This window comes from Rhamphochromis longiceps, linkage group LG15 (genome assembly GCF_057381845.1).
Source record: "Rhamphochromis longiceps isolate RC_006_pf linkage group LG15, R_longiceps_female_GT1.1, whole genome shotgun sequence".
Taxonomy (NCBI): Eukaryota; Metazoa; Chordata; class Actinopteri; order Cichliformes; family Cichlidae; genus Rhamphochromis; species Rhamphochromis longiceps.
The window spans coordinates 39679768-39751856 of record NC_140571.1 but is presented as its reverse complement, the minus strand read 5'-3'; the positions used below and the strand labels follow the sequence as shown (position 1 = coordinate 39751856).

At 40.1% G+C, this 72089-nt stretch overlaps 2 protein-coding genes and 1 long non-coding RNA gene across 3 annotated transcripts; 2 read left to right on the top strand and 1 right to left on the bottom strand.

Moving 5' to 3' along the window:
- The first annotated feature begins 22737 nt into the window (after nt 1–22737).
- On the top strand, nt 22738–23732 carry LOC146653182 (uncharacterized). The gene is made up of 2 exons (XR_014907567.1): nt 22738–23048; nt 23447–23732. It is a non-coding gene; the product is annotated as an uncharacterized LOC146653182 (long non-coding RNA).
- A 5085-nt stretch (nt 23733–28817) lies between these two features.
- LOC146653181 (uncharacterized) lies at nt 28818–33580 on the top strand. Its single transcript, XM_085382037.1, has 13 exons — nt 28818–29011; nt 29367–29404; nt 29708–29792; nt 29892–29982; nt 30121–30209; nt 30290–30417; nt 30512–30563; nt 31403–31500; nt 31602–31738; nt 31822–31887; nt 32075–32121; nt 32287–32435; nt 33151–33580. Exons 2-13 carry the CDS (start codon nt 29380–29382, stop codon nt 33471–33473), a joined length of 1290 nt encoding a protein of 429 aa, XP_085238163.1. The 5' UTR covers nt 28818–29011; nt 29367–29379; the 3' UTR covers nt 33474–33580.
- LOC146653180 (uncharacterized) lies at nt 33487–36760 on the bottom strand. The gene is made up of 3 exons (XM_085381245.1): nt 36698–36760; nt 34701–34808; nt 33487–34135 (listed from the first exon to the last, which is right to left on the bottom strand). The coding sequence occupies exons 1-3, from the start codon at nt 36758–36760 to the stop codon at nt 33698–33700; spliced, it is 609 nt and encodes a 202-aa protein (XP_085237371.1). The 3' UTR covers nt 33487–33697.
- Between the last annotated feature and the right edge of the window lie 35329 nt (nt 36761–72089).

Genomic DNA, 72089 nt, shown 5'->3' with positions numbered 1-72089 from the left:
TTTTTTTTAACATAGTAACCCACAAAGCCCTTTGTTTTTGTGGTTTTGACATGATGGGATTTTGTGCTGTCAAAACATAGAAGGATGAAATAAAAGCCTTTTTTTAAAATGTGAAAACAAAGCATCATCAAATCTTATGGCAAGTTTTCCTTTTTTTCCCCTGACTTCGTTTCCAGCCAGATCCTCCTGCTTGTCTTCAGTTAGCTTCACAACAAAGAACTCATTGAGTCTCAAAGCAGGAGTGGCTGAGGCGGTAAAAATGTCAAAAATCCTATATAGCTGTCAGTCACCAAAACATTATCAGGTCAATAAGACAGTGCTGACATCGTGCATATTTCTTTGGTCGTTTACCGAGCACCGGACCCTGTGGCACCGACGCAGTCTTGGTGTTGCATTACCAAGCAATGACGGCTTTACCGCTGTTTCGATCACAGGCTATCAGCTAAGTGTCAAATCCATTGAAGGGATATTTTCCCATTCATTATCACGTTTTAGCTCCTGGAATACATCACGGCTTCAGACATTTGCAAGAACTCCTCACAACCGGTCGAACCTGCCAGAACTCATCGTATTTTCTTTAATTCTCATGATTGATTTTGAGTATTTTGCTGGAGAGTGAAAGGGTTTGTGGGAAAGCAAAACAGTGCAAAAAGATGAAAACCTTGAAAGTTTTTATTTGTTTTCAGGCCTGTAATTTCACGTCAAGACAGTACTGTACTAATTCATCATTTTGACAGCAAAAGCACTTTTTGTTTTGCACCGTATTTACCTCCCATCATCCTGTATATTCCTCATATTGTTGGTGTAATGTCAATATACACCACAGAAAACACACAAACTGTTTTTCTTGCACAGTCTCTTTATTTAATTCATCCTGCAGGTCTGATGTGAGTGATACCATCCTATCCTTCTGTTTCTCAACACAACCATCCGAGCATTCAAAGTACGTTTCCTGAGCTGTTTTATCCATTTTCACAATCATTCGTCTTGTGTTTTGTGTAGGTGGAGAGCAGCTCTGTCTGTACCCATCTCCAAGCTGCTGTGCACGTGCCAGCTTATTCTCTGGCAGTAGACGGCACCAGCTCGCAGACGCATTGTCTGAATCCTGCCGCTGGAGTTGGGATGCCAGCTCTAGGCATGTCAGGCTTTTGGGCATTGGGATTGGGTTTCCCCAGACCCCCTTGTCAAAGGATTAGCTCATCCTCTGATCATCGGGAACGCAGAACTATTCCTCCTCTTTTCTCTGATGCCACTGGGGCTGCACACATTCCTTTATACATCTTTCATGGCTGGTGAAATTCTACTAAATATGCGGCAGCAGTCTTACCACATTCCCTCTTTCCACGTCTCCCGCTTTCTCCCTCCCTCTTTACCCATTTCACTTCCTCCACTGCTGCCTACTCTCTCTTTCTCCATCAATTCCTCCTCCTTTCTTCAACTGTGTGATGAACACTGTTTTTTTTTTTTTTACCCTTTTTTTTATGAGGAAGGAAGAGGGATTATGCTAAGCCCTAACTCGGGGAGACCAGCCTTATCTTGCCTGTAGCAGCTCCATGCACCAGAGAAAAACAGGCTGGAAGAGAGCAGAGCGACAGGCCAGGGAAAGGCAGCAGGGGGAAAGACAAAGATGGGCATGGCCAGTAATAGAGAACGCATCCGTGTTTTACAACATTGCTGGCACCATTGCCCATCTTCACTTTCTAACATGCACACAGAGCAGTCGCGTAGAGCAATGTGGAATTTGTGCTCAACTAGAAACACTCTCTGAATCAGATTTTTTTTTCTCAAACCCTGCAGATTACTTTAATCACATACTCCCAAATTATTTATTTCGCCCTGAAATGACTGTTCCCCAGGTGATTGAGAGCCCCTCCCTCCACCCTTCTTCTTCCTAACCAGGACAGTCCATTGTACAAGCTGCATTATATGCAATTATCATGACTCTAATTAAAGTACCATCTCCTGATCCATTTCCTGAATGAAACCTTCCCTCTCTATCCCAGTCCTGAGACAAAGGAGCATACTACAGCAAGGAACAAGGCCTCACTGTAAGCAGGCTGCTGGCCTATTCACCTAGCCTAATTACCCTTACCCAATGGGGGGCCGTGCCCTTGGGAACGGGCCCGGCTCTTTGGGGCCCCACAGTAAACTCAGATTTCCTGGTGGGTGCAAACAAAGGCAGAAAGTGACATCAGTTTTCAACTTCAGAAGGTAAATACAATTTGCTAGAGAGCTAGTATGACCTAACTATGTTCATGCATCCATACAGCTCTGAGGGTCAGTGGCTGCCAGGCTTTGAGCCACTCAAATAAATACGAAATTTATGGAGGCTACGACTTGCTAAAAGTAACAGCTCACTCAGGGGAGACCCACTCAGACATTAGCAATGGATAGCATTACCCCTTTGTTAGTGTTTGTTGTCTGGCTCCATTTACTTCAATGTCATCAGAAAGCTACGCCAAGAAAGCCATAGCAACAGATTAGCTGGGACTTGTGGGGCACCAGAGCTAACAGAAAGTAAGCCTCTATAAACCCAAGGACGACATTAAGATACCAGCCAAGGACTTGGTCTTTCAAATACGCCACAAAAACCAGTGGGCGAGAAAACCACAATTGATGAGACTTTAAGTCGAAGCATTGTGTCCCCCTGATGCACAACCCTATGGACGGCTTAGTTCCTTAACGCAACAATGCAATGGGATCTCAAGACAAATGGGCAACTGGTAAATGTTGCCCTTTCAGTGTTTTGCATTATTGTGCTGCTTTGAAAGGAATTCTGCAACTTTGCAAAACATTTTTTTAAACACGGTCAAGAGTAGAATAGTTTTTTATGTGTAACCAGAGTTTTTTTAATCAGTTTTCAGGTTGCTATTTTTGAGTTAGAATGACATTGCAATCACGTGTTTCACAGCATTGTGCAGCGTCGTTGTGTATAGTGTGTTATGTCTATGCTGCTTTTCAGAAATGAAACTGTATAAGCCACAGTCTTAGACTGACCCAAGTGGCCCTGGGGTTATTAGAAGGCCAGGGTGGGGTATCAGAGGGGGGAGGTATGGGCAACAAAGAGTCTTTCTTCACTCTTCCTCCTGATCCTATCACTCCATTCCTTGGCTGTGGAGATGAAAGACTAGCCTGTAATTGGAGAGGAGGGAACAAGTGGAAGTAATGAGAAAGTAAAAAAAGGGGGAAAAAAGGGAAGGGGATAGAAAGTGCTTGAGGAGAAGGTAGGAGAGAGTGAAAAAGAAAATACCTTTGATTTCCTTAAATTAAATGAACAGAAACGGCCCAGTCTCGCTACTCTATCAGGCCAGAGTTTGAGTGACAATGTAGCAACATGGGGCTCTCGGCTGTAATAACTTGCCTTTGTCAAGAGACTCGATGCTTTGTCTTCCTTTTTCATGCGGCCCAGAGTCCAGGGATCAGCCTTGACTTATTATGACTGGCTTTTGTCCTTCAAGAGCAGCGGGAGACTTGACTTGCCCTTTCGTCCGTCATCAAAACAGGGATCCCATACTGTGGTTGTTCCCCAGGCATGGGAATACTGGAAAAACAGCCAAGGACAAGGCCGAAACATGTACTCTCCCTCCTGGTACTGTAATATCAAACTGTGAGCACAATACTGCATGGAACTCTTCTTTGTGTTTAAAACATCAACGTCCTAAAGATCTGTGGTCCTCCCATTAAAGAAGACAGAATTAAACTGATCCTGTCAGATTTTTATTATTTAATGTGATAAGCGGTGATGAACTGGACGCTAGACTTATTTCATTAAATGCCTTTAAATGACACAGCAATCATGATCAGGAAAGACTGAACGATCTCAGTGCGCAGTTTCTGAGTGCTCGAACATTCACAAAATGCTGTGTAATCTCACAACTTTTGCACACTTTTTTGCACCGTCTACACCACTTTTGTGAGAGAAATATTTTGAAACGAGCCCCCCCTCTCAAAAAAAAAAGATAAAAATCTGTCTGTGAAACATTATCACGTGGCATTAGGGATTTGACTGCTATTAAATGGCCGAAGTGGATTATTATGTCTGGAAGATTTACTCTGTTCTTCTCTTGGACTTTTCAAGCAGCTTCTCCATAAAGGGGAATGTCTTCCATTATCCTGTTGGAATTTTAAAGATTTCGCCTGAGCGCTTATCTATGGCTCAAATCTGCAAAGCCGGGGTCTGCCGTTCCTTCACTCTCCCTTCATAAACTACAGCCATAAAAGAGTTGTTTACTACACTGATCCATACCAAGTGCTACACCTGGCCACAGCTGGGACTGAACCATTAAAACAAAGAGTGCATCAAAGGTAACTGAGGGAATGGAGAGGAAGTTTATGTACCGTGAAGGAGAGATGGAGGGGAATAAGGATAAAAGGGCACAGAGGTAGACGGATAGAAGACAGAGGAAAGGAAGGATTGCTAAGGCATGAGTCTGTGAGGCAACACAGGAAAAGATTTATATATATATATATATCCATTCGCTTCTGCTTAACCTTTTCAGGGTCGCTGGAGCCTATCCCAGCTGTCATAGGGCGAGAGGCGGGGTACACCCCGGACAGGTCGCCAGTCTGTTGCAGGGCTAATACACAGAGACAGACAACCCTTCACACTCACATTCACTCCCGCATTCATAACTATGGGCAATTTAGACTAATCAATTAACCTATCCCCACAAATTGCATGTCTTTGGATGGTGGGAGGAAGCCAGAGTGCCCGGAAGGAACCCACGCAGACACAGGGAGAACATACAAACTCCACACAGAAAGACCCCGGCCTGATGGTGGAATTGAACTCCTTCTTGCTGTGCGGCAACATCTATATATATATATATATATATAAAAAACACCCAGCACGCCCCTGCGGGCGGTTTATCCTTCAAGCTCGGGTCCTCTACCAGAGGCCTGGGAGCTTGAGGGTCCTGCGCAGTATCTTAGCTGTTCCCAGGACTGCGCTCTTCTGGACAGAGATCTCCGATGTTATTCCCGGGATCTGCTGGAGCCACTCGCCTAGCTTGGGAGTCACCGCACCTAGTGCTCCGATTACCACGGGGACCACCGTTACCTTCACCCTCCACATCCTCTCGAGCTCTTCTCTGAGCCCTTGGTATTTCTCCAGCTTCTCGTGTTCCTTCTTCCTGATATTGCTGTCATTCGGAACCGCTACATCGATCACTACGGCCGTCTTCTTCTGTTTGTCTACCACCACTATGTCCGGTTGGTTAGCCACCACCATTTTGTCCGTCTGTATCTGGAAGTCCCACAGGATCTTAGCTCGGTCATTCTCCACCACCCTTGGGGGCATCTCCCATTTTGACCTCGGGACTTCTAGGTTATACTCGGCACAGATGTTCCTGTACGCTATGCCGGCCACTTGGTTATGGCGTTCCATGTATGCCTTGCCTGCTAGCATCTTGCACCCTGCTGTTATGTGCTGGATTGTCTCTGGGGCATCTTTACACAGCCTGCACCTGGGGTCTTGCCTGGTGTGATAGACCCCAGCCTCTATGGATCTTGTACTCAGAGCTTGTTCTTGTGCTGCCATGATTAGTGCCTCTGTGCTGTCTTTCAGTCCAGCTTTGTCCAGCCACTGGTAGGATTTCTGGATATCAGCCACCTCCTCTATCTGCCGGTGGTACATACCGTGCAGGGGCCTGTCCTTCCATGATGGTTCCTCGTCTCCCTCCTCTTTCTTGGGTTTCTGCTGCCTGAGGTATTCACTGAGCACTCAGTCAGTTGGGGCCATCTTCCCAATGTATTCTTGGATGTTCCTTGTCTCATCCTGGACTGTGGTGCTGACACTCACCAGTCCCCAGCCCCCTTCCTTCCGCTTAGCGTACAGCCTCAGGGTGCTGGACTTGGGGTGAAACCCTCCATGCATGGTCAGGAGCTTTCTTGTCTTTATGTCAGTGGCTTCTATCTCCTCCTTTGGCCAGCCTATTACCCCAGCAGGGTACCTGATCACGGGCAGGGCGTATGTGTTGATGGCCCGGATCTTGTTCTTACCATTCAGCTGACTCCTCAGGACTTGCCTGACCCTCTGCAGGTACTTGGTGGTTGCAGCCTTTCTAGCGGCCTCTTCATGGTTCCCATTTGCCTGCGGGATCCCCAGGTACTTGTAACTGTCCTCTATGTCTGCAATGTTGCCTTCTGGTAGTTCAATCCCCTCAGTTCTGACTACCTTCCCTCTCTTTGTTACCATCCGACTACACTTCTCCAGTCCGAACGACATTCCAATGTCATTGCTGTATATCCTGGTAGTGTGGATCAGTGAATCGATGTCTCGTTCACTCTTGGCATACAGCTTGATGTCATCCATGTACAGGAGGTGGCTGACATATATATATATATATATATATATATATATATATATATATATATATATATATATATATATATATATATATATATATATATATATATATATACACAGTATATGTGTGTGTGTGTGAGGGTTTGTGTAAGCAAAGGCTTAGCAGAACAGCCGCCATGACATCAGAGCTAAACACACTGAGACGTTGTGGGTTTTTGCTAATTTGTTGTTTTTTAAAGAAGATTTCTACAAAGTAAGTTGTAATGTTAGTTTACATTTAAAAGATTAGTATTTCATACAAATAACTCATTTGCAAAAACAATTTAAAAAATGTACATTAACATTAGTAACTCATCATTTTTTTAAACTTCCTACATCTCAGTGTTTTTTGTCATTAACAGCCACAGTTAACTGCCCATGGAGCCAGAACAAAGCTCACAAACCCAAATTCCAAAATAGCAAAATTTAAACAGAATGCAGTGGTTTGTAAATCTCATAAACAACTACAGCAACACATCTCAAAAACGTTGGGACAGGACAGTGTTTACCGCTCTGTACCACTGCTTTATTAAACACCACTCCATTAACATCTGCGAACTGTTGAACAGCTGCTGGACCTTCAGATGTTAATCTGATGTAGGATTCGAGCTGTTTCGTGTTTCCCAAAAAAGAATTTCAAATTTAGATTCGTCTGATCACGGAACAGTTTTCCACTTTGTCTCAGTTCATTTTAAATGAGCTTTGGCCCGGAGAAGACTGCAGCGTTTCTGGATCATATTCACATATGGCTACTTTGCATGATAGAGCTTTCACCGGTGTTTGTGGATGGCACAGCGAGTTGTGTGCGCAGACAGTGATTTCTGGAAGCGTTCCTGAGCCCATGCACTGATTTCCATGACTGTTTTTTAATGCAGTGCCAGCTGAGGGAAGATCACGGACACCCGATATTGATTTTCAGCTTTGTCCCTTACAAGCAGCGAGGGTTCACCGGATTGTCTGAATCGTTTGATGATATTATGAGCCATAGATGATGGGATATTCAAAGCCATCACAATTTTACATTGAAGAACATTATTCTGAAATTGGTTCCACAATTTGTAGATGTAGTTTCTTGCAGATTGGTGAACATCTTTAGTTTTTGAGAAACTCTGAAGATCATATTCTGCCAGCTGTTTCTTTTTAGCACCGCTTACTTTTCCAGCTTTTAGTTACACCCCCTCCCACCTATTTTAGATCAAATTCATAATAATTTTCATGAAATACTATGAAATACAACATTTTTTTGGATCTGGGCATGTACATTAGTGAATGCGACATACACGAACACATACACACGCACAAGCTATTTAGTCACGGTGTTGATCGTTTGACTTTCAAGGTGACAAGGCTAAAGAAAAAAATGCTTGCTCCCAGGCTGCTACGAAATTGGCTCTTTTCCACCTGGTCACCCCTTCTCATTTTCATTCAGCCATCTTCACAGCCTATCAAGTTAAACGTTAAGATGTAATTACCAGTGAACTGAATGAACTATCAAGTCAGAGAACTGCAAAGTTATAGGGACCCAGTGAAAAAAAAACAAAAAAACCCCCACAGCTGCTTAAAGCTACGACAGGTGTTTTCTCCTGGGCCAAACTGAAATGAACATGGAAATGAATGTTTGAAATGCATTCAGCAGGGAAAGGGAATAGAGAAAGGCGGTATCGAGAGAAAGCGGAATAGAGGTAATTATTCTGAAACTCCTTCACCTGTGACAAGAGGCTTAGGCGAATAGGGGTAAAGAGGGACCAGAGGTATGGGGTGGGTGTTAGCATGCACAGAGAAACCAATTGGCATGAGATCCCTCGTGCTGTTCCTTCTGAACTCTACAATGACACAATGAGCCCCTTAACTGTCTCCATTTTTCTCTGTCTTTCTCCTTCAAGTTGATGACAGCAGTTTTTTTGTCTCCGTGCCTTTATTTTCATACAGCATACACACATAAAACTTTTTGCATTGTGAATCCTGTTTGAAAAAGACGCTCTCTAAGTAGTTCTCTGTGATTTTGCCAATTTTGGTATTGATCTGATAGCAGGGCCAGTATAGCCGATACCAGTACCGATCGTTTTTACCTTTAACCCTTTCACGTACTGTATAGTGGTCACTGCAGTGGACAGCTATTCAAAGGCTGTTGTCTTGTATTTGTGTCAGTGTTGATGGTATACTTGCACATTAACCACTACATTGGGCACTGATGTGTCACTCCATGCCCACGGTTATAGTTGTTACATATATTGTTACATTGTTATAAAATATATTTAAAATATTTTTGTTATGTTATAGTTTTTACACAGTGTATATTATTTATTCGTTAGTCAAAATGTATGTTGTCCACCTAAGTGGACATGTAAAAAAACTCTTTGAAATGTACATGTTTAAAAAAATGAAGTTCAAAAATCTTTTTTTCATGCCCAAAGATGAATAAAAATATAAAAGAAATCCAGATTGAGGTTCTAATAATTAATGCATGAAAGGGTTAAAGGCAGCTTATGTAGAAGAGAGACAGCAGTGTGTCGTGATTTATCGGCTAAATGATCATTTATTTGCAAATTCTGAATACCAGTGTTGCTATCGATAGTATCGATATTTGGATCGATCTGCCCACCTCTAACCTATAAGTTAAAGAAATGAATTGAGAGCAAATGCAAAGCCATTATAGCGAACTGTGAGCTCTGCAGTCTTGTAGCGAAGGCAGGTGTAGTTTCCCTTCTCATGCAATCACTGACTTGTTTATTTTACCAGCTCAGCAGCCTTGGTTTCTCTTTATGTGCATGGGTGGACATGCGCTTAAAAAGAGAGAAAGCACAATGAGAATGTGGAGTGTTAAGGTGAAAGCAACAAACACAGATCAGACTTTGCCAGCTGAGGCAGAGAGTCAGTAAAGAAGCACCATCTATTTTCTTCAATGGCCACTGATCGATAATATCCAGTTCATTCTTCTTTATGAAACGATATCTCAGAAAGAACCGAAGAGTGACAGAATTAGGTAGGTGGAGAGAGTTATGGCCAGAGAGGTGACTGCGGGTTGAACTTGTGACCTATGACGCACGCTTGGAGCCATCTCATTCAATTACAGGGCATATTCTAGCTACAGTCCGGGAGACAGAGGTAAAGGATCTCCTCGTGCTGCACGAGGAACTGACATTTATGTGTTTTGTGTTACGCGGGGTGATGGCGATTTTCTGTTCCACTCTGACTTCAAAAGAGTGACCAGCTGGGAGGATAAAGTCTTGTGACGATTAAGAATTATATCGCAAGCAAATGCCCTTCCATAAATTTAATCAAGAGATGTTATGGGAAAAATCCTATTACATAGATGCAAAGTGAAAGTCTTAGAGGGGATATTTTTCTTTCACTAATAGAAATGCTGAGGCTTACAATAAGTTGAGTGGATTCATTTTACTGAAATTGTTACCAGTACTGACTTAATTCCATTTACCCCCAGTCCCTGTGCAATAACCCATGCAGCATAAACCTGATTCTCAGTCCTGCCTAGAAGAGAGTTGCAGATGATGTCATGAGGCCATTATCAGCCAATTACATTACCAGCAATTGCCTCTGATATATTGGCTCTTCAGAACAATCACCAACATCCAGTGGGGCCATCAGAAGCAATATGATAAGCCCTGCTCTCTAAATAAATACACACTTTTAAAAACAGGTCTGAGTGCTTCTGCTGCTCCAGATAGACAAGCAAACACTTGCAAACACTCTGCTCTTTCTTTTTTAAAGAAGACAACAAAAAGTTTTACAGTTTACAGTGAGAGGACTATCTGTTGTGAATCCAGAAAGTAGTCTGGGCCGTTAATCAAATGCTGCAGCTTGCCACTTTCCTGGGGTCAGTGTGTGCTATGCACATAAATTACACATCTTGTATCACCACCATATGGAATCTGGTAAAGGAATATAAGGTAAGAACTGAGACAGGCAAAGGAAAGGCAGTAGTAAAGAGTTTCTTTCTTTCTTTCTTTCTTTCTTTCTTTCTTTCTTTCTTTCTTTCTTTCTTTCTTTCCCTTTTGGATCAGTTTCAGATGCAGTACACTTGGTAGTAAAAACAACCCTGACTAGTGAGACGGTCCACCCAGAGAGAGAAACCTGGCCTGTGCACTTATATCAAGAGCGCTAACAAAACTCTGCACTTATGTGAATGATCCCGTGTTTGTATACGCATGTTCATGCTGCATGACCAAATACTAAGGCGTCAGCTTGAGTGTGACAAAGTGCCTGCAGTAAAGTGTGGGAGCCTGTTTAACAGGGCTTCAAAGGGAACAGGCTTGTTTAACATTATGAGAATATTTGTCAGGGCCGCACACATCTGGAGATACTCATTTCATCTGACAAGTGTGTGAATAAAGCAAGTATGTGCAGCGATTGTGTAAATACTTGACATTTGTGTTCGACTCTGTTCCCGGCAGTGTTTGGATCTGGCATGTTTCCATTCTTTTATCTTGTTTGTTTCTTTAAAAAATGCTAGCCCCCATCTTTATATTTAAGACTTATGTTACTGGGTGTGTTTATTCCAGTGTTTGTGGGAGGTAGACTGATATATATTGTATTGGCAATATGTTTTGATTTTAGCCTTTTGGTATGAGATGAAAGGTAATCGGCATCACCTCTTGCTTTCCATAACTGGGAACACTATCTGTTTTCTCGGAGAAAAGTTTGAAATTTAACGGCCAATTGAATTTGTGTACGAGTCGCTGAGCTTGGGCCTGTTCTAACTAGTAAATATTATGCAATTCAGAAAAGTCAGTGTCTCAGAAACTATAAACAGTAAATATTACAGATTCACTGGTTACACTATAGTGCCAAAAGTATTCACTCATCCATCCACATCATTGAATTCAGGTGTTGCAATCACGTTCATGGCCCCAGGTGTATAAAATCAAGGCATGCAGAGTGCTTCTACAAACATTTGTGAAAGAATGGGTCGCTCCCAGGAGCTCGGTGAATTCCAGTGTGGCACCGTGATGCCACCTGTGCAACAAGTCTAGTTGTGAAATTTCGCCACTGCTACATATTACACAGTCAACTGTTAGTGGTATTATAACAAAGTGAAAGCGATTGGGAACAACAGCAACTCAGCCACCAAGTATTAGGTCACATAAAATCAGAGCGCATAGTGCACAGAGCTCGCAAACTGTCTGCAGAGTCAGTTGCTACAGACCTCCAAACTTCATGCGGGCTTCAGATTAGCTCAAGAACAGTGCGTAGTGAGCTTCATAGAATTACGCTTCTCCGTCTGGCAATCTGATGGATGAGTCTGAGTTTGGCGATTGCCAGGTGAATGCTACTTTTCTAAGTACATTGTGCCAAGTTTAAAGACTGGTGGAAGACTATGGACTATGGGGTTGTTTCTCAGGAGTTGAGCTCACTCCCTTAGTTCTAGTGAAAGAAACTCTTAATGCTTCAGCATGCCAAGACATTTTTCACAATTTCATGTTCCCATCTTTGTGAGGACAGTTTCGGGATGGCCTCTTCCTGTTCCAACATGACTGCGCACCAGTGGACAAAGCAAGGTCCATAGTGAGATGAGGGAGTTTGTGTGGAAGAACTTGACTGGCCTGCACAGACTCCTGACTTCAACCCGACACAACACTTTTGGGATGAATTAGAGCAATTAAGCCTTCTCGTCCAACATCAGTATCTGATCTTACAAATGCTCTTCTGGAAGAATGATCAAAAGTTCCCATAAACACTCCTAAACCATGTGGAAAGCCTTCCCAGAAGAGCTGAAACTGTTATAGCTGTAAAGAGTGGGCCGACACGATATTAAACTCCACGGATTAAGAATGGGAGGTCACTCTATTTCATATTCATGTGAAGGCATGCAAGCAAACCCTTTTGACAATTTAGTGTATTTTTTAAGTTTCTAGCTAGAGCAGCACAAGAAAGCTGTAAGATGATGGATAGAGAGTAAATTTGAAAATGAACTCTGGTATGTGTGAAGATAAAATAAATAAAATAAATGCTTATTATGAGTTTTGCTGTTTTGGTGTCCCACAGTGGTCGTAGTGCTGTGTCTGGGAGTTTTTCTTCCTGAAAGGAAGCAGAATAAAATAATGAGGAAACACTAATGTGTGCAGGGGAATAATTATGGTCTTTAAAGTCCTAAAACTCCTTGAACTTTCAAAGTCCATATGACCTGAACATGCAGTCGGTCCAGCTCTCTCAGAGAGACGAGCAGTTTTTTTTTTCATGGAGAAAAAGCTTCCTTAATGAACCTCCCGGAACCCGCTGAAATCTCAGAGCTGCCTTGAACTTCACAAAGGGCCGTCTGCCATTCCCCTGTGCCAGCAACTGTACGCTGTGGTGCGCCGTCCAGGAGAGAAAGAAGAGAGAAATAAGTAGCAGCTACTGTCGGGGGGTAGAGAGCGGGGGACTTAAGACGGGATAGTAAAAAAGAAAAAAACAGGAATGCAGTGGAGAGATGAAGAGAAGAAGAACAAGAAGAAGCAGAGAGAGAGCTGGAGGGTGTAACACTGCGAGACAGAAAAGATGATGGGGGTAGAAGAAGAAGGATGGTTTGTTCTTTTTTTCCCCCTCTTCTCTCTGTGTTGCTGCATCTCCCAAGAGCAACACGGACTGCTGTCTAGCCAGAATGAAGATGCTCTTAATCCTGCTTTGCTCATGTCTGCTGTAGCTAACTCCACTGATTCATGTACATGCAGGGAAACAGACTCAGACAAGCATCTTTACCAGGAGGTATACACACGAGGCAGTGCACACATACTCAGGTACGATGAGCCAATCCAGACTCAGACATGCGGGCTCAAATTCAGATGAAAAGTTCAGACAAAAAGCCAGTGTATGTGTAGAGGGGGTCATCTACTAACCAGAAGGGTGGTAGTTCAATCCCCGGCTTCTCAAGCAAGATACCGAACCCCGCGCTCCTCTTAATGCATCACATCAGAATGTGAGCGAGTTAAACACTGCAAGAAACTAAGGTCACAGTATGTTACTAATAAGACGAAAGCCCAGTGTGATAAAGTCATAAGGTGGTAAAGACACCAGGATCTACATGCAGATTATCACCCAGCCCACATGTGAAGTTCAGTAGAAGGCAGTTAAGACTTATATTTTACTATGTCAGGCCGCGAGTGCAAAAAGCAGAATAAAAATTCAATTCCTTTCACGCAACACACCTGCTGCAGCGGGAAAGTGGGGTATTACACACCGTGCAGCTCGCTAATCCATGATAGGATAAGAGAGACGCCGCTTGGCAAGTGTATAAAAATTCAACATCTGACAATGTGTTATAGGCTGTCTGTAGCATGTCTAACACGGCTAGAACTGAGTGACTCATAGAAGATACAGATACTTTACTCAGACACCAAAGGATGAAGGGGCATGGAGATGCTGCAGCACAGATGTCCAACCCTGCCAGCCTTGTGAGGAGGACCAGGGATGGTGGATAAAACTCGCGTTGAGAGCTTGGCCTCTGCTACACAGTCAGCTTGTGTGAGAGTATCACACATCCAGCAAGGGATAAGATTCAACGTGAATCCAGATGCAAATGTTAAGAGACTGGTGCATCTTCTCCTCAGATGGACTGATTGACTGGCTGCAGCAGAGTGCAGGTGATGGAGGTGATATATACTGGAGCGTGCAAAAGGAAACATTCAGGACAGCACGGACAGTGATGGTTGCAAATTCACATGTGACACAGTGCGGAGTCTCTATGCTTTCATATGCAAACGTACACATTTACACAGCAATTATGCACACATGTATATTCAGAATCACAAGAGACTGCTCTATATATACACAACAGGTGCACAAACATGCCAGCCTACACGCACACTTGCCAAGGAGCAAAACACTCAGAAAAGACAGATCCGCATGCACACAACAGCCAGGTGTGTGAATTAAAACCCATCTGATTCCATTAGGCTGATCGGTTCAATAGTGCTGATTACCTCTGATTGGGTATCACAACATTGGCAGTGGGGGAAGAACAACTGCTTCCCCTGGACACACGACGCTGCCGACCATTCAATCGCAATTATATCCACCATATTAGCAGATTAGCAGACAAGCTGACCCCAACGTGGAACCGAGCCAAGAGAGAGCCCAGGCGAGCTAGAAAGGCAGGTGTTATAACTCCCCCCACACACCCTCTACCCACACATGCTGCCGGCTTACAGCTGCAGCAGTGGCGCACCATGCATTAACTCATTAATGATACATGGCAGAGGGGCCCCAGCTCCCTTTAGCAACTAGCAGTGATGTGTGTCGACAGCCCATGGTCCGTTCTCAAAAACTCAACATTTTGTGAGTTTTTTGACTATTTAGACAAATACATGCCCCCAAATCCATGCACCCCTTTTTCCAGAATTCATCACTTGACAGCTGGGGATCATTTTAAATATCACCAAATCTGCTTTGCTTTTACTTTAAAGAAAACAATATTTAAACCATTACTGTTTGGAAGTTCAAATGCATAGAGTTACTATTAATGGAGCAAAGGCACTTTTTCCACTACGGTGCATGCAGCTTAAATAATTTTCTTGCTACTCTGAGTCACATACAGTGAACGGTGGGTAGTTTCATCACTAAAGTGCACTGGTGGCCATTATGTTTCCAGAAATTACTTTTGCCTTCATTATTACAAATGTAGTCATCTCATTCCAGTCAAGCTTTGCTAAAAAAACATTAGACATAATATTTTGGGCAGTGAGGCACCTGATGCATGTTCATGTATAATGTTACAATTGTGAATGGGCTGCATATCTCAGTATGATAGTGTGTCCCATTCAACCGCCTCTTTCAAAACTTCTCATTTGTCTTTTTAATCTTCTCTACCCACCTTCTGTTGCACCCGGGAGTGTGACACTCCACAGAAGCTTGGTGCAGAGAATAATGGAGTGTACATACATCAGTGTAATGACAACTCGATCTGGCTTTTTTTTAATGCACTTTAATCCTTGTTCTGTTCTTTTTAAAAATAAAGTCCTGGAAAACAGTCCAACCTTACAAGGAAACCAACAATACTGTTTGAGAGGGTTACAATGATCAGTTTTTCTATTTCTGACAACCTCACTCTTTATCTCTCCTTAAAAAAAAAAGCCAATCACATATCAAATAGAACGAGCCTTGTCAGTCTTATAACCATGTTAATAGAAGAGAAACTTCTAGCATGCTGTTGATAATGTGAAACTGTCTACTCCTCTCTAAACTGAGACTCTAATTTCTCTCTAAAGTTTTTTTTTTTTTTTTTTGTAAATGATAATGTCCAAATCCTGAATTCAAATCCTAATCTTCTAAGTTAAAGTGACATGTTTGATTCTTGCCTCCATCTCTCTGGATATGAGGACAGTATTATCAAAAAATGTGAATGCTTTATGTGTAAACCACTCTAGTCTTTGGCTCATGTTTGTGTTGGGGTGGCTGACTAGATGATGACTACGCGAACCAAGTTTTAAACAGCTTAACCTTACCTAAGGGATGAAACAGTGTTGTGTCTACATTGAACAAAGAACCAATTTTAAATTCTGCCTTTAGGATCTTCCTACCTTGTAGCAAAAACATAAAATTTGTTTCCATTTCTTTAGCTTAGTTTAAACAGAATAACCTTTCTGTACTAACAAAAGGCCAGAAACTGAAAACGTGTCATACCTCGGCATGATGTGCAGTGTGTTTATAAAATATCTGAGCAAACTGGATAAGTGGAGGAACAAAAGAAAAAGTGGCAGGCCTGAAAAACTATCCACAGTATCCGAAAGATGTGTATTTAAGAAACAGGGGGAAAAAATCCAGCAAAAACCTGACACGGCATCTGAGAGATGCATCCGGCCCTTCAGTTGATCCATCTATTGTTCTCTGAAATGGTCTCAGTGGAAGAGTGGTTGTCAAGAAGTCATTCTTATGGAAGAGAAAAAGATAGAAAGGGCTGGGGGGTTTAAAATGACACAAAAACTGGACTGAAAATGAGTGGTTAATGGTCTTAGGGAGTCATTAATCCAAAATGGAAATTTCTGGTTTAAATCACCATGGGTATACAAGGAGGAGGTCTGGAATACAGCCAAATGTAAAACACGGTTGAGGCTCTGTCATGGTTTGCATTTCAGCCAGTGGTGTTTAGGATTTACCCAACTCTGAACACGGAAAAGTATCGACAGGTTTTGATCCACTGTGGAACACCATATTGAAGGCATCTGATTAGCAACAGCTTCCTTTTTCATCATGACAATGATGTATATGTGTATGTACAAAGTATCAGTATAGCCATCCCAACATTATCAGTCATAGATTGGCCTCACCTTGAATGTGTGTAATGGGTCATCTTGACAGAGAATGTAACAAAAGACAGCCAGCATCCAAAGAAGAGCTTCGAATGTCCTTCAACAAGCCTGGAGAACTATTCCTGAACACTACTCAAAGAAATTCTAAGAAAGCTTGCCTAAGAGAGTTCAGACTGTGTTGAAGAATAAAGTTGCACATACAATATATTGACCATTAAGCTTTTCAGTATTGGAGAAACTTTGTTTTTCTCTTATAGACTGTGTTTCTAAAAAATTTTTTAAAAAAAATCACACAATGCACAAATGCTTACCTACGAAAAGAAAGAGACAGACACAAAACACAAAAATCAAACCATCTTTTAGAATTCCTTTGAGTAATATGCTGTTATGTATGACTAGTTTAAACTTACCTTTTACAATGTGTTGTTTCTTACTAATCAGGGCTTTCTTTTGTAACCACATTGCCCACTTAACTGCTTGGAGCAGTCGTAAAAACTGTAATATATTGTGATGTGTTAATGATGAGAGAGATTATGGTTTAATTCTTCCTCTAAGAGACATGCAAGTGAGTCATTTAGATGTTTCCCTTGTGTTTACCAGGTTTCTTTGGAAGCCCGCAAAGTCAAGTAATTAAGTTGTCTCTGATTAATTAAGTGACTATCTATTCTCATTCTTCCCATAACACCACAACAATATGTTGAGATTCCCCAAGTGAAACGCCTGATAGGGAAAATAACATAATCAGTGGGTGCAATTTACTATGGGAGTGTCGGTAAGGAAACTCAGGGTAACGTGGATTTAAATGGCTTCTTTTCTCTATTAATATTCATTGCATTTTCATAAAGGGGCCTTAATTAACATACATTTCTTCACATTAACTAAGGCTTCTTCAGACTATGGACAGTGTGATTCAATTCTTCTTTGATAAATAATAGTGAAAAATGTGTACTAAGCCATGCTGAAATACGTCCGTGTAGTCAAGTTTTTTTCCATTCATTGGGATAAAACGGGAAAAAATGCATTTGTAAAAGTATTTGGGGTTTAGTTTTAGTTAACAATGACAAGTGGTGGAAGAATATTTTAAACCTACATCATGAAAACATCTCATTACACATAAAACTGTACAAAGTACCAAAAGCAAAAATAATAATTTAACATTATTCTTCTGTGTTAAATGGATTATTATCACTCCTGCACATTAGTCAAGCCAGCTTTATTTATAAAGCACTTTAAAGCAGCAAGTACTGACCAAGGTGCTTGACCGTACAAGCTGGAGGAGGTGGCCGGGGATTGGGAGGTTTGGGCTTCTGCTTAGGCTGCTGCCCCCCGCAACCCAGCCCCAGATAAGCGAAGTAGATGGATGGATGGACATAGAAATAATGTTAGATTAAATTATAAATGAAAATATGAATGGAATATTGGGTGTTTGTAAAACAGGTAGTCAAACAGTTACATTCAGTCAACCAAGTAATTTCTAATAGATGCTAGTCTGAAAACGCTGCCTGTTTTACCAAGCCGGACATGGTTGGAGCTTTTCGTACTAGAAGAGATATTTACAACTTTTTCACATGCCATCACCTTTACATCACACATGTTAACTAAGGTGGTTAGCAAGAGGAAACTCATCTCTTACAATGAGAAATCACTGAAGTGCGTTTAGTGCTAGCTTTGTGCAGATGGTAACTAATCTCAGAGCAGAGAGAGCTGAGCCAGTGGCAGCCTGCCTTATGCACTGATCATCCATGTTTATATTGTGAAATACCAGTTTGAATGACCACAGCAGACCCGACAGCATGAACATGCTTTGCATCCTTTATTTACACACACAGTTGCTCGACACTCACAACAGGCTGCAGCTCTGGCGCTGCCAGCCACACATATCAAAAACCCAAATCACAGGACCCAGTGCAATACTTGGCATGATTGCGGATGCCGTGCAGGTGCGTCCGCTGTCACTGCATGGCACCGCAGGCCACGCCCCGCGCCAACCAGCAGTTTATCCGCAATGTGCATGTGGAAGCCACCAGAAAGAAGCTGTTGGGCTCTCAACTTACCCAGCTCTCAACTTGTCTCAAGACATTGTTAAGGGGAGATGGACACACCCATAAAATGGAGACAGCTAAAGTTTTCTATGACCACTAAACAAGTGGAGCTTTCAGAGACAACAGCCTACTGAGGCCAAGAGATGGCAGTCATGTAAAGAGTGGATGCAAAAAGGCATAGAAATGAATTAATTACATTTTAATTGCTTGCCTTTGACAAAGCAAACCATTAATTAAACCCAGACATTTTCTTCACTTCCTTCCATTTGGGCTGGCCTCCTAAACGATCAGATTTTCCCTGTTTTGGTCAGCCATTGGGACTCTGTCTGAGATCCACAGGGTACTATTAGAATACATTTCAAAAGAATATCACAACCTCTAAGCAGAGTCTCAAATCACATGCCAAAATGCAATATACTGTCTTGCCAAAGAAAAGCACAGGGATGTAACATGAAAGAGAGAAAGACATCCTGTGGCTTCCACGTATTAAATTCCTATTGTTAAAAGCCAACATGGTATCTAAGTGATGTTTAATGTTTTGAAAGGACATGTAAGCTAATGATGTAAGAAAACCATGGTACATCTGGCAGTTTTAAGTATGAGAGCGCTGGATGTAGTTGCAAGCATTTTAGAAAATAGTGGTTAAGTCTTTATTTGCTGACCATTCAAAAGAGACCTTGCATAGTGGTCTTTTCTTTTCTTTTCTTTTCTTTTCTTTTCTTTTCTTTTGTATTTCTCATCATATATGATCTCGGGTAGCAAGTTAAGTCGTGTGATTTGAATTAGCGCTTTGATAACTCCTTGCCAAGAATCTACTGGGTGCACACAAGGCTGCTAGAATTCAATCTTATCTCATTTGATGAAACTGTAAGAAACCCTCCACTAAATTGTCTTTCTTTTTATGACCTTTTCTTAGAGGAGTCTATCAGTGTTGGCTCTGTGTGACTTCTCAGCCTGGCATTATCCCTGCCAGTTTCATGGATCACAGCGTCTCGACAGACATAAAAAATAAATAAATAAAATAACACTATGAGATGAAGCATGCTGCCACCGGCATTGCAGTTAAATGAAGTGAACCAATGCGGCTGGACATAACTTGCCATAAAGACAGGGAATTATTTAGATGTCACAAATTAGATGGGAACTATGACTGCTCAGGATTTGAATGATAGTGTTGAAGATCCACATTAATCATGCATAGAAATCTAATAGCTGATAAACCACAGGAGTACTTTTGTGCTGACCACATCCGAACGCACTCTAGTGAAAGCTGCTAAATTACAGTATCACTCATCACCAAAAAAAACAAAAAACAGTGTCAATAAACTCAGCCTAAGAAAAATCCACTCCTCTGGAGTTCTTCTCTCCCCAGTAACGCCACCACATAGACCCTTTTAGATTAGAAATGAAAGTGGGTGCAGTGAAGCATCTCGGAAGGAGGAAGCCTTTGGCTGGGCACAAATCCCAGCCTGGATCCTTCAAAAGCCTGCTGCCATGAAAGATGTCGGCTGCCTTTATAGATGCCCATGCTGAGCTGTTGGGGCCTGACGCAGGGTTGGCTGCTGAACATCACCCAACTTACTCGCCTCCCCGACACCCGCTAACCTCCAAAAAAACCCAGTTAGGTAAGGGAGCCCTGTTTGGAGCCAATATGGCTGATGTGTGAAAGGAGCCAGATGCCTTAGCAGAAAGAAGCATTGCATTGCTGAACTGTGCCCGCTCCGTTCACATACTGGGGGATCGACAGGGGGGGATCGCTGGGGCCAGCCAAGATCCCAGGTGACAGGCGTGTGGGACAATGTCCCAGTGGTGAGTTCATAAAAGACGATGGGTTGTTTTGTGATTGCTGCCGACCCCAGGACATGAATGTAATTAGAGCACAGCTGAAAGGTCATGGCTGTACTTTTAAGTGCCACTAAACACTGAAAGGGCCTAATGTACCATTGAGGATGAGATTGACTGGTTTCCCATCCTCCCCTCTCAACCCTCACATCAGGGGAACTACTAAATGTGCAGAGGTCTTTGTTGGCCTGTCACAACACGGGTCGAGGAGAAAAATATTTGTGTTGAAAACACGTCTCTGGGGTACAAAGGCGTAATCGCAGATGGTATTCATTATTTATTTATTTCGTTTTACAAGGAAACTTTTATAACACCAGACATTCGCACAGTAACTACAGCTTGTTCAAATTCCTTTTGTTTGGATGTTGTGTGCATGTGCCTGCCTGGCAACACAGCTTGTTGTTGCTGACTCTCCAGTTAGCAGTTGACAAAAACAACAATACTGTGTCATAATTTAACTACTGGGGTACCCGCTTCTGTTCTAATTATACAACTCTAAATCTTTGGGGAATTACTTGTGTGCCCTGTTTAATTTTCATTAAGGACTGTGTCAGCTTCGTGCATTTACATCAACTGTCACCTTTCCATGTAAACAATGCGCATTTTATCCCTCGTACAGGCTGTCTGTCGGTGGACCCTGCCAGGCAAGCAGCTTTGTTCTTCTTCACTGTGTAATGCACCAGATTTTTTTCCCATACAGCAGATCCATCTGGTCTGTAGAGGCACCGGGCAGGCTGTATTTGCTTTACTGTCCTGGAACAACGGCTGGTCTGCTAGCTCATCACACCCTTTATCGCTGAGGTAACCTTAGAGGCGTCCGTGAAAGCGATCAGTCATGTTCTTTGACATGAGGCTTATTGTCACCGCAGGAAGAGAAATGTAGCTCTCCACTGGACAGCTTTTCATTGACTGCAACAATCTGGATCCTGCCGTGTACAGCTCGACCCTCGATAACCAATTGTGAATACTCATAAGTCTTGCTCAACGGTAGTGGCCGGTCTGAGGAGTGTGTTGCTTCTCTTCTTTTGTGTGTGTGTGTATTTTTTTCACCTTCCATCTTCTCCTGAGGCTATATTGAATTATGTCTCTGTCAGTCCCTAAGCCCCCTATATTTCCTCTACTGTGCAGAAGCCCTAGATTCAGTATCAAATTCTCTTCATGCTGGCACTTTGTGCATCCCCCTGGCCCCTCAGATCTTTATCCCAGCATCCTCTTCCCTGGCCTGTAGACAATGCTGAATTCATGCTAGAGTGAGGTTTTAAAGAATTTTACCACAGATAGGACATGCAGAGGTCTGCATGAACCCTGAAAACACAATCAATCAGACTTTTAAAGCTGCTGGGGTTAAATTGGCCTACTGTGCCATTCTAGCTCAAAAGTGCTCTGCATTATGCAACAGCCAAAAAGGTAAAAGGTTTATTTTCTTACCCAGTTAGCTTATTTAAAAACAATTTGGCTGCACTTGGGATTGACTTTAATTACTGAAATAGCTAATTATTGTTACCAACCATGCACCGAGGAACTGGATTTTGAATAACACAGTCAATCTGATAGACAGAATGGAGGCAGACAGAATGGTTCTATAGATCCCACTCTTTGCTCCACAGACCCCTGTCTGAGGCATCAATGGCGGAGTAGCGGGGAAAAGGGACCTGATTGCTCTATTTTCTCAAATGAGGCAATTAGGAGGGCAGGCTGAATGGAGATCAGGCTCAGCTTCACTATGCCACAAGGAAAGGAGTGAGACAAAGAGAATCAAGGAGAGTAGAATGGCTGTTTGAGTCTCCATTGATTCTTTTAGCCCAGAAGCATCAAGAGCTCCTGTGAAAATTGATCCAGGCAGGGAACCACCTTTCATATCGATAAAGATAAACCAGGAGACTCCCCAACACCCAAAGTACTCAATATGAAAAAATAGCTGAAGTTGTGAAGACAGTCTGGCTGCAAGTGGAGCCATACAGCCCAGTGAGGAACATAGTGACAAAAGGCAGGGGTTTCAGACCAGACTGTGTCCTTTGGGGAGTTTGCTTTTACTGCAAGGTCAGCCTCTCAAGTGCTTGATAAAACTGAACAAATCAAAGCACTACATCTGAGAGTAATCTCTGGGAAGAAAAAAAAAGGGTCTCGGCAGCCCACACTGGCAAGATGGATGTTCAGAGATGTAGGAGCTCACATTAATGCTTCTAATTAACAGAGAACATATTTCAAACTACAAACGAATGTATGCGTGCCTGAAATTCAAAAATGGATGCTACTCTAGTGTAACCCTGGTAAGATTTACAGCAATCAGAAGTACAGGGTTCTTTGAATGCATCGTAGTCCTTGTCTGATAGTTTAATTTCCGGGCTTGCCCTGAAGGCACCATCTGCAGCTCCGTGCGCGTGAAGGTGTGGTGTAGAGGAAAAAGGACGGCAAGGAAAAACTCCATGCTGCCGCGGAGCACGGTTTTTTCCAGTTGAAAGAGAGGAAAGAGGTTTAATTAACATTTGTGAGAGAGCTGTCGTTAGCGGTGAACCACAGACGGGTACCTACCTGAAAGGAGCCGGAGTATTTCTTTGAACTTTTTGAACTATTCTGGTGAGTTAGCCTAGCTCACTTAGCACCGCTATTGCAGTTCAATGCACTGGAAAAAATAACTAACCAGTCAGAATAGTAGTAAATGTGTTTAATGATGTTTAAGATGTGTTTTCATAGTATTGCAATGTTGTGACAGTTTTGGTTATTATGAGTGTCTAGTGTTTTACTTTCTTGGGCCTGCTAGTTCAGCCGCGGCCAGCTAAGTGGTTATGCGCAGTTCACGTGCAATAGCTGTGCTGTTACTGTAACTGCGGGTGATGCACAGTAATACCGGTGTGTTTACTTTTAATGTGTCACAAGATGCAAATTTATTTTAATATTTCAAAAGAACCAAGGACATTAGGAACAAGGACATTTAAGGAATGTGGACATCTAACATTCTGCATATTTGTGTGCAGACTGGTTTTTTTTTGAGGTACAGTTCCATGGGTGCCAAGTGAGGAGCTGGTATCGTGGGTCTAAGACACTGTTGCTGCTGTGGAGGCCTTCTCTGTGTCAGGACGCTACACGTTGATGCCTGCCGTACCAGGAGGGCGGTAGGAAAAAAAAACAAAAGGAAGCCCACCTGAGAGATACCTTATCATTTTCTTTTGCTACTTTTTCTCCGCCTGAGATTCAGGTCGTTTTCAGTTCTTAACCCAGGACAGTGGGTAACTGAATAAACTGACACCATAAGGAACTGGACACTCACGTGCTATTTTCTTTTCTTTTTCCTTTTCTTTGGGGTGTTGAAATATTGTGTTTCTTGTCTTACATCTATTTTGATTGTTTCAATTATTTTGTGATGCATTTGAGATGGTTACTGCATTTGGAGGTATCCCTACATTGAGGATGAGCAAAGGGAACTGATCCAAAAGGAAATATATAAAGCAAACTTTGTTTCATAAACCTGTGGTCGTGCGTGTTATGTGGGTTGGAAGTCTCATTGCTCTTACAGAGTTGCTACCGCCAATCTCCTTCCCAAACCTAGATTCGGATATTGTAGACATTGCACTTGGGCGAGCAGTATAGATCATCTCTTTATAGATAGAGGGACACACGTCCAGGTTACACTAGCACAAGAAGAGGCATTATACTACTGAAGAGGAAGGATGCAGCTTGCAGTTGCACTTTGCTTTAAGGAATGCAAATGTAATTTATTCAGTTCACTTTGGTTCAATTCCATTTTTTTATATAGCGCCAAAACACAACAACAGTTGCGTCTTGGTGCTTTATATTGTACAGTAGAAACCCTACAATAATACAGAGAAAAACCCAGCAATCAAACCCTGTGAGCAAGTGCTAGGTGACAGTGGGAAGGAAAAACTCCCTTTTAACAGGAAGAAACCTCTGGTACAGCCAGGCTCAGGGAGGGGCGGGGCCATCTGTTGCGACCGCTGAGCCAGAGATTAATAATAAGTAATGAATAAATGCAGAGTGTTGCATAAACACAAAGAGAGTGAAAAGAGGTGAATGAACAATGCAGGATGGGAAGCCCCGAGCAGCCTAGGCCTATTGCAGTATAACAAAGAGAGGTTCCAGGGTAACCTTATCCAGCCATAATTATATGCTTTATCAAAAAGTAATGTTATAAGCCTAATCTTAAAGGTAGAGAGGGCGTCTGTGTCCTGAACTGGAAAAGAAGGGCCTGAAAGCTGAAGGCTCTGCCTCCCATTCTACTTTTAAATACTCCCGGAACAACAAGTAAGCCTGCAGTCTGAGAGCGAAGATGTGATACAGTGCCATGTGGTCCCTAAGATAAGATGGGGCCTGATTATACAAGACGTTGTATGTGAGGAGAAGGATTTTGAATGCAATTCTGAATTCAACAAGGAGCCAGTCACGAGAAGCCAGTTTGGGAAAGATTTCTAGTCCCTGTCAGTACTCTCACTGCAGCATTTTGAATCAACTGAAGGCTTTTCAGGGAGATTTTAGACCAACCTGATAATAATGAATTACAATAGTCCAGCCTAGAAGAAATAAATGCACGAAGCACATTTTTCAGCATCAGCCTGAGAGTTATAAAGAGAACGTATCCTGGTCAAGGCCAAGATTTCTCACAGTGTTACTGGAGGCCAGGTAATGCCATCCAGAGTGAGCATCTGGTTAAGATGTTTTGAGTACAATAAGCTCAGTTTTATATGGATTTAGAATCAGGAAATTAAAGGTCACATGCGTTTAAGACATTCCTGGAGTTTCACTAATTGGTGTGTCAATTTCTACAGTGATGCAACAAAGCTTATATTTTATTATACAATTTGCACAGCTAGTAAGCTTGAACTTCTTTTACAAATGAAATGAGAAGCTCTAATAAATTTTTTAAAAAAAGTTAACAGTTGTCTGTTATTGATATCGCAATTGTGGTACAGTGCTGTGCCACTGTAGTGTACAGTGATAGAGAGGACTCAAGAGTGACCTCTCTGTAAGAAATCATTTTAATACATAAGTACAAGTCTCACTGCTCACCTGTTTAAGGTAAAGAAAAGTACAGATTGGTACTTCCCACTAGATCCTGATATATCATGTCTCTATGCCCCCCGCAAAGAGACACATAAGCATGAGACATGACTAACAAAGTTGCAGCAGTTGTGTTGTGCGTTAGAGACTGCCACTTAGGTGATGCTCAAGTTGATGGTGCAGATGCTTGACCAACCCAGAAAAAAAGACTCCTGTGAACAGTTAAACAAGCACTATTAAATTTCATTATGATGACCCCTGCTGAGACTGTGATGTTTATTTGATGACTGTTGGAAAAAATCCAGATGCCCAGACTTTGTCGAGTCTGCAGAACAATCCTGCGAACCTATAAAACAGTAGTAAGGTTTTGATCCATCATGCAGTAACATCTGGGAAGCATCTAATTGGCAAAGGCTTCACTTTTCAGCACAACAATGACAAAAGAGTTTAGTCCAGGTTAAAGAATGACGGTGGTCACAGCAAATATTGATTTTCATTCTTAAAGTTTAAATTGCTGTATGTATTTTCTACCTTCCTAGGAAAATATAAAGAAATGTGCAATGGCTCTAGACTTTTGCATGGTACTCTATAATAATCGGTACTGTGGTGACTCATCCTTTCTGTTTTTATTGCCCTTTTTTTCCACAGCCATTTAAGTAACACACAGCTGCCACATTACATATTTACATTTTGTGTCTATTATACTTGTGTGAATGAGCATGGGCAATAGTTCAGCAGCTGCCAATAAATCCGTCTTTTTCACACATTCTGGTTTCTATTCCTGCCTACATCATTTTGAAAATTCATAAGAACCAAGAATGACAAAACCCCCAAAAGCAAAATACTTTTTGTTACAATGTAATGCTACAGGAAAAAGTATCAGATCAGGCTTCACTTCCAGCCCACTCTTTTACTTCTACATGCAAATGAAAAATGTGATCAAATCCTGAATAACACTTCACTGCATATGTACGAGCAGAGGTTATTTCAGCAATATTTGGTCTGTAATGGGTCTACACAGCATTCACAAACGGATACAGAAATAAGAGCACAGCCGTAACATTTATCTATGAAATTATGGCAAACACCGTGCTGACTATAGAAGCATACATGCATGCAGGCACATCAGAGCTGGCTGTGAAACATGTCACCAAATACACCAGGTATTTGGTGCCAAAGCTTCTGCTGTTTTAGTGAAAGACACAAATTTTCTCCCACCACAGCTATTCTGTGTTTGATGTGTTTGTTTTTCTTTTTAATTATATCAAATTTGGTTTGCAGTGTATTTAATTTGTTCATATGTTTAGTGATTTTTCTTTTCTGAGCTGCTTGGCTGTGTGAACACAGCTGTAAAAGGTTTTTATTCTTCTTAATGCAGTAAGTAATCTTTAGCAAAACGCTGAGACTGCAATTAACCTTGGTTGGCAGTTTGAAATAGATTTCAAATACAGCAAACCCCTCGTAGCTTTTCAGCCAAATTCTTAGCTTGTCAAGGAAATGAAAACACCCCCCTCCCACCACCTTATATTAAACACACACCAAACCTCTAATAGATTATATAAATCTTTACATTGAAACGAGTACCTGAGAGCCCAAATAATATATGTAATAACAGTCACCTCATTCATAGTGTCTTTTCATTTTTGTTCTGCGGTTGTATACGTGTGCTGGAGAATTAGAGTACAGTTTCCAGTGTGTGAAATGTACACTCCATCATAAAATTAACACTAGGATAAACAGCCAGGCTAACGCTGCGCCTGGGGAACTGATTATGTTATCTATTAGTCAATAGAGAGAAAGCATCAGTAAAATATATTACAGTCACAGGGTACCAGATTACCAACCTGAGTTTTATATGAAACCGCTCACATGAGTTGTCACACTCATGGCAGCCTTACGGTGTACATTTTAGGACATCGTCAGGTATCAGACAAAAAATTGTCAGGTGTCAGTTGTCAAAAAAAAAAAAAGTCAGGTATCAGAAAAAAAATTGTCAGGTGTCAGTTGTCAAAAAAAAATTGTCAGGTATCAGAAAAAAAATTGTCAGGTGTCAGAAAAAAAATTGTCAGGTGTCAGTTGTCAAAAAAAAAAAAGTCAGGTATCAGAAAAAAAATTGTCAGGTGTCAGAAAAAAATTTGTCAGGTGTCAGTTGTCAAAAAAAAAAAAAGTCAGGTATCAGAAAAAAAATTGTCAGGTGTCAGAAAAAAAGTTGTCAGGTGTCAGAAAAAAAAATGTCAGGTATCAGAAAAAAAATTGTCAGGTGTCAGACAAAAAAGTTGTCAGGTGTCAGAAAAAAATTTGTCAGGTGTCAGTTGTCAAAAAAAAAAAAAAAGTCAGGTATCAGAAAAAAAATTGTCAGGTGTCAGTTGTCAAAAAAAAAAAAAGTCAGGTATCAGAAAAAAAATTGTCAGGTGTCAGAAAAAAAAATGTCAGGTATCAGAAAAAAAATTGTCAGGTGTCAGAAAAAAAATTGTCAGGTGTCAGTTGTCAAAAAAAAAAAAAGTCAGGTGTCAGAAAAAAAATTGTCAGGTGTCAGTTGTCAAAAAAAAAAAAAAGTCAGGTGTCAGAAAAAAATTTGTCAGGTGTCAGTTGTCAAAAAAAAAAAAAAAGTCAGGTGTCAGAAAAAAATTTGTCAGGTGTCAGTTGTCAAAAAAAAAAAAAAGTCAGGTGTCAGAAAAAAAATTGTCAGGTGTCAGAAAAAAAAATGTCAGGTATCAGAAAAAAAATTGTCTGGTGTCAGAAAAAAAATTGTCAGGTGTCAGAAAAAAAAATGTCAGGTATCAGAAAAAAAATTGTCAGGTGTCAGACAAAAAAGTTGTCAGGTGTCAGAAAAAAATTTGTCAGGTGTCAGTTGTCAAAAAAAAAAAAAAAGTCAGGTATCAGAAAAAAAATTGTCAGGTGTCAGTTGTCAAAAAAAAAAAAAGTCAGGTATCAGAAAAAAAATTGTCAGGTGTCAGACAAAAAAGTTGTCAGGTGTCAGAAAAAAAATTGTCAGGTGTCAGAAAAAAAATTGTCAGGTGTCAGTTGTCAAAAAAAAAATGTCAGGTATCAGAAAAAAAATTGTCAGGTGTCAGAAAAAAAATTGTCAGGTGTCAGAAAAAAAATTGTCAGGTATCAGAAAAAAAATTGTCAGGTGTCAGACAAAAAAGTTGTCAGGTGTCAGAAAAAAATTTGTCAGGTGTCAGTTGTCAAAAAAAAAAAAAAAAGTCAGGTATCAGAAAAAAAATTGTCAGGTGTCAGTTGTCAAAAAAAAAAAAAGTCAGGTATCAGAAAAAAAATTGTCAGGTGTCAGACAAAAAAGTTGTCAGGTGTCAGAAAAAAAATTGTCAGGTGTCAGTTGTCAAAAAAAAAATTGTCAGGTATCAGAACACAAGGTACCAGAGAGAAAATCTTCCTGCAGGTGGCGCTGTTGTCATGTCCCACCCGAATTGATTTCCAAATATGTCATCAACGTGTGACCGTGGGAGAGCGTAAGGTCATTGACCTCACCGGAGTTTTACCGTGGTTCAGGCTCCTAACGACACAAGGTAAGTTTAACTTTTTCTCCCTTTTGTTCATATTTTTGCCACAGTTGTGTTATATTAAGTTGCAGTTATGTTGTGAAAGTTACATATCAGAGACGGAAAGCCAGTTTTGTACGAAACCAAATCAGTACTATTTTTGTCTGGCTAATTCATTCTAGCTAGCGACAGTGGTGAAACGTGATTCAAATTTAAACTGTTCAGTAATTGTTTTGTATACATTTCAGCAAATGGACAAGCTGAAAGCTCACGAGCAGCCTGCATCCTTTCTGTCGCTCTTTTTCTTTATTTCTCTTTTCTATATTGCTACTGTCGGGATATTTTTTGATCCCGATATGTTTTTTTCTGTTGTTGTTTTTAGACTTTGCTGCAATATGTCATCTGACGATGATGAAAGGAGTATCCGACTCTGGCTGGTTCCCATGACTGTACCAAAAATACTTTTTTTTTTTTTTTATTAAAAAAAGAGCATTAAAAATAAATGACTAAAGTACAACTTATTTATTAACTACTGTTCACCTCTTTCATATCAAAGAAGTGTATTTTTTGCTACACATGTTTTATTTGTGGGCACTGAATAGACGATGCTTTTAGTGTAATTGCCACATAAAAAGATTTAGTACTTTACTGGTTAATTACTTATGTTCAGTGTAAGAGGTGGGTGATCAATTAGACTGTTGTTGTTACACTTAACCTTTCAAGATATGATGATAATAACATTGTTCAACAAAGGCTTAAAACAAAAGGAAATCAGCTGTGCACTGAATTCATATGGGCATAAAATAAGGTAAGTCTGCATTTCAACAGTTTCCGTGACAACTCTCTAAAATGACAAAACATGCAGTTTGCATTTAATATAATGTAAGTCTGTGTTGTCTTTTAACAGTGAGAGGCATCTGAGACGAGTTTTAAAACTTCTAGGGTTGAAGCGAAGATGCCCCCAACGACCTTTTACTGAAATCCACAAAGCTGTGGAGGTAAGCGTTAAAACATCAGTGCAAAAAATATATATTTTCCTGAAGTCTGTGTCATGAGCTATTGTAGAAACAATAAATGTTATTTTCTGTAGTGATTTAAAAAAAAAACATTCAATTGTCTGTTTGTTTGTTTTTTAGAGTGAGATGAAACAGTGGTCTCCTGAACAAGGAATCAGGGCAATGGTAAAGCGGGTAAGGGATGTCAGAGGAGTGCGGCCTTGTTACAGGTTGGTTAAATAGTGTGTATATGATCAAGTGTTCTCTTGTTTTACTGTTGAGCTCAGAGTAAAATCTATTGTTACTGTAGAGACGATGTTGCTAATATAATGAGGTATATGGATGCAAGTGGTCTTCAGAGGAGATCTCCTGGAAAGAAGAAAATTCCCCGTCGGAATTACATCAGCCGTGGTCCAAATGACACACGGCACATTGATGGTATTTATTTTATCTTTTCAATTAACCTTCCAAACATGTTTTGATGGTACTTCTGTTGAAACAAATTGTAATTATTATTTGTTGTTTCATATAGGCAATGATAAACTGAAGTTCTTTGGAATGTGGATACATTTGGGGATTGATGGGTAGGTTTGAATATGGCATTCGCTACTTAATTTATTATATTCAGTGATAGTACAAAGTTGCTTCAAGATAAGGATGTGCGGTAAACTGAGGTGTTATCTCTCCTGAGTAGTCTAGGGCAGGGATGGGCAAGTCCAGGCCTCGAGGGCCGGTGTCCTGCAGGTTTTAGATGTGTCCTTGATCCACAGCTGATTCAAATGGCTAAATTACCCTCACAACATGTTTTGTAGTTCTCCAGAGGCCTGGTAATGAACTAATCATTTTATTCAAGTGTGTTTACCCAGGGTGATATCTAAAACATGCAGGACACTGGCCCTCGAGGTCTGGATTTGGCCAAGCCTGGTCTAAGGGACCAAGATAAAGTATGAATAGTGAAGGAATATTCAAGATGGCGGTTTTTAAAAGGCTTATTTCCTGCTAGTCTTAAAGTTCCATTTCAGACTGGCAGTTAATTTCAGGGAGGGCCAAGACCAACACAACAAACAAAACATCCCTGATATAAAGTAAACAGAATTTAACTCCAAAGAAAATAAAATGTACAATTTACGATAACCTACCTAACCAACACATAAACAGGAGAATACAAGGGATTACAAAACAAAAGGCAGCTCTCCCCTCGCGTCAGTCTGAACACAGTCAAGAGTCACATTCAATTCCAAAGGCATGTAAGCCTACACAACTATGGCAGTCAAAATGGCCAGAGGAACCAGAAACAACGCCTAGACATAATACAATGGAAAACCAGCATACTCTTGGGGAATGTAACAAAAACCAAACATAGTGCCAAAACATGATTAAATCATATGTACAAGTGGCCACTTTTCTGTTTCTTTCTTTTCAGATTTTCCAGGAAGGTTCTATGGCTAAAGGTGGGCACATCCAACCGCAAGCAAAACTTTGTGGCCAGATACTTCTTTGAGGCTGTTCAAGAACAGGGTGGTATGCAATATACTAAAAAATGGGGGGTTAAAAAAGATTACATTTTGTTAATAAATTTATTTTTTCATCATTCACTAATTATCTTCAGTTTGTGTCTTTAGGCTGTCCTCAAATGATTTGGGGGGACAGAGGAAAGGAGAACCTTGTTGTGGGTCAAATGCAGATGGCATTTCACATGCGAGATCTTGGGAATCAGGCATGGAGGTGCTTCAGAATGGGGACATCAGTGCACAACCAGGTATGTCTTTAAGCTGGTAAATGACTATTTCTAAAGTAACAACCTGACAACAAAACTGATAATGTCATGTTTCTGTTGTTTAGAGAGCTGAATGTTTCAACAGTATTTTAAAGCGGACATGGATTAAGAAATGGCTGACAACATTTGAGGTAAAGCAAATCTTTCACCTGTAAAACCTATTAACAAAGAGTAGCCATCCAAATTTCGTTAAACATACGATGGATTAGTTTATCTGAAAACACAAGGCCAGAATCTGTGTTTATGTACATCTGTACCTTTTCACTAATGAAATTCTCACCTTCACAACTTATGTCTTTTTCAAAACAACATGCGTAGGCCATGATGGAGTCTGGGATCCTTGAACTGGACAATCCTGTGCACATGTAAGTCAATATTTTTAGACATGAAAAATAATCAAGCAGCAGTATGAAAGTATGTGGTCTAGGAATGCCTTTGTTTTTTGAGTACTGATTAAAATTTAGCTTTTACTTATTCTACCTCAAAGAAGCAGATGAACATATTAATTTTTTAATTCTCCTTTTTCATAGCAACTGCTTGCAGTACTCACACTTGCCACTGCTTCAAAGAGACTTAAAAACGGAGCAAACAGTTTGGAACACCCATGACATCCGCAAGCAACGCAATGCACCTGGTCCATTTGGGAAACCCGACCTTCTGTTTACCTCACCACCTCCTGGTATGTCATTTGAAAGCCTGTGGGGTTTTATTTTTTTGTTTGTTTTTTAACTTTCATTAGTTTACTTTTACTTTGATATAGCACTCTTCACAGGATAAAAACCACAAAGTGGCTTCACAATAATATAAAACAGATAAACATAAAACAGCACAATCGAACATACAGAATAAATACAATCAAGGAAACGTAATGATGGAGGCAGAGCATTCCATGACCTGGGAGCCACCGCTTTGGAAGATCTCTTGCCTCTGGTCTTCTGGTGGGACTACTAACAGCCATTGATTAGATGATCACAGGCTGGGAGAGGGAGCGTGGGGTTCTATAAGATCAGAAATTAAGGCAGGAGCTTCACGATTCGGAGCATTGAAAGTCATTACTAAAATTAAATGAATTTTCTAAAATATACTGGAAGCCAGTGTAATGAGCGTAAAACTGTTATAATGTGCTTTCTCTTTTGTGTCTTCCGAAGAAGCCTACTTGTAGTACAATAAGAGATTTCTGAATTTCTACTGTCAATACTAAAATGGCTTCATATTGACACCTTTAACTAAAAATTTATCTAAATGTTTGAGTGATATTTCCATCTTTAAGTTTCTGTAATAACATCTGTAAACACTGACTGCTTCTTATACAGGTTCTAGAACAGCTTTGTCATTATTCATTTATTTTTAACATTCAAAGTGAACATCTTTTCAATATTGTCTTTCATTCGCAGGATATGGCAATGTGCTGCACATTGTTGACCCAGACCTTTTAGACTATGCCAAGCAATTAATCTGTGAGAGGGAAGAGCCTTCACTGGTAGCAAACCAGGAATTCAGAGACATGTGCCAGAACATTTTAGAAAACAGCCAGTTTCCCTGCACACCTGATGGTTGCCTTGCTGCATACCTCATGCTAGTCCAAGAGCTCACAACTGCCATGAACAGAAATGCAGTTCCTACACTTTCTACGTTTGCCGAGGCAAATGACATATACATCTTTCTGAAGAGAGAGAGGATGGAAGGTGCACCAGTAAACATTTCCAATGACCAATAAAATCATACAACAGTGTTTGTTAACATTTATTTATCCTTGTTTAGAATCAACAGGTAATTTGAAAACTGTCTGACCAACAAAATGTACAATAAAATGTTGAAATACAATTGACAAGGTGCCATCTTTCATAATGATTCAGTGTTTCATTTACCACAACTTTTGTTAACAATAATGTAGAACATAATTCACATTGAAAGACTTTTGAACTGCAGACTGTAGCAACATTACCACTTGTAGCCATATCGGCTCGTAAGATCAAGGCCTGACTTGAGAAACTTAACAACATCAGATGCGGAAGGCCTTGAGTCTGGGTCATAGCTCACCAAACCACCAAGAAAACTGTTTTTGTCACTGAGATGTGATAGGGCATGTGGTGGGGTTTTGGTGGCCATTAGTGCAGGCAGTTCTCTTTGTTTTTTAACCATCCACGGAGCGGAACCCGTCAGGATCTCCAGATATGTGGCTCCGAGGGACCACATGTCTGTCTGGAACGAGGCCTCTTCAAACATCAGTATGCATTCAGGGGCCATGTAAAGATATGTGCCACCAGCTGGACCAGTAGCCTGGGCAGTGAACTTACTCCCTTGACGAAGCATCACAGTGTCTCTTATGTTTGCCATGCCCCAGTCTGTCAGGACTGCCTTCTTAGAAGGGTGGTGAACCTATAAGGTATACATATGAGAACTTACCAGGTTGTCTAAAATTTCACAAATGTTATCAAAAATGTCATTCCAAAGACCACAGCTCATAATTGGGGAAAAAAAAAACCCTCAAAGCTTTTAGCACCCAGATCACCCAATCACTGCAGATTTATTCTGAGATTGTTTATTATACCCAACATTAAAATTAACAGATTGGTTAATGATCCAACCCGGTTTTATAGTCCTGTGCATTTTTTTAATCCCCATTCCACTTAAGCAAGTGGTACAGACTAATAAAATAATAGAAACTTTCAGTTTGTAAAGCCTAAACTTACAACATGTTTGGGAATTTTGTAGGTGTGCAAGAACCAACATATTAAAGAAAAATTGGACTATTAAAGAAACAATGTAAGGCTTCTTACTTTAAAAAAAAAAATCCTTTATATGAATATGCCAGAAAAGTTTCTCATTGTTCAAATGTAGTGTTTAATAGACTGAAGAGAATAAAGTTAAATAAATAATATACTATTTTTATTTTGATCTTCAAAAACAAAGTGGAGAAAAAGAAAAATACAATATGGCTTACCATGACATTTGCTGGCTTTATATCCTGGTGAATGATTCTCTGTGCATGGATGTACTCTACTGCCATGGATAAGTCCAGTGATATGAAACCGGCATCATCCCCTTCAAGCTATCAAGACAATATATAATATTAATAAAACAATGCATAGCCAGGTGTGACAATCTAACATGTCTACCACTGGAAATGTATTACTTCAAATAGGATTAGTATTCAAATGCAACTGCTCGTAAGCTTTCAGCTTGTCCATTTGCTGAAATGTATACAAAACAATTACTGAACAGTTTAAATTTGAATCACGTTTCACCACTGTCGCTAGCTAGAATGAATTAGCCAGACAAAAATAGTACTGATTTGGTTTCGTACAAAACTGGCTTTCCGTCTCTGATATGTAACTTTCACAACATAACTGCAACTTAATATAACACAACTGTGGCAAAAATATGAACAAAAGGGAGAAAAAGTTAAACTTACCTTGTGTCGTTAGGAGCCTGAACCACGGTAAAACTCCGGTGAGGTCAATGACCTTACGCTCTCCCACGGTCACACGTTGATGACGTATTTGGAAATCAATTCGGGTGGGACATGACAACAGCGCCACCTGCAGGAAGATTTTCTCTCTGGTACCTTGTGTTCTGACACCTGACAATTTTTTTTCTGACACCTGACAATTTTTTGTCTGACACCTGACAATTTTTTTTCTGATACCTGACAATTTTTTTTTTGACAACTGACACCTGACAATTTTTTGTCTGATACCTGACGATGTCCTAAAATGTACACCGTACAGCCTACACTAAAATGGTTATAAAATTGTTATCAGTGTATATAGGTTTTTGGTAACAGCATTAAATCTCTTCGCCACAGCTCGAGCTTTCACATTGGCTAAGAATACAAGCCTTCAACAAACTGTGTCCAAAGGGGCAAAAGAGGAAAAAGTAATAATCTGTACTAAAAAAGTAAAAAACAGAAAGTTGAAAATTATGATATTTTTCAAGGAAGGGGAGGTTAGATTCTAACAAATAAAACCAGTGACCCAGTAGTTCTAAGAGTGTTTTATTTAAATTGTGTGCATTTTTAACTGTGTTGCTAATGTTGAGGACAGTTCAGAGTTATTTAGATTAATAAGGATGTGTGAATAGCTCAGCTGAGATCAGGACTTCTAAATAATGGTCGGTGAATTTAAGATATACACGAGCCTATCTGCTACAGTTGCCTTCTTTCCATTTCTGAGGATAAGAATGTTTTTATTATTATTCAACAAAAGAAAAGAAGTGGGGCACTCTTATCCTGTCATATAATATTAAAACTGAGAACAAAACACAATGCAACATATATCAAACCATATCACCAAGTTACAAGATGAATTACGATATGTGGAGCTACTTAACTGTGCTCACTGTTGCAGTTGTTACTTGTTACTTTTTATCATTTTATTATAATTTTTTAATTTTTAATAATTTTTATTATTTTATTATTTAATTACTCTTCAGAGAAAGTAACTTGCCACACTATTCACAGTTTAATTTTGAGTTACTCGGTCACATGACCTGAAATGCACTTAAATATCAGTGCTATGTAAACTGAAATCAGCTGATTGTAGCTCACGTCATTCAGATAACTGGGGCATATTTGTCACCCAAGTAACACCATAAAATAACTTGTAATGTTATTACTGGATTTATTACAACAAAATGTTGCATGACTAAAATGTGATGCAAAACATGTAAAAACATACATGAAAATGTAATCTGATTACAGTAATGCATTAGTTTGGAGCGCGTTACACCCAACACTAAATTTACCTGCTAAAACGTGAGGAACAATATTGATTTAGATACTTATACAAGACATTAACATCAAAATGCTTCCTTATTATTATATTATACATTATATTTAATTTTGGCTTCATTTTCTTCAATTGTTACTGATTTATGCTTCTATTTCCAATCACCAAGTGGTGCTATTGTTTAGATTTAACATTGAAAGCCTAGATTTACGGGCGGCAAAGTACACAAGTCCCAGAAGTAAAAGTTTATTTTGTTGCATGCATGTCTCTTCATGTTACGTTCTTGTACAATTATATAGATCAACAAGTGGTAAACTGAACTGTTGTTCAGATGTTTGAAATGTAACTTTGATTATGGACAGACTGACCTTTCTTTGGAAAACTTCGTCCTTGTAAGTTTCTTTTACAAATACAACGATAGTCTCCTGGACACAGGCTTAGTCATGATTTCAATAGGCTATCATTTGTATTCCTATAAAAAAACAATCTCTGAGCAGCAAGGCCTGCAGCAAAAGAAAGATATTTCGGGGGAGCTTCAATGAATTCAGTCACTGACAGCTCTTCTGTTCACTCACAGGCACAAAAGTGTAGCACAAAACTAAACAAAAGCTGTTTTCTAATGTTGTAACCTCGCCTTTAGGCTGTTGCTTGATTGGGAATAGTGTTTTATGAATCCTCTTTTATGATTCTGCCTTTCAGGAGTGATCCAGTCAGACAAGGCATTTGGCTTGGAAAAAATGGAAATAGAAAAACCTCATGTGCCCAACACAGGGGTCATTTCAAGACTGCAGAGGGCATGGGGAGTAATACAACCCAATGAAGCAAGTTGCTCAAGCGAGTCCAGTCTGCCTTGACTACAGATGGGCCAATTAGGAGATGATGAAAAGCTCTGGGAAGGTGGGCCTAAACTCTGTCTTTGTATCTGGCTGAATTTTCTTTGAGATAACTGAACACCTGCTATCCAATTTTACACCAAAACGTGCAGCATCTCCAGAAGCTGACGAAGAAGAATGGTGGTGAACAAGGCTGCCAGACAGCGACGAAAATTCAAGACCAGAAGACTGACACACAATACCCAATCAGGTCTGGGAAGTCTATTGAATATAGAGGGACATTCCAATCTGTATTAAGCATATGTTAGTCTTTTCCTGAGCAATAAATTTTGAGGTAAATTGGAGGGCCTTGAATAGCAAAGACTCTTGAGGGCACTGACAACATGTCTGGCTCATAATGACCCATGAAAGCACTTTGACATTGGTAATAGCAGGAATCTGATGAGCGAGGAACAGTGCTTGGCAGTTAAAGGGAAAGTAGTTTCCTCTCCACCACTCCCGTCTTCTTCTTCATATTTTTTTTGCTTTTTCATGCAGCCAAGACTACAAGGGCTTTTTTTTTCCCTCTGGCAGGCTACATTTTCTGTATCTCTTCCAGAGCATCCTGCTATTTTTCATTTTTTCGTTCAACATAGCAGTGATTTTTTTTTCTTTTTTTTTTTGAGAAACAGTATGGTGAGTTGAGTTTCAGCACTTCATAAATCCTTGCCTTTGTTTTCTCATTTGCTATCCTTAAAGGTTTATGGTGTTCCCTCTTCTATGTAGGCAGACTAAGACCTGATCCTTGGAACTGGAGGGATCCTTTCCTCTGTGCTAGTTTCTTTAACAACTACAGCATGTGTGGCTTTGAGCTAGAGGAAGGCTCCAAATCTTGCAGGTTCAGTCAAATGTTATGCAATATGAAAACTAAGTTGAATATACATTTATTAGAAACCTTATTAAGTACACCTGTAAATACGGGAAACACATAGCTATGACCACGTCTACACAATGTCAACGATGGGTGCCATTCCTGTCAACCAAGCTTTTTATAGTTAACCAAAACTAAACTAAAAGCTAAAACTAAACATGAAAGAACACTTTAGAAAAAACAAATCAAACTAACAGAAACAATGTTTCCAAAAGTGACTAAAATGAAATAAAATTCTAAATAAAAGATCCTTACCTTTAGCATCTGTTAGTTTGGTTAAAAAAATAAAATAAACTTGCCCGATTTGTCATTGATGAATGTGTTTATTGAGCCTCTAGATGTCTACAAGACTGTGAATCGACTGCTTTCAAAGAATTCTCTGTTTTTATTGTAATGCCTGTACTGATTTTCCCAAAAGAAACTGACGTATGCCCTCCATACAATAATAACGACAATGACTAATAATAAATTTTCCAGAGAGGGAAAAATACGCTGGAACAAGAAATCTGAAACTAAACTTGATTAAAAACAAAGAGTTAAAATGAAATAAAATAAAATCTAATTATAAAATACAAAACCATGATAACTGCTGTTGACAAAGAGCAGGGAAAAGAGGCTACAGTTTGCACAGACTCACCAAAATCAGATGTCAGGAGATTTGAAAAATATTGCCTGGTGTGATGAGCCTCAAATTCTGCCGCAACATTTGGACATCAGGGTCAACCTTTGGCATAAGCAACACAACAGCATAGAATCACCCTGTGTATCAATGTTTCAGGCTGATAGTGTTGTGGCAGTGTGGCAGATATTTCTTTGGCCTGTTAGTACCAACTGAGGATTGTATGAACTCCACAGCCTACCTGACTATTCATCCTTAAACTTGTATCCCTTTATGACTACAGTATGCTTCCAGCAGGATAATGCACCAAGCCACAAAGCTCAGATCATCTCAAACTGATTTCTTGAACATGAGTTCAACGTGTTTGGTGACCTCCACAGTCATCAGATCTCAGCACCTTTAGGAGTTAGTGAGATCTGCATCTCAATAACTGCAGCTGCACGCCACTAATGGTAAATGGTAAATGGCCTGCATTTGTATAGCGCTTTACTCAGTCCCTAAGGACCCCAAAGCGCTTTACACTACATTCAGTCATTCACCCATTCACACACACATTCACACACAGGCAATGGCAAGCTACATTGTAGCCACAGCTGCCCTGGGGCGCACTGACAGAGGCGAGGCTGCCGGACACTGGCGCCACCGGGCCCTCTGACCACCACCAGTAGGCAAACAAGGTTAGTATCTTGCACAAGGATATTTGGCATGCAGCCAGGAGGCAGCCTGGGATCGAACCACCGACCTTCTGATTAGTGGCTGACCTGCTCTGCCACCTGAGCTACAGCCACCCCAACTAACTGGACATGCAGCTGACAAATCTGCAGCAGCTGCATGATATATGACAGAGATAGGCGTATCGATCCAAATATCAATACCAACGGTGGTATTAGTATCGATATTGTGATAGAATTGATACTTCTGTCTACATTACTATATTACTACTATACTATACAGTATAGTATGCTGCTATACTACTATTTCAATCTTCCAAGTTCAGTATGTAACACACCAGATTTTGATAATTACATTTTGAAAATGAAAAATATACCTCAAACATGCACTATGAAAAAACCAAAGTGCTTTTGAAACGGACACATTTACATCCCACGTTCAGAATATGTTAAAGGCTAAAATGTGTTTTGTTGTGTTAACTAATCATTGTGGAAAGTAAATCTCACTGTGATTTGCTGGTCATTAAAATGTGTTCAGAATTTGAAAATTGATGATGATTAATTTTAAAAATCATGGCACACTGATTTCTTCTCTACATAAGCTGCTTATAAAAAGTTGAAAGTATCAGTACTGGTATTGGTATCAGCAAAACTGTATTTATATTTACCTGCCATCGGAGCGATACCGAAATGAAGTATCGCACAGTAATATATGAGGCCCGCTTTGTTAACAATCACCTCGGCTTTATTTTCCACTTCTTTTATTTAAATAAGGACAAGTTATTTGTAAGAAGTGAACATAATTTATTAGGATAGAGAAACTGACTAATCTATTCGGCAATTAGACTGCGATGACCCATAATGACAGTCACAGTTGTGACAGGATGTGGGACAATCATCAGAAAATGGAAGACATACAAGACCACTGATAATCTCCCTCGATCTGGGGCTCCACGCAAGATCTCATCCCGTGGGGTCAAAACGGTGAGCAAAGATCCCAGAACCACACGGGGGGACCTGGTGAATGACCTGCAGAGAGCTGGGACCAAAGTAACAAAGGTCACCATCAGTAACACACTACAACGGCAGGGAATCAAATCCCGCAGTGCCAGACGTGTTCCGCTGCTGAAGCCAGTGCATGTCCAGGCCCGTCTGAAGTTTGCCAGAGAGCACATGGATGATACAGCAGAGGATTGGGAGAATGTCATGTGGTCAGATGAAACCAAAGTAGAACTTTTTGGTATAAACTCAACTCGTCGTGTTTGGAGGAAGAAGAATACTGAGTTGCATCCCAAGAACACCATACCTACTGTGAAGCATGGGGGTGGAAACATCATGCTATGGGGCTGTTTTTCTGCCAAGGGGACAGGACGACTGATCCGTGTTAAGGACAAAATGAATGGGGCCATGTATCGTGAGATTTTGAGTCAAAACCTCCTTCCATCAGTGAGAACTTTGAAGATGAAACGAGGCTGGGTCTTCCAACATGACAATGATCCAAAACACACCGCCCGGGCAACAAAGGAGTGGCTCCGTAAGAAGCATTTGAAAGTCCTGGAGTGGCCTAGCCAGTCTCCAGACCTCAACCCCATAGAAAATCTGTGGCGGGAGTTGAAAGTCCGCGTTGCTCGGCGACAGCCCCAAAACATCACTGCTCTCGAGAAGATCTGCATGGAGGAATGGGCCAAAATACCAGCTACTGTGTGTGCAAACCTGGTAAAGACCTATAGTAAACGTTTGACCTCTGTTATTGCCAACAAAGGTTATGTTACAAAGTATTGAGTTGTATTTTTGTTATTGACCAAATACTTATTTTCCACCCTGATTTACGAATAAATTCTTTACAAATCCTACCATGTGGATTCATGGATTTTTTTTTCACATTCTGTCTCTCACAGTTGAAGTGTACCTCTGGTGCAAATTACTGACCTCTGTCATCATTTTAGGTGGGGGAACTTGCACAATCGGTGGCTGACTAAATACTTTTTTGCCCCACTGTAGTCCATACTGAATTGCCTTCAGGGATGCCACACAGGACTTTCTCACACCGCAGGACCGTGGAAGGCTGTTCAGCCATTGCACTTGGCAGAGAAAAGCATCTCCTCCTTTCCCTAAGTTTGTCTTTAGTGAGTCCAGCAGCACCGCCTGTCAATAACATCAGAGCCCCCACTGATTAATGGAGACTCACAGGGCCCCATAACTGTGAATTTGTATGTGTGTGCGTGTATATTCATGTTTGAGCATCTTGGCACAAAGTTTTGAGGACAGAAAACACATATAGTTCAGTTGCTGTGAGGTTAGTATTTATTAACAAAAGCTAGGTATTCTTGCACATTATTTATTAAACAGAACAGCTTTAACATTTACTGTTGTAATGCACCAGTTAATAGCATTAGTATTCAGGTGAAGGGCTTTCAGAAACTCAAATGTACTAAACAAAATAAAAGGTCACTCTGCAACTGACAAGAAATAACCAATGCATTTCCCTCCACATACATAAAACGACTAATTCAAACTTCAGCCTTAAAAAGCAAGTGCTTCATCCAAAAGATTGCTGGACTCCGTAAGATGGGATATTTAGCTTCTGTTGTCCCTTCTGTTACAGGCTGCCTGGACTGATAATTATGAGGCTGCATAACAGCACCCTCCTGAAATTGGGCTTTATGCACTTAAAATTTACATTTTCCTTAAATGTATACTTCCTACCCGTGCAGGTACTAAAAAATGGCATCTAACACACAAATAGACTCATTTTAGTCAATAATAATTGAAAAGTTTATTATATTTTTAAGTTTGTGTCCTCATTGTACTCCTGTATCCCTTCATCTGCTTTCCAGGTAAGAAAAACAATGAAGCACAGACTCCTTTTCTAGTTTAGTCTGTTAACATGTTTGTAGATGTGCTTTTGTGTGGTTTTTATTGCTTTATGGAAGCTGACCAGTTGCGGAGGTGGCGGGAGAGACAGCAGAGCAAAGGAAGTTAAAGAGGAAGCCAACCAGGATAATGAGCTGACAAGAAAGGAAAAGCAAGAACAGAGACCTGCAACATTCAATGTTAGTGTCTCATTCATATTCACAGTCATCTGGCAGGCGGCAAGTGGATGGCTTAGGCAGCAAATTTAATCAAGGCCCAGGGAAAGTATAACTGTGAAGGCTCAAAAACCAGGCAGAGGCTATGAGACTACATTAGCATCCCAGATATGTAATGTTTGAGCATATGAATAATGGGTACAAACACAATTCTGAGGGAGTGTGATGCAGATGATTTTTGGCTGCATTTTTCACCTCATTTGCATTTACCTGAATTTGGCTGATACTCCAAAGTACTGAGCAAAAGAATTCAGACAGCTAAGTTTGTAGATCACCACATTTACACATTAGTAGGTAGGTAAGCCTCTTAGTGCTCTGACATTACCTGTAGCATAGGATGGGCATAGCTCTTCACTCATCTAAAGAGCTACCTGTGTGATTTTTGCAACTGAAAGGCACAGACGTGGATGGTTTTTGCGACTGGCCATATTGCATATGTATTGCAAATGGGAGGATAGTATTTAAATGAATCAATTTCACAAATTTGATTTACTTGGTTTTCACTGTAAATCGTACTGAAAGAAATGCTGAAATGTATCATTTTGCATCCAGTGTGGTTCAGAACTACCACATAATTGGCAAAGGTGGATCACAGTAGATCACTGAGACTGACACATCTTTCCTGAATGTTTAGAGCGGAGCCCCGCATTTTGGTCTTTTGATGAAACAGAGCAGAACTGATTTGAACATAATGTGGAGTGTTGCAAAGAGGTAGGGCATCACAAGACAAGATGCACACAAGGATAACTTCTCTTTGTCGTTCTATCTGCAATGAAATCTTTATTAAAATCGGTTAATACTGAAATTAAGAAATGAAAAAAACTGTCCCTACTCTTTGTGGTGGTCAGGGTTTTTTTTTTGTCTTTTTGTTGAGGTAAGCATATTTACATCTCAAACATTTCCTCTTCTTTATCATTTCTTCCAGTCCGATCATTTCTCCCTCCAGGAATTTGCTGATATCTTTGAGTCCTTATGCAAAGGCTATGATTATTATTTCTTATATTGAGATGTTAATTATTATCTTCTCAAAACAAAACTCCATCCAGAACTGCAGATTAAGCAATCCATGGTACTAAACAGGCCAATCACAGTTGATGTGCACTGTGTTGGTATGACATGTACAGCTGGGTCCATAAATATTTGGACAGAGATAACTTTTTAAAAAAATGGTTGTGTACATAGCCACAATTAATTTTAAAAGAAAAAACTCAGATGCAGTGCAGACTTTAATTCAGTGGGTTGACAAAAATGTGAGGAACTTAAGGATCTTTAACACAAATCCTTCATTTAAGCGGCTCAAAAGTAATTGGATAAATTAAATAACAAAATTAAATGTTGATTTCTAACTCATGGACATGACTAGATGCTGGGTTTCCTCCTGTAAAGCACGCCTTTACTGCTTTCAGTTGATGTTTTTTTCTACGCTTTTCTGTCCAAAGTTTAGTCTTCAACAAGTGAAATGCATGCTCAACTGGGTTAGGATCAGGTGACTGACTTGGCTATTCAAGAATATTCCACTTCTCTGCTTTAATAAATTGCTGGGTTTCTTTGGCTGTATGTTTTGGGTCATTGTCCAACTGTATTGTGAAATGCAGGCCAATCAGTTTGACTGCATTTAGCTGGATTTGAGCAGACACTATGTCTCTGAACACCTCAGAATTTATCTGGCTGCTTCTGTCATGTGTCATTTCATCAATAAACTCTGGCAGCCACGCCCAGTCAAGCCATTGTACTGCCACTGCCGTGTTTTGCAGATGATGTGGAATTCTTTGGATCATAAGCTTTCCCACACCCTCTCCATACTTTTTCTGGTAGAGGTAGATTTTAGTTCCATCTGTTCAAAGAATGTTTTTTCCAGAACTGTGCTGGGTTTTCTAGATGTTTTTTATTTTTTTTTAGCAACGTCCAGTCTAGCCTTTCTATTCTTGCAGGTCATGAGTGGTTTGCACCTTGCAGTGAACCCTCTGTATTTACTTTCATGGAGTCTTCTCTATATGGTAGACATGCATATCAATATGCCGACCTTCTGGAGAGTGTTGTTCACTTGGTTGGCTGTTGCAGAGGGGTTTCACCATGATTTCCATCTTCACCAAGGAAATTAATCTGCAATCATCCACCACTGTTGTCATATCCACCAATGAATCTGTCTTTCTTTCTTTCTCAGCATGTACCAGACTGTATGTTTTGCCACTCCTAATATTGTATCAATTTCTCGGATGGGTTTTTTCTGTTTTTGCAGATTAATAATGGCTTGTTTCACCTGCATGTTTGTCTGTTCACCTCTAAATCTTCCAAATGTAAGCAACACAACACAGATCAACTCCAGGCCTTTTATCTGCTTAATTGATAATAACATAACACCTGCCCATGAAATAGCCTTTGAGTCAAATGCCCAGTTACTTTTGAGGATGGCACATGTTAAGAACCTGAAACCCCTAAAGCTGAAGGTCGACACGTTATGTCCATGTCCTTTATATAACTATGATTGGAGGATGTTTCAGTCAACAGGTAAGAAAACAAAACTCGTGTCCAAAAATATATGGACCAAACTGTAGTTACATTGTCAGGGAGGTCCACTTCAGGTTACAACATAGGATACAACAAAGGTTACAGTGTAGGTTATGGAGTAGGGATTTTAGAGGGGTCTGCAGTTGCAACATACCAAAGGCATAGATTTAACAGAGAAGTATAAATCCCCTGTAAGCCTCCAGGCATACATGAGTCCAGCTGACAAGTCTGTTGCAGCCATTGGTCACTAGGGAAAAATGTCTACTGTCTAACTACCCGGCCAAGTTGGCCTAGATACTCCAACCAGTCTCTGGGCCTTTGTGACTGAGATCTTAGACTGTCAGTCCACAACCGTCTCTAAGAGACGTTTGCGTTCATATAAAACCACATCAATATTCTCTCAGCTTTCTCTTATTGATCTGAACTGCAATGCTGTTTCCACAGAGAGCCACATGCATAAAACAATCACTTGCATTATACCATTTTTAATAGATTACTTACTCTATCATTTGGTTTTGACTCGGTAATTTTTGCTGCTCTTTGTAGATTGTGTTTTGTGACTGCGTTTATACACTGGGGCATTATTAATGGATCACTCAAAGAACTATTTGTGAGTTTTTGCAGTTACGGTAACATGTAAATGTGGCCCCTAATAGTGAAATGTAAAAGTCTCTGCAACCTCCCAAAGTAGTTTTTTTCTTTTCTTTCTTTATTTTGTTTTTTACGATAGCTCAAGTATTCATGCACTAATCATGGTCACTCATTACAGTAAGAAATGTGGTTCTTCATGTAAACAGTTTTTTGACAATTTTCTTTTCTGTGTGAGTTTTTTGTTTCTCCTGTTTTCTTCTACTTTGTCACTACTGTGAAAAAAGATGGAGCAGAGCTCTATAAAGGTGATATCCTTGCAGCTTTCTATGCACTTGGATTTAGCAACATTTAAAATTAAATGGTAGGTCACTTGGCTCATCATTCTTGCTTTAAAATTTACCCTTTCTATGTGCTTTTTAGACACCATGCAAAGTGTTTTGCTGGTAATTATCCATACCAAGAATCTCCTTTACTGTTCCTTTGTTCGCTGCCAAGAGTTTAGAGGTTTTAGGTGGACTTTTCATAACCAATTAACGTGTCCCTCAGCAAATGTTAATGGACCCAAACAAATGCACTAGTGCTACATCTAGAGTGAAGTATCAGTTACTTTAACCACTTGTTCCGAGGTAATCAGTAACACACATCTAATTGTAACTGGTATGTTCAGAGATGTAATCAGGAGCTCTTAAATGGGAGTCTGTTGAGTAGGAAGAAGGACCGTTTTTTCACTGCTGGAGCAGCAGTGAGCCGCCTGATCTGCAAGCCTGATAGTCCACATTCCAAACTTCTCCTATATATCAAGTTAACCCAAAGCATTAGTAAGTGACTTCATTTACTCTGTTATAGAAATAACCAGGTTTTGTATTGACAGGCAGAAATTGGTTGAAAGAAGTTTGTTAAACATATAAACATGGTTATGATGCCCAACTTTCTCAATCTCTGTGATGTTGGATCATCTTAAGTTGTTTCAACTTGACCAAACATATCTGCATTACAGGAAGATTCTGGTGTATATTGTATATTTTGTTGGTTTTCTCTATTTCTACATTAACTGCAGACAAAAAAGCCATGAAGGTGAATGAACCATGGCTGTGGTTGGTGGTTCGATCCCTGGCTGCTCCAGTTTGCATGTAGTCTTGCTCTCCAATGGAAAGCAAGGTTAGGCCAGTTCCAAATGTTATCCCATATGGAAAAGATATATAAAAGTCTTATAAAGTTTGTATCTGTCTTGTGTGAAACTTGTATGAAAAGCATACAAGAGTGAAAACAGATATAAGATCCCTTGAAAAATTATATAAATGAAACTTACTAAACACTTACTAAAACAATATATGAAAGTATGTAACAATATATGAGAAAGTGGCCACTTTCACGAGTAAATCATATAAGTTTTTAATATATCTTTTACATATGGGATTACTTTTATAAGATTCACATTAATACATTAAAACTCATTAATTTATAATTTTGTTGTCCTTTTTTCTATGACTTTCACCTTTCATGTTAATTTATTTTCATCACCATTGCAACATTGCAAAGATGAATAAGTATGGAAATACAACAACGAAATACAACGTTTGCTTATCTGCATTTAATGCAACTGAAAATTTCTGCCTCTTATTTGTGCAGTCAGACTGTAAGACTTGTGAAACCTAACGCCAGTGAAATGTTTGCAGAAAAACCCATTTTACCAGTATTTAGAGCTTGGCAGGTGAAAATATTGGACCTGAATGGCAGGAAATGAAAGCTGAGTTACAGTATAATGAGTTTATGGCCTATAGCCAGGTTGCTTTGTGTTTGTGAAAGAAGCCACTAGAATCATAATGAAAATTACTTCTGTTTTCCTACTTTCTGGTGGACAAGTTGGAAAGTAGGGGCGATGGTGCACTGAACCGGGACTCATTCATCTTTACCACTGGGGTTTGGTGCCGCCATCACAGTGGGGACTAGGGACGTTTTCCTGTCTGAACTGTACAGAGAGATATCGCCGTCATTTTGTCAATCCCAGTGGCCAGATGGCATCGAGCCGTCATGTCAACATGCTCACTGGTCATTCCAGGGTTCTGGCTCAACCTCACCAACAAGCAGGAGTACCAGTTGACCATGCCAGCGACCAGCCAGGATACAGAATCCAAAATAATAGATAGAATCCACATCCAACTTCCCTCCCGAGTCTTCACTACCATCATCTATCAAAAAAAAAATGCATCCACACCATGGGGTGCAATCTGGGCTAGATCTATGAACAGTTAGGGTATCTTACTTTTAGTAAACTCAATTCCTCTAACATGGGAAGTAAAGCATGTAAATCCATCTACATAAAAATGTTTTTTTTATGCCTACATTTCGGTGTTTGAACCCACTAACAGAGAAAAGTGCAACAGAAAATTGAATAAATGTGTAATGAAATCAAATGTTGAGACCATCCCCACTGGTCAGATGAGCTTTGATGATAAAGAGAAAGGACAGCTCAGCCAGGGAAAGCTTTTAACCCCCTGACTTCTCCGCAACAAGGTAATTTGCTTAATGAGACCTTTGCTTCCACCTTAATTACTGTCGTCAAATTTAAGATCCCTACAAGCTAAAATTGCACAATTAGATACAGAGCCAGGGGGGTTGATCAAATCATAGTTGGGCCTCATTATTTAAACACTGAGCGGTGGGACGTAAAAGCACTTCATTTACATTAAACCATCAAAACTGGAGGCCACAATAGGAATTCCGCCATAGTGTGTATAAATATGTTGCTTGTAGCAAATTGCAAAAAGTGGGTTTTAGCCATCGCGTGTACTTTGATTTCTGCTCCTGCACCAACAATAATAGTGACTACAGTTTAAAAGTGGCATTTAAAAATGACCAATTTAACAAAAACCTCTATCTTGTTTGTCTCAATAACTGAATTACACATACAGCATAATACACATACACATACAATAACACCTGTCAAAATGACTATTTCTTTGGTATAGATTAGTTTGAATGAAGGCAGTCATATTGACAATTTATTCATAATTTATTTATACTTTTTAAATCATAATTTTAGATTCAAATATTCAGAATTTTGACAAAGCAACCAAATACATAAATGGATCTATGAGTCAACACTATCATCTCACTGTGCAGGTTGCTTGTGCAAGCAGTTATTTAGCTTCTATAGGCCTGACTTCACCAGTAAGAAAGGCACAGACTTCATGAAGGCTAATGGAGTCACTGTAGTTTGTGATTACTATTTAGGGCAATCATGGACATGCAGTAAACACAAGTGTACATTTAATTTTAACATTAAATTGATAATCAGATGGGGCAGTGTCAAAAACGCTGTGCAAGTCTGTGGGCTGCTGTCTGTCATACTGCTGTTGGTCAAGCCAGCAAAGTTATAACGTACGTCTTATGCTTAATAAATAAAGCAGAAGATGTTCCAGGGAGGAATAACGATCAGTCTGTCAGTTTTTATTCAGCCCAAAGGAAGTAAAATTAAATTAATAAACCATAAAATTTTGTTGAATCTGCTGCTCCATCACATTATGAATAAGTTACTAATATTTATTTTCTAAATAAATAACCCCATCTAACATTTACAGTGCAAACAGACCCTTAAATAATTTCCCCCAGGGATCAATAAAGTATTCTGATTCTGATGTTTAAATCATAGACGGCAGCACAGCGCTCTGAGGAGCATAGGCGAGGGCAACACTGCAGTCACAAGGTCGCCACTTTCTGCAGAAAGTTGGTGACAGTTTGTGTGTGAGTGCGTGTGTGTCTGTCTGTGTCACAGGGGCAAGCGATGACAAACGATGGCAAATTGGAGTGAAGGCTTCCCGCTGCTTGCTCACCATGCCAACAGAAAATCAGAGGAAAGGAAGCGTCTGAGAAAATGGCTGTCACACACACATACACACACACACAAAACACACGCACACAGAGCACTGATACACAAACTGGCAGGGTCACAGGCCAAGTTTTTACAAAGGCGAATGAGCTGCAGAGGGCGAGGTGGAGACTCGCAGCGAGGCGGTTCAAAAGAGCCACTTCTTTAAGTGACATCTCTCGATTTCTTTATAGCGATTGATTTTGTTTTGTTTTTTTAATCTATCAAAGTGTGAACCATCATTGTGACAAATTCAGCGGTGATCAAAATAAACTGTATCTGGTAAATCCTTTACTCAAATGAAAACGCAAAAGTACCTTTCTTCCCAGAAAGAAGAGCAGACAGGTTTTTCCAACGTGCTAAATCACTCAGTGTGACCTAAATCCATTTCTTTGCATTCTAAAAGATGCTAACATCAAAGATGAACGTACACATCACTATGGATGTGCCAGAGCACAATGCTTTGGCTGCTCTTCCTCCTTTTGTCATAAGCATTCTCTCTCTAACCGGATTATTTTCTGACGGTCTCCACCCCCACAGTGAAATATATGTCACATCAGCGGGCTCACCGTCTTTCCGCAGGAACCCAAAAACAGGAGGCTCCAAACTAACAAAGACAGAAGAGCGAGTATTTCACCACAAAGTGTAATGAACCCACAATTCAGCTATTGTGCTCTTAATGATGGATTGACACATAATAGCATCTAATGTCAGTTTTTTCTCATGGTTACGACGACAGACATCGTGAACTGCCTGCCTCAGATACAAAGGGGAGCATTTGTTACAAATATTAAGTGATGCTCCCCTCTTTTCGTTTGGGCTTAATGGCTTCACGTATACTAGCGTAAAGTGTAACAACTTTCACATTGCTAGTATGTTTACTTCCTGGCTTTCTTTCCATGACACAATGATGAGATTGTTGTATGGCCACAGAATGAAACCTGTGAAAAGCCTTGAAATTCTTCACCTCTGCAATTATAAATAATATCCAATTATAAACAGCATTCCTCATTCATTTAGAAGACGTGAAACTGCACAAAGTAAAGAGTACTGAGTTACGGCATTGTGTATTCCAAGATGGCCTTATTCCATAACCCAGAGAAATCTATTTGTTCGTGGAAGTGATTAAATCAATAGCAGATGCTGTATCTGCAATTAAGAGGTTCTTTCCTTTGAGATCAAAACTTTCTTTGGCTTCTGAGTGGCTTACAACTTAATAAGAGATGGCATTTCAAAGGCATTAATTAAGATGGTCGACAAATATTCTTGAATGTGGCAGCTCTTTCTTGGCTGAGAAAAAGTCCATCATGCAATTTAGTGCTCAGCATTTCACGTCTTTGAGAGCGTACAAAGCTTCAGTTGCTTTGGTGAAAAAAGAACTGAAAAGAAATATATATCCCTTCAAGAAACTAAAAAAAACATTAATGAAAAATAAAAAGAATTGCACCCCAAGGTGTAGTTTAATGGCTTGCGATAACTGATTTGATATTCTGTGACCTTCAAATGGACATTGAAATTCTAATATTTAGTGCCCATGACTTCCCAGAGTTTCTTACTGTTAATTGGAGGAAAAAAATTGACATGCAATTTATCTGCATTAAAACAAAGTTGGTTAGGTAAAAACGACCGTTTTGAAGAGTGTAGCCAGGTGTGGTGGAGGTGAGAAATTATAAGGTGGCAATCTGAATGCTGTGGTTTCAGTCTCACAGTTTTGCTTTTATTTGCTTTGTTTTTCTAGTGTGTTATTTAACCTTTAGGAACCAAAGTCCCTCGGTTAAGTTTAAGGAAAAATTGCAGTTTAGGTTAATAACTCATTCACTGCCATTGACGTCTATAGCCGTCAATTGCAGTGAATGAGTCAATGGGTTTAACTCATTCACTGCCAATGGCTGGCAGTGAATGAGTTAAGTGAGAGTGAGTGAAACTGGCAGAATACACCAACCAGGCATAACATTGTGATCACCTGCCTAATATTTTGTCATCAAGATGTTAGCAAAGAATGCTCTAAGTCATGTAAGTCACAAGGTGGGGATTGGATTGGACTACAAATGTGGTGCCACCAAGGGCAGGGCACTGGCCATGCCCCAAAATTTGATGGTCAAATTGTTGCATTCTTCCCATAGTGCACCCTGGTGTAGATGTTCCCCAGGAAACTGACACACATGGACCCAGCCATCCACCTGTTGTAAAAATGATTCATCAGACCAGACCACCATCTTCCATTGCTCCATGTTCCAGTTTTGATGCTCACGTGCCAACCATTGGCACTTTTGGTTGTGCACAGTGATCAGCAACTGGTTCCCTGACCGATCTGTGGATAAGCAGCACCATACACAACACATTGTAATGCACTGTGTTCTAACACCTTTCTACTGGAATCAGCAGTAACTTTTTCTGCAATTTTAGATACATGAGCTTGTCTGTTGGATTGGACCACACAGGCCAGCCTTCCCTTGCCACATGCATCAATGACCCTATTGCTGGTTCACCACTGTCTCTTCCTTGGAACACTTTTGATAGATCGTGATTAATGCAGACCGGGAACACCCCACAGGTTTTGGAGATGCTCTGACTCAGTCGTTTAGCCATCACATTTTGTCAGACTGGCTCAAATCACTTGTCCATTTTTCCTGCTTCTAACACATCAACTCTGAGGACAAAATGTTCACTTGCCATCTAATACATCCCACCCATCATAACATGTGTCATGATGAAGATACAATCAGCGTTATTCACTTCATCTGTCACTGTTCAAAATGTTATGCCTGACTGATGTATTTTGTAACCCTTGCGGTTGCGGTGGTTCTCCAAAAACGTGTACACAGCTTCCTGTTAACAAGGAGCAGCAGCTCATGTGAAATGAATGCTTTGATATTTCAAGGTAGGTTCAAGGCTGTTGGAGGAGATTTGACCTCTTCTGCTAACTTAAATGGCCACAAGGGAACTGTGAATCTATCTTCTCTTAATGGATATAGGAATCTCACTTCCCGCCTCAGTGATGAATGACAAAGAATGGATGGCTAAAGTATCACTCTTAGCGGGGTCTGCAGCTTCATTCATTCTGATAAGAATCATAAAGCCAGGCAGACATGCTTTGCTTGGGTCAATATCCTGTTCGACTAGCCATTAAGTCACATGCGACAATGGACGCTAATATCTTCAAGGTGTAACGCTACCGTTCTCCTTCTCGCCTTTATTTTCAAGGTGAATTATAAATGGCCCTCAAGCTCCTCAGTTCTAGACATTCAAAGCCCGCCAGAACGATAGTGACGATGAACTGAATCATGCGATCCATCAGTGTTCAGCGTGAGCATGCATGATGATCTCACGGTGAAAGTGTAGCATTAACCATTATCCCTGACTGACACGAAAACCAGCGTCTTTAAGTTTCCTATTCAGTAATAATACTGTCACCACATCCAGCCAACGGAGCTGTCACTGTGATGAAACACTGCCTGCCACACAACGTCAAGGAAATTGTGATATGGATTTAGCCGATACGGTCGGTTGTTGTCCTTTGCTGCTAAACTCTGCTGAACAAGTTATTTGATGCAACTAAAGAGCTGTATGGCCTCCTCTGACAAGCACAGAAGTGTCTGCCTGTGAGACAGAGAAAGAGAGACCCAGAGAGAGAGAGAGTGTGATTTGACATGGAAGCAATACTTGGCATAAGGTCTTGAACGGAGTAAGATGACTGCGACAGTTTGGTGGAGCTTTGGGCCAGAGCTGTCACTTTCCGGGGAGAGTTCAGAAAATGCCTGACATTTAGCAAAATACTTGCCTACCGTATTTTTCGGACCAGAAGGCGCTGAATAAACATCAAACAGAAAAACGATTAAACAGAAGTGTGAGATGGTTGAGAATTTACACCAGTGTCCTGTTATAGTTTAGATAGCAAGGAGCAGACGGCTGAGTTTATTAAACGACAATCGTGGCTCAAGAGTTGGGAGTTCGTCTTGTAATCGGAAGGTTGCAGGTTCGAGCCCCGGCTTGGACAGTCTCGGTCCTTGTGTCCTTGGGCAAGACACTTCACCTGTTGCCTACTGGTGGTGGTCAGAGGGCCTGGTGGCGCCAGTGTCCGGCAGCCTTGCCTCTGTCAGTGTGCCCCAGGGTGGCTGTGGCTACAATGTAGCTTGCCATCACCAGTGTGTGAGTGAATGGGTGGATGACTGAACATGTAAAGTGTCCATAGGGACTAAGATAAGATAAGATAAGATAAGATAAGATAAGATAAGATAAGATAGAACTTTATTAATCCCTCGGGTGGGTTCCTCTGGGAAATTCGACTTCCAAAAAGCACAGCAACGACCGAAGTTACAGTTACAGAATTGTTATATATATATATATATATATATATATATATATATACACACACACACACATATATAAATACAGAGACAAATATAAATAAAATATACAAAGGGGATAAATAGAATAAATAGGAATAAAAAATAAAAAATAAAAATACAAGTGAATTGCACATTTCAAGTATTGAGTCTATTGCACTGTTGACTATTTACAAAAAGTATTGCACAAGGTATTGTACAGTGAGGTGAAGAGGCACTACAGCTTAGTTGTTCCCCCCTCCTTTGTCCTCCTGTTTCCCCTCCCTCTCCCCTCCAGAGAGGAGTTAAACAGTTTGATGGCGTGTGGGACAAAGGAGTTTTTAAGTCTGTTAGTTCTTGTCTTGGGGAGAAGCAACCTGTCACTGAACAGACTCTTCTGATTGTTTATGGCCGTGTGCAGAGGATGCCCAGCATTGTTCATAATGTCCATCAGTTTCTTTAATGTCCTTTTCTCTGCCACTGTCACCAGAGTGTCCAGCTTCATGCCGACCACAGAGCTAGCCTTCCTGATCAGTTTCTCCAGCCTGGATGAGTCCTTCTTTGCTGTGCTGCTCCCCCAGCACACCACAGCATAGAAAAGTACTCCAGCAACCACCGACTGGTAAAACATCCTCAGGAGCTTCCTGCAGATGTTAAAAGACCTCAGCCTCCTGAGGAAGTACAGTCGGCTTTGGGCTTTTTTATACAGGTGCTCTGTGTTGCATGACCAGTCCAGTTTATTGTCCACCCACAGCCCGAGGTACTTGTACTTGTTGACCACCTCCACCTCCTCCCCCTCTATCTGAACCGGCAGTGGACCTTCTCTGGACCTCCCGAAGTCCACAACCAGTACCTTAGTCTTTGACTAGCAAAGCGCTATACAAATACAGGCCATTTACCATTTACCAAACTCCACCAAGACAGCGGTGACGCAAATCTGAAGGCTACACCGTCCAATTTCACAGCCGTTTACTTCCGACCTACCCGATCTTCTGTGGACCTGGCCCACATAGACCACAAAGGACGGGTCCTCAGGAGGATGCAGCCTATGAATTTGGACACACCTTGTGTTTATGTTATGCTAACATAGCTGTGTTGCTAGCGATCACGTAGCACATCATTATATACCAGCTAGTCCAAGTTCAGAAACCCTGCAAACGTCACTGCTGTTTAGTTTTCTGTCTTCATTTATGTTGGAAGTGATAGCAGATGTTTAAATTTTTTCAGAAATCTCTCAGTCTGAACATGCTATATCATGTTTAGGTGGAAACTAGTGAGCTAACTTCCTGCTAACTTCTAATTCCGTTAAATTTAATAAATTCTGTTTTCATGGATGCCTGGATGTTAAAGTTAATTGTTACACCTGGTAAAGCAGCAACGCTGATCATTTTATTACAGATGAAAGAATTTAGACAGTTTGTAATTCTCAGTGACGCCACAGTGTTCATTTCACTTTGGGACCTGAAGTGGATGGATTTTTGGGCCCAGATTACTCCGCGAGGCTCCTGACTACAGTAGCCGTAATGCTCCAACAATCCATCAAGTGGTGCGGCTTCATAGCTTACCAAAGTCATACTAAAACATTTTTTGACAGATTTTTGAGCGCCGTGTTTCACATAAAATTGGTTGGAGGTCAGTAAGCACAATCACACTTCATACAGAAGGCGCACCGGATTATAAGGCGCACTGTCGATTTTTGAGAAAATTAAAGGATTTTAAGTGTGTTTTATAGTGCAAAAAAATACGGTCATTATTGAAGAATAAATAAAGTAAATTTCACATGAACAAACCTTTTAAATTACTGTTATGCTAATGCTATTCAAGAATGCTGTCCCTGTTTTGTTGCTAGCTATCTCTTCTTTTATTTTAAATACAAACTCGAGCATTTTGTTTGGGCTCACCTTTCCTTTTATCTGTATTTTGTCAAAAAGCAAAAAGAAGAAGGCTAATGTAAGCAGAATCTCTTTTGTGAATAGTTCCGCTCACAGCGAGTGACCTTTGTGACCGAAGCCTATCCCGGATTGCCACACACTGACAGATGTTTTGACATGTCATGGGCCAGCTATAATCTGGATTTGTTTGGCTGTACTGTGTAGTTCAGTTGAGATCAGTGCACCTGGTGTGTGGGTGAATGCACCTGTGTGGGAGTGAAGCAGTCACACAGACCACTGTTTGACCACGTTTAGTCATTAACTGCTTTGCTGCTTTTGATGTTTAGACTTGCATGAGGTGGCTAAGTGTGAGGTTGAATAGCTTGAGAAGGATCCAGTGTTCTGATAAAATGTTATGAGGATTTTTCTTTCTTTATGATGATAATAAGAGAAATTTAAAAAGCATATTTTACAAGGTTAGAGATAGAGGTTAGGGCTTCTAGAAACAAAAATCTAGTTAAAGAACATTTGCACAAAACGCAATAGTCCCACAGACCGTGTGTGTCTGGATAAGACCCTTTGTTGCGCTCTGATCTTTTTTTGCAGCCTTTATTTCACTTTTCCACTATCTCCCCGCTTTTTAAAATCCTAATCAGACGCAGAAACAAAAAATTCAGGGGGGAAAAAAAGAATAATTAATGTTTCTTGCATTAAAGCTTCAGTTTGTTTCTCTTTATACTGTAGAACTTTAGGCCAGTTTCAAATACTCCTTTGCCCTTGATGTAATATTTTAAGATCAATTTAAATAAGCAAAAGAAAAAAGATTCTATGTTGTAGTCCGTGCACTGAAATCCCCTCGTGAACCAGTACCAGGTGTCATTTACAACCTTGGCTTGTGTTTCCTTGCTTTAAAGGTTTAAGTGAACTCTAACGGTATGACCTTATCTGCCCATTTCACGCCGTATTTCCAATGCAGATAAACGCAGAGCAAACAAAGAGGCAGGAATCCACTGATGTGCTGCCCCACATCTATCCTTGAGCTGATAAAACCCACATCCACAGGCCGTCTGGGTGGGGTGTGGGGGGAGACAGTAGCGGCTGCGTTGGGATTTTGCTCACTTGATGTCAAGGATTAAACTCGGTGGGATCAGCTTCGAGGAGACAGCCGCCTCCAAGGGCTCGCTCCATTTATGCCGCTCTACCCCCGACCCACCCCACCCAGATTCTCTGGCACTTTAAATTCCACAGTATGGACTCCTTTGTCAAATATATCCACCCTCTGAGCCCCTTCAACCACAAAAAATGTCTTTTTCAGGCAGTGCTATAGAAGGTGCTACCTGGACAGAGGTGGGCCCCAGGGAGAAAGAGCTGTCAAGACTGGGACCTCCTTCCTGATCCAGCTTGCAGTGCACCTCCCTGAGCCGTCCTATTACGTCTTTATGTGTCACTCTTTTTTTCTGAAGCTACAGAGAGATTAAGGCCTGGGCCAGAACTAAAATGAAGCATAAGCAAGCTTTGTGTTTTGCTTTTTTTGGCCTTGATTTGACATTTGTTCTTGTAGCAGTCGTGTGCATATATGGATAATTCACCTATAATTAGTATATACTGTTGTTATTGGGAGTATTTGTGCCATAAGTATAAAACGAAAGAGTTAATCCTCCAGCTACAAAGCGAAACATTTATTAATCCTTTTAATCCTGCAGACCTGCAGAAGTCTTTAGCATCTCTGGGATGTGTAGGTATGTGCGCTTTTTGTACATTTAATGCTACACGCTCGCCATCCTTCATGTGTGTGCGCATATTAAAAGCCGCAGGGTTTGAGTTCACAGGCAAGGCTCCTGTATGTGATATATGCCCGCGCTGATACTTAGTATGTTCTTTTAGGGTTAACATTACAACAATAAAAAAGCTTTCAAGATGAAGTGGGCTGTAAATCTCCACACAAGTCCCCATGAATTTGGCTAATAAATGCAGCAGAAGCATGAGGGGAAGTTGGTTCCCTGGCTGCAAGAGTCTCAGGGGCCAAAGGGTAGAGTCGTTCTGATCAAATCCCAGACCAAATAAAGCGTATATGGGTCAGTGATAGTGATCACTGTTAACAGGTATATGGATTTTGAAGTTGGCCCATTAATACCACATGTTACTATGTGTTACTCCGCTTACACTGGAATTAATTGAGTTTATATTAAAGCAGCAAATCTTGCTGAAACATGATCTCTGGAATGTCATACTCAATCTAGTGGCCCTTCAGTCCCTTTTTCATTTCCGGAGTCTTTGTCACTGCATTCCTTCTTTCCTTTATTTTTTTTAAGTGATCCTAACTTTTCAGCAGTTTCAGGCCTTCCAATGGTTTTGAACCAACATATAACGATTGTGGTTGTCTGGGAAAAGAAACACTCTTTAGTAGCTGTATTACAAATTTCCAGGCTCAAAGCCTGTCACTCATGGATGATTTACTATACAGATTTAGACACACACAGCCTCGTGCGCATTGTTTTCTATTCACTGGACAGGGTGTTCTGCTGCAGCCAGCTATCCAGAAGCAGGGAGTCACTCGATATTCACAATCTGATGGTGCTCATGTGCTTTAAATGCCCCACAACCAGTGAGCCTTCACAGCACAGGGGTCTGCTGGTACAAATAAGCTAAGTATTAAATTTATATTGTTTCATATTCAGCGGGCTGCTTGTGGTAATGGTCACGGATCCCCATAGGTGCCTCCAGATCCCTGTTGTGAGGGTTGTAAGTCTTGCTATGCCCCATTAAAGGGCTCCAAGTAGTCTTCTCCCTCCTCCATACCACAAAATGAACATAGTGCAAGCTGCTGATGAGGGTTATCAATCAGTACGGAAGACTCGGTGATTGCTATGCTAGCTTCTAAGAAATGAAGCAGCTCGCTTTCTGTTTTTGAATAAAAACTTCCTCCCTGTTGGCAACACACTTGAAACTGATCACCAGTAGAAAGGACAAAGCTGGAAGCCGACAGCCTGGATCAACAAGGACTGCAAATTTTTACAAGCCGATAGGAATGTTTTGCCTTTTTTGGTACATTTGAATGATAAGATCAAGTTATCTGAGCTCAATGCAAGGAGATGAGCTGATGATCAGCTGCAAAAACAAAATCACTCTGCTTAGACATCAAGCTGTACGTTACTGCTGCTGCTATTCACTATTGCTGCTATTATTTAGCCAGAACCTCTTGTTGCTGTATAACCCAACAATACACCTGATACGTTAGAAGACCGAAACACTGCTTTGTAGATGTTATGTTATGGCATGCTGTGCTAGCTTCCTGGAAAAACATTTTTTCTCTCTTTTTGTTTCTTAAAAAGTGACTTTTTTGCATTCTATTGCAGCAAGTCGAGAGATGACTGCCTGCCCCTATCAGAGTGTAACAGTACTACAAAGGGCAAGCTTTGGTCGTGGGGCTACTGTAGGATTCATTCTCTGGCAGCCAGGAACAAGGGAATTTCCAGCACATGAGAGCACTGCTCCATTTGACACTGGAATGAGGGAATTAGGAGATTTATGATGGTCTAAGGTCACAGAGGGAAGCATCTGAGAACAGACCCACGCCTCCCCTGACTCCTCACAGTGCTTTACAATCTGACAGCCTGTGTCTTCTCCACACCCACACAAAGAGAATCCTAGACAGACACACACTCACGAACACAAGCCTAGTCAGTGACACACACATTGGCAGGCAATGAAAGTTACAGGACTGTAGTCATGCACTGTAACTGCTCACATTACATTTGTGGTTTATTTTTCTTAAGTATACTGTATCATACCATTTTAAGATAATTTATTAAGCTGTGCAGTGTGGCTTGGTAATTTTATATTTCGACATCAGTGTCGATTAACAAAGATGTTCAAAAGAAAAACTGCAGCCTTCATAATTCCCAAAGAATCATCAGGCAAAATGCAGACAATGTTTTCCAGACATTTTGCTGACCGTGCTTTTAATTAAACAGCTAACCTTAACTGTTACTCTAAAACCCATAAATCCAAAGCTCATTTGTGCTAAATGCATGCTAAAATAAAGTCTTAAGCCCCGAACTACATTTTAAAGAAAGGACGATTTGCAAAAAAAACTGGGTCATTTGAGTTCACATATAATAGGACAGACATCTACAAGTTTGTTTATTGCACATTTCTTATGCCGCACATAGATTTGTACATGCACAAAGATGGCAGCGAATGCCGGTGTCTCTCTCGAACAAAACCCATACAGACAAAGCGCGCTCTGCTCCGCTGGCTGGCAGACAGACCCAGTGAAGGAGGCTTTTGTCCTGCGACACAGACGAGTTGATAGGAAATGGTGGGAGGGCAAGCAGACGCACAGTGGCCGTCCTATGCCATTAGACATGCACACATACACAAACACGCGTATTGTGGCATACTCAGTGTGCTATTACATGCCACAACACTGTCCTTTTAAACACCCATATTTCATTTCATGGCAGGCTTAACCAGTTCACAACTGTGTCAGTTTTGTTTTGTTTTTTTTTTTGGGGGGGGGGTCTTTCTTTTTTTTTTATCTCTGCAATAAGATTAAAGTAACCTTAGCTTTAACAAGAAAAGACTTGAAGTTTCCTCAACACTCTCATTACACACTGTTAGTGCGAACACTCCTGAGAAGCCCCCTTTTTTTTAACTATCCATACTGTAGCATCTAAGGAATGTTAATCTGCCCTCTTAGGAATGCACTGTCCAGGCACCTTGCCTCTCCAGAGACAACTGGCAGATACAGCCATGGAAGTGTCTAGGGACAGGGTCACTGATAGTCTTCCTTCTTATCCCCAGGTTCCACTCCACATTCTTTATTTTCTTCTCTACTGTACCCCTGATCTGTGCATTGTTGTCTTTTCAGACCCTTCTCAACCCACTACTTCCTCTCCACTTCCCTGGAGATTGTGTTACTCTTAGCCTTTGCGCCTGCAAAACACGAATACGTAGGAATGCACCCCATGCGATCACAGTGAGACATTATTAGTGAGACTTTTATATGATTATGTGCTTCACTCAGAGAGAGTGATGTCTCCGGTCGGTCACTAATGTGAGTTTGGAGTTTGCTGCTGAGGAACTTATAAATCTGTTCAGTGGAATGATGTATTTCTGTGGGGCCACAAGGAAAAACATTCACTTGGATGGTGTTACTGGAAAGCGATTGGTTTTGTTGCAACTGCCATAATAAATTTATGGCAGAGACCTGAAAGTAGCTTCCAGCCATCTTGTTGAGTATAAATATGTGAGGTTAGATTTCTGAAAGAGAAAGAAGAGAGGGGCAGGAAGTGAAATCTGGGTTTGGGGTATTTAACAACCCCAAATCTACTGCTTATCCGAAAAGTAGCAGGGATAAGAAAACCTTGAAAGACCTTGTCTGGAAGGCATGAAGGATCGATGGGGAACAGGTGCACGAGGAGAGGGTTTCACAGACGCAATCCATTAAATAGAATAAGGTTTGTTGGCTTAAAATTGACACAACAGATCTGTATTTATTTTTCTATTTCTAGTTTATATATTAGCATTTGGAATACTAAAAATGTCCTGATACTGCATTCTGGATGCTCTTATTTAGTAATCACCTCGTGTTTTGCACCCGTCTTATATCATACAGGGATTTAAACACAGTTGAACTATAGCACCTGTATCCTTCTCAGCATTGTTTCACCTTACAGCGTCACGTTTTTTCAGGTCCAGCTCGAGTTCAGCTTGTTTAAATTCTTTTAAGGCAAGGTTCCATTAGTCAAAGCTGGATTCATCTTTACATTTATAACACTATAATTTCTTGTTTTCTTTGTAATCCCTTTAGAAAGTCCATATAAAACAACAGCATTCGTGTAGCTAGCCTTTAGTCATGTTTCAGCATTTCTGCTAAACTGTACACATCCAGACTGCTGCAATCACACGCTTGTACTTCCGCTGACCTCCTTCACTCACACACCCAGCTCCTACAATACATCCACAATACTTTCAAGCAGACAGCTCCATCTACACACAGACACACAAATGCAAAGGAACAGCCAGAAATTGGCTGAGATTGCACAAAAGCTTGGTTATGCAGTCCATCACACATATATTTACTCCTCAGGTGTGTATGACATCTCTCTGTCAGTGCACAACATCTGTAGTGTTACTAAAATGACAGCAAATTAATGCTTCAAAGAAAGTGCCTTGTTTAGAGAAAAAGAACATCTGCTATTTATATTCAGACCGATGAATTATCCGCTTTTTTTGGTGACACACAGACACAAGATTTAGTTTTGTCTTTCATTATACAGAAAAAATTAGTTTTTTTGTTTTTGTTCTTTTATTTTACTGCACTTCAAATAGTACAGTCAGTGTTCCTTCATACACTCCTAACAAACCAACCAAAAGCAAAGATTTGAAGCACCGGATCCAGATGTTCCCAGAAGGCACTGATGACCTGTTCACATTTACCTACAAAACAAAGCATAAGCAATCACATCAACACACAACTGCAGAGGTCTTTGAACATTTTTATTATGACTAATGGCTTAAATCACCATTTCAGTTTGCAGCCTTGTATGAAATTTCAGTGCACTTGTGCAAATGCTATTACAAAACTGGCTTTTTCAACAGAGAAATGACTATAAAACTGAGCAAGAGCCCTCAGAGAGCACAACTTCCCCAAAGTCCGAGGGCTATACTAAAAATATGATGTTTTAATCACGATATGCTGACAAAAGCCTGTTTTGATTACAATCTGATCGTGTGAGCCTGTTATCCTTTTAAGACCTACCATAGAACCAGGTCCGCCAGATCTTATCTTTTTATTTTTACATGCTGAAGTGCCATTTTGGGAACATTTCAAGTTGTTATCCATCAATACAACTGTTATATCCCAAATTATAATAATATGCATTAAGTTCATAGTAACTACATAAATTGCAAAAAAGTGCAATAAATCGTCTTTGGGGGGTTTTTTTTTACACGTATTTCTAGTTGGAGAAATTTCAGAGGTATATCCCTCAAAACTGTAAATGGAAAATAGTTGCACAAAATAGTTCCCAACCACAGGAAATTTATTTGGAGTGTTTTCATAGTTTTATTTTTGAGATACACCAATTTTTATATATTGCAGGAAAAACAGAAATAAACATTATAATGCAAATTTGCAAAAAAAACCAGCATGCGCATCAAAATAAATTATTTCCAACAGTGTAATTTGAGTTCTAAGCATCACAGAAACTATACAGAAAGGCATAAAATCAAACATGAATTTTAAAAACATCAGCATATCTTTATAAATGCCCTGAAGAGAGGAAAAAAAAAACTATGTTTCCCATGAAAAATGACATCACTTCCGGTTTGGACAGGTAATGGCGGACATGCAACAGTTCGCGCTTTTGTCTATTCCAAAGTAGAAAGTGCTATGAACAGCTGATCGGATTGGCAAAGCCTGTTTCTGGAATATTATGTTTTTGCTGCTGCAAGTGCTCTTCATGCAATTTTTGCAAGACCATATGTGGAAGGAAACCTAGGACAAGATGCAAGTACAGCTCCTTTGGTTTCATATGCAAAAAAAAATATTGCACTAGCTTATGCGGTTGCAGTTCTACCGGGATTTAAAAATAGTTACGCAAAACGGAGAATGCCCACTCCAATTGGTCTTAAAGGGTTATGGCATCCCTCTGATGTCATAGATGGTCTTATTGAGTGTGTTGCACAGCTTTCTCTATGCCCTTTCACTCGATATGGGTTCTAGAAATTGTTTTTCAAGGTCAACTTTCATCTTGGGCACTAGTAATGATGGCTAAATGCTTAGCCGACCTAGTGTATTGTTGGGAAGTTTGAAGAAGATCCATAAAAAATTGTGTTTAATATAAAGTTCTTACCCATGTTCACATCTGTGTGACCTTAAGCTTGAACCAATTGTCACCAAAATGAAATCAGCTGTTATTGTCATGGTGCTGGCTCTTTGACACGGCGTTTCAAGTTTTTGGATTCATGCTTCTTTCCTTTGTATGATGAAGATGATTTAAGTTCAAGCCTGGAGTTTAGTTCTTTTAGTGTCTCAGAGTTTATTTGTATTTCTGGTTCTGGGATTCTTGTCTGTTGGGTTCTTTTGTCTTTGTCTTGTCCCTGTGTCTCCTGTGAGAGTCAGGCGTGTCCCCTGTGTTTATTTATCTGTTTCCCCAGTCATATCTCTGTTTATTCCCTCTCTGTCTCATGTTTGTTTTCCCTTTTGTTTTTGTCTGCCTCGCTCTCTGTCCCTCCCTCTCTCCGTCTTTCAGCTCCGTCATGTCTGTCTGCCATATGTGTACCATTGTCTTCCCACGTCAAGCTGTGTGTCTAAGTCTGCGTCTCATTGTGTTTCCTGTCTTATTTTGATAGTCCTTGCTCTGTCTGTCTTTTTGTGTATTTATTGTGTCAGTTCCCTTGAGTCCTTTGCCGGAACGTCAGTCCACCTCCCTCCATGTGTCTGGTCCATGTTCCATGTTTCTGCATAAGACTTCATTGCCTTTTGAATTTTATTTTGTATTCTTGTCTAATCTTGTATCAACCTTTAACCCTCTGGGGTTGACGTCCAAAATCACACGACCAGTTTAAGACGACACAGCTACAAGATGCAGCGACTCAGAGTCTCCATTTCAACTTGGTTCGAAAGTGTGGACTTCAAACTATATACCAGTTTTTGAATTGTGTCGATGGGCCACGTAAAACCAGAGTTATGATAAAAAATACACGCAATGTTTTTTTTCTGAACAAAACAGTGGTGTTTACAGCGGGGAGAACGGTAAAAACAGCTTTTTCTACGGACAGCGCTAGCAAACACTCTCTGCTTGTGAGTGAAAAAAGAAAAAGAAAAAACACCCCTTCCCTATTGGTGTTAAACCATGTCAGCAAATCAAAAAAAAAAATGATATGGCAACATGTGGCACTTGGTTGTTTAGGGAGAAGGGGACGTTTTAGGGGTGACACCCGCTACGGAAAGAGGGCGAGCGAAAGAAAGAGAGAGTGAGTTTTCATATGTGAGACATTAGTGACGTTTAGTGTGTTTGGAGATTATAGTTAGTGTGTTGTGTAGTTATTGTTTAGTATTGTGTGTCAGTTATACTGCTGAATGTGACATTTGCTCCAAAAAAGCCATCAAATGCAGATTCCAGTGTAAACGCTGTCTCCACATGGAAAACAGGACTGATACACCTCCTGCTATCAGACCTGCAGGGTTTAGGCCTGTGCTGTTCCCTTCTGTCTTATAGTGAACACAAACTATTTTTTGGACTGGCACAAATAATTTGTGTGCCTTCTTGTTTCATGCAGAACACCTGATTGTTCTGTAAATGGATTTAAATGGTTATAATTAAAAAAAAAACGCCTGAGGCCTTGGCTGCATTTTTAGGTAAATAGTACCATATAACTTTGTTGTTTGCAAAACGTGTGCATAATTTTTAGAAATGTACAATTTCTATTTGCATTTCAAGTTATGAAAATGATTCGTTAAACATGTTTGTGGGTTTTACAGTAAAAAATATAACTTTTTTCTACTCCGATTTTGAATTTTTTGTCTGGATTTAGATCAATTGTGCTAATATAGTATGCCAAAATGAAAAAAGATAACTCAAATTTCAGATATTTGAGGTTGTGCTGAAAATAATGATACCAAACAAGGCAAGATAAACAGTTTTTAAAGGTGAAATATAGAGGTAAAATCAAAAGTAGTCAAAAACGGCCAGTTATACCCTGGACCCCAGAGGGTTAATAAACGTCTCGCCTTCAAGATCACTTTCGGTCTTCAAGTATCTGCTTTTGGGTCTTCACTTCAGAAACATTACAGTTATTGGTGTAAACCATAACATAAAATTTTAAAAAGATCTCAATTGCTAACAAACAGACAGACAAACAAACAAACAATTACATTATTTGAAAAAAAAAATTATTCTTCAAATGAAATGAAATAAATTCTATTTATATAGCGCTAGATCATAACAACAATCACCTTACGGTGCTTTATATTGTAAAGACCCTACAATACAACTCCAACAATCAGATGGCCATCTTTGAGCAAGCACTTGGTGACAGTGTATAGGAAAAACTCTCTTTAAACAGGACTTTCCTGGTTTCTTCTGTTACGAGTGCAGCAGAACCAGAACCACGGCATTACAGCCATGACTTAAAAACAATTTGTTAGCAGTAAAAATTTAGGGGCTGCATATCTATGAAAAACCTGCTTCATCATCCAAGAAGCTAAATCATATACCAAAGGACTTAGAAACAATAAGAAGTCTTATATAGTTGAAAATGGATGTTCTGAATCCCTGCCTCAACACACACAATTCATCATGCAAACTAAGCTAACAAAACACAACATATATCTGGTCTTTTTTTTTTTTCTGAGAAACGCTCTGCAGAATTCTGTTATAACAGCAATTCATCTAGAACTGCAGACTTTATTTGGGGCACATTACCAATCTAAAAACGCCACATCTTCCTTTGGAAAATCACTTTGTGCACAAAAACAAGAAAAGTCCATTTCAGGAAAATGGAACTACAGTCTTTGTTGTTCTGTCTGGAGGCTGAAGATATGTTGGTGTTAGAGCAGGAAAAAGGGGACAGGAAAGCTGTGGATAAGACCTGCTGTTGTGCCTTCCCTCAGCCTTGGGGAGGTGGGGAAGCTTGTGAATATTTGACCTCGGGCTGGGGAGGGTGAGCCTTCTTCCTCAGCGATTGCTGTTTAATCCATCTTAGAGCCTTACCTGTGGCACAGTTAGCCTCATGGGCTAACACAGACTGCTCTGTGCAGAGAAGGCAATCACAACAGTGCAAGACATAAAATGTGTGCAACATTTCATAGATTGACTTGGTTTATATGGTTTTTATGTGGATTGCACAACACTGGTCACTATATTCTTCATTTCCAGTTAATACTTGTACAGCTGCTGTTATTGTGTGTGTGTGTATATATATATATTTATTTATTTATATTTCTTCATACATTCTTATATAGTTCTATACTGTGTATTGTGTATTTTGTTGTACAGTTATTTTATTTTCAACTTTAATTTATATATTTTATCTTATTCTTTCCCAGTTAAATTTACCCTTCATTCTAATTTGTGTTGTACAGTTATTTCATTTTTAACCTTAATTTTTTATATTTTATTCCTTCCTAGTTAAATTTACACTTTAATTTTTCATATTTATTTCCTATCTTATTCATAGCCCTTTCCTTTTTTTTCTTTAGGTCACGAGCAGTTGTCTAAGCATTTCACTGCATATCGTACTGTGTATGACTGTGTACGTGACAAATAAATATTTGAATTTGAATTTGAAAAATTTATAGTGATAATCCCATTTTGCTTGTCTTTTTTTTTCCTCTTGTTATTTTTTTTTTTGACATTTGCTTAAATCATCCATGTTATTGTTATGGTAATATGCTTAGCTGCGTGTGGGAAGACGCCAAATGGTCTATTTTTAAAGTCACAGCAAAGAAACTTCCCTATTTATCTTATCTCAATGAGAAGCTGGAAATAGCAAAGCACTGCCATCCCATCTAAGTCCGCTCAGCTCTGTGACGCGTCAACACTTGTCCAGCACCAACCAATTCTCGCCTGTCTACCAATTACAATCTATCATGCAACTGTCACTTTTTTCTACTGGTCTCTCTTTCGAAGTTTAGGATGAACAGCCACAGAACTAAAATGCCTAATATATAATAATAATAATAATAATAATAATAATAATAATAATAATAATAATTATATAATATATATATATATATATATATATATATATATATATATATATATATATATATATATATATATATATAATTATATATGTTATAAATGTAGCTATTAAAACTGTTTGGATTTTTTTTCTCTTTTTTCCTGATATTTACCTAATAAATTCTCACTAAAAAGTTGGTCTAAGAATGCACTCACAAGATTAAAATCACTGAAAACCAGTACTACAAACATCAAGGACCAATTCAAATAAACCAATTTTTTGCAGGTTATGGACAAATCATTACAAACATAAAGAAGTCAATATGATTTACTAATAATTCTGTTTCTCACTTGACTGCCAAATGAATACCATTAGTCAAGGCGTCTGAGTCATCACTTTGAACAGAGTATGCGAATTCAAATTATTCTTTCCTGCCTCCTACACAAAATGTAATGGCCCACTCGAGCTTTTCAATTAAGACCTGGCCTTGAAATTCACTGTGTGAAGAGGCGCGGTGAGGCTTGTTTATTTCTACACAGCGGCAGAACAAAGGCTGAGTAGACAGCACATTTCATCAGCGCTCAGGCGCATGTATCTGAATCATTCTGCTTCTCTGTGCTGCTTACACTTCAGATATTTGTGTTTGTGGGCAAGCGTGTGAGAAGAAGTGGAGGAAACAAACCAAACAAAGGTATCTTTGTGGTCTAAAGATAAATACTGTGAGCTTGCTTGTTTTTTTTTTCTTCCCAGTATTGTTGGCACATGTGACCGTCCCGTTTCTGGACAGCTGAAAATGAGCTAGCTATACCAACAACAGCTGGTTATAAGCTAACATTATACCAGCTAATGTTAGGCTTGGAGAAGTCCTAAAAGTCACCCTCTGATAAACGGTTTGCTTAAATACTCACATTGTATGACAGTTTATTCACTAATTGCTCGAGTCATACAATATTAGCTCAATTTCAAAGTGTCTGTGAACGTTCTCAGTCATCCAGGTCATCGTGGTCAAAGGAGCTTGCAAAGAAAAGCGTCTGGACTTCTTTAAGTTGCTCTCCGTTTCAACCTAAGATGCAGACAAAGCTGAGTTGTTCCTAAGAGCTTGCGCCTTGGATCCACTGTCAGGGGATACAGAGCACAAAATCAGAGAGCACAAAATCAGCTTTTAAGTGAAAGGATAAGACAGGTCCATTTCACTATAGATGCCCTCCAGATCAAGATCAGCCAGACTCTGCAGGAACTGGAAACCCTTCTACCCTCTCCAATCTTAGAAGAGGTTTACAAGTTTGTGGACAAGGCTCAACGGGCCCAACACTCTAAAGGAAAAGAAAGACAATGCAGGAAATTTCACACCTTACTTTCAAAAACACACACTCCTCATTCTGAACCTACACAACTCAGTCAGGAGAAATGGGTAAAGAACTTTTCAGACCGGAATCTCACTGAACCTGAAAAGAGAGTACTAGCCAAAGGACTCAATTTTGCCATTTCCCCGCAACTGTTGCCCATAGTGGACCTCATCACAGCCACAGAAACCGCCATACGGATTAATAAATTATCACAGACAGAAGCAGAGCAAATCAGGATGAAAGTCTCAGCTACCCTCTCCAGTGCCAAAGTCCCTCCGTCCAACCTCACAATACAAGAAAAGAAGGCCGTCGCTTCCCTGAGCAAAGACCACAACATCACTGTTTTACCAGCTGATAAGGGAAGATGCACCATGGTCCTTAACACTACAGATTACCACTATAAGATCACTACTCTCCTCAGTGACAACAATACCTACGAAGCCTTAAAGTGAGACCCTACAAGCAGCTACAAAAAGAAAGTTATAGCTTGCCTTCAAGACTTTGAAAAGGACAAAATCATTGACTGCCTTACATATCACCGCCTTTATCCAGGGGATGCCATACCCTGCAATTACGGACTTCCTAAAATCCACAAGGAAGGGGTCCCACTCAGACCCATAGTCAGTAGTATAAACTCAGCCACTTACAACATTGCAAAACACCTTGCTACCATCCTTGCACCTCTCGTGGGGAACACCCCACACCACATCAAGAACTCCACCGACTTCACCGACAAGGTCCAGAAACTTACCCTGGATCCAAATGAGACCATGGTGTCCTTTGATGTTGATGAGCGACCATCTTTGAACAGAGGCGGTGGTTTACGACACCAACTGTCTGCCATCTATAATCCAGTTTTGAGTTCCCTCCCCAGACGCCTTAACGCCTACTCACATCCTGGGCCATCTGACCTCAGGAAATCACATGATAAAGTGGGGCCAGGTTTCACAATGAGCTCACCCGAAACCCTGGCTGATTGGGACCCACACCCGTTTTCACACCTTGGCTCATGTGATTAGAGGATCATCAGGGGGTCCTTTTGTCCCTCTGTGGGGGGAAACTCCCACTGGGTTTAAATCTGGGACTCCCCGCCATTTGACCTTAGAACTGAAGAAGCTTCTCGGATGAGAGGTGAAACATCTTCAGGCAACTTAAAGAAGTCCAGACGCTTTTCTTTGCAAGCTCCTTTGACCTCAATTTCAAAGAAAGTTTCAGTAACACCAGCTAACATCGCTAACACCGGCAAAAGCAAAATCTCAACAACTTCCTTCAGTGTCGCTGTAAGAAGTGAGCTTCACTGACTCATTTACACATACTGGACTTCTTTCATAAATTTTTAAAGCCTCCTCAAGAGTAAGTAGATGTGGATGCTTTCAGCAGGCATTTTGACAGCTCAGGTAAACAGCGGACCTATAGCATACGCTACAGATGAATGTGCGACAGAGCTTTTTGATGTGACTAGGGAGCAAAAATGTAAAAAACTGCAATATATATATTTTGAGTTGATGTTATTCAAATACCTTAAACAATAATGTGTTCAAAAATGTTTTATACCAGACAGACAGCCTGCTATGTCTGTTATGTGGCTATGAGCTAACAAAGCTAAAGTTAGCAGCACTATTGCTAACACTGTTTGTTTAAACTGTAATACTCGCAAAGCTGGCTAACAATTATCATTTAATGTGGCAAATGTTGTTTTTCTTAAAGTATCCTTTAAGTTTGTTTTGGTTTTAGAAGACCAAATTCACCAGCAAGATAATAAAAACTCTTCAGTATCTTTTCTGACTTCCATTATAGTATGAACAACCATTTCTCCTGCTGGTGAGTATGCATGTTTATGCTTTTAACACTTGCTCTTTGAGGTGCTTTAACACTTTCACTTTGAGATGTTGATTTGGAAGCATACCCCAGCACTACCATACCCCCTACAGAGCTATCCTGCTTCGATATGCCCTCAGGACCATGATATGAATTTAAAGGGGAAATTAATACAAGGCATGCACAGTGGCATCCGATAAATGTATGCAGATTTGCTTGAAGCTGCTTATTCAGTATGTACAGTTGCAGGTAGACCTCAAGCTGTTTATTTACTCAATTTATGCTCTGAAAGAGGACGTGTTCTCAGACATAAATTAGTAAATGGAAATATGTGTTTGAATATGGTTAAATACTTATGTTAGTTATCGGTTCAGTGTCATCTGCTGCTTTTAGGAGAGGATGCCCTTTGCACGAATTGATACTGCACCGACTGACACAATTTCTTAAACTGTAAATTATGGAAGGTGTAATTATAGGAAAAGAAAAGGGAATGCAGAGGAGGGGGGTGTGAGCTCAAGTATGCCTGTCATAGATTCAGTGTTGATGCAATGGTGTATCTCACTAACAACACTGACCTTGCATTTGAGGTGCCTTACATCCAGGCAGTGTTATGCAAAGTGTTGAATCATATGTGACAAGGTCAAACCAAGAACACATACAGCCTATCCTGCTGCATCCCCATGCTCTCACACGTTGGGCTCTTCTTGAAGGTATGACGTTTTTCTGCAAAGATCCCCCCCCACACACACACACACACACACAAAACTGTAAACAGGCCACAAATGCTGTCTTGTCTTTCAAATACACCTCTCACTTATCCCTATATGAGCATAAGAGTCTGCAGGTAAAGATTTATTTCACAGTGAATGTTAAACGGTAGAAGTAATCCCAAATAAATGATAGATGTAATTTAATTTACCTAATGTTGTAGCTCTAGATTAGATCTGTTAGATTGTATCTTGTGCAGTGATGTAGGGTCTATAATACAAGCTGACATTAAATGGTAATGAAGACAGTACTCACTGACTGGGGGGGTCACCTCTGCAGGAAGTATACTTCTCCCAGTTTATAAATGCAGACTGCAACTGATAGCAAAGTTTTAAGCTGCATTAACTGATATTTTTTAAAATTTTTACAGTCTGATCAAGGATTCTCTTCAAGCCTTGAGGCGACTTTTGTTGTGATTTGGCGCTATATAAATAAAATTGAATTGAATTGAAAAAGTGTGTGCAAATCTTGCAACTTTGTAACAAACTACTAGCCTGTACACTCTTACAGTGAACCCCCTCCTTTACGCTGCCTTTTGCGGAAGCTTTTATTAATACCCAGTTAAAAAAAGTTTTTAGTAATTTGTCAGATTCAGTATTTGATGTTGTCATTGTACTATTTTTAATTATAAACAGGGTTTAATGGACTGGAAAATCATTTGTTGTTGTTTTTTAATCATTATTATTTCT

Coding starts and splice junctions, on each gene's coding strand:
- LOC146653181 (XM_085382037.1), top strand. CDS start 29,380: ATGTCATCTGACGATGATGAAAGGA. Junction 31,739..31,821: donor GGACATCAGTGCACAACCAG/GTATGTCTTTAA, acceptor TCTGTTGTTTAG/AGAGCTGAATGTTTCAACAG. Junction 31,888..32,074: donor AATGGCTGACAACATTTGAG/GTAAAGCAAATC, acceptor CAACATGCGTAG/GCCATGATGGAGTCTGGGAT.
- LOC146653180 (XM_085381245.1), bottom strand. CDS start 36,760: ATGAAGAGACATGCATGCAACAAAATAAACTTTTACTTCTGGGACTTG. Junction 34,809..36,697: donor ACTTGTGTACTTTGCCGCCC/GTAAATCTAGGC, acceptor TTGTCTTGATAG/CTTGAAGGGGATGATGCCGG. Junction 34,136..34,700: donor TAAAGCCAGCAAATGTCATG/GTAAGCCATATT, acceptor TATACCTTATAG/GTTCACCACCCTTCTAAGAA.